Source organism: Phyllostomus hastatus, unplaced genomic scaffold (assembly GCF_019186645.2).
Source record: "Phyllostomus hastatus isolate PE091 unplaced genomic scaffold, TTU_PhHast_1.1 phas_scaffold_21, whole genome shotgun sequence".
Taxonomy (NCBI): domain Eukaryota; kingdom Metazoa; phylum Chordata; class Mammalia; order Chiroptera; family Phyllostomidae; genus Phyllostomus; species Phyllostomus hastatus.
Window position 1 is genome coordinate 1,148,895 of NW_025334017.1, and position 60,948 is coordinate 1,209,842.

The 60,948-nt window shown below is 37.7% G+C and overlaps 1 protein-coding gene and 2 non-coding genes across 8 annotated transcripts; all 3 read right to left on the bottom strand.

The window, feature by feature from the left end:
* Positions 1–9,670: 9,670 nt before the first annotated feature.
* On the bottom strand, positions 9,671–59,929 carry UBE2V2 (ubiquitin conjugating enzyme E2 V2). 6 transcript variants are annotated; one of them, XM_045861458.1, is made up of 5 exons: positions 59,853–59,900; positions 35,066–35,104; positions 32,578–32,726; positions 18,071–18,196; positions 9,671–10,548 (listed from the first exon to the last, which is right to left on the bottom strand). In XM_045861458.1, the coding sequence occupies exons 3-5, from the start codon at positions 32,620–32,622 to the stop codon at positions 10,402–10,404; spliced, it is 318 nt and encodes a 105-aa protein (XP_045717414.1). In that variant the 5' UTR covers positions 32,623–32,726; positions 35,066–35,104; positions 59,853–59,900; the 3' UTR covers positions 9,671–10,401. The 6 variants fall into 6 exon arrangements, with proteins under 6 accessions (XP_045717414.1, XP_045717411.1, XP_045717412.1 ...); XM_045861455.1 differs by lacking the exon at positions 35,066–35,104 and adding an exon at positions 58,824–58,904 and having other exon boundaries at positions 59,853–59,886; XM_045861456.1 differs by lacking the exon at positions 35,066–35,104 and adding an exon at positions 58,824–58,904 and having other exon boundaries at positions 59,767–59,854.
* LOC123833404 lies at positions 44,601–44,816 on the bottom strand. The gene has a single exon (XR_006788242.1). It is a non-coding gene; the product is annotated as a small nucleolar RNA U3 (small nucleolar RNA).
* On the bottom strand, positions 58,603–58,794 carry LOC123833400. Its single transcript, XR_006788240.1, has one exon. It is a non-coding gene; the product is annotated as a U2 spliceosomal RNA (small nuclear RNA).
* Positions 59,930–60,948: the final 1,019 nt, after the last annotated feature.

Here is a 60,948-nt window from a genome sequence, read left to right on the forward strand (position 1 = left end):
ATGACCCAAACAGAAGAACATGAGAAAACTCCAGAAAAAGAACAAAATGAAATGGAGACAAGCAGTTTACCAGATATGGAGTTCAAAACAATGGTTATAAGTATGCTCAACAAACTCAGGGGAAGAATGGATGACATCAATGAGAACTTAACCAAAGACACAGAAAGCATAAGGACAGACATGGAAACCATAACAAAGAACCAGTCAGGAAAAAATACAGTATTTAAAATGAACAAGACACTGGAAGACCTGACCAGTGTGGCTCAGTTGGTTGGAGCATCATCCCATAAACGCAAAGGTTGTGAATTTGATTCCCAGTCAGGGCACATTTCTAGGTTGCTGATTAGAGGTCCCCCAGGGTATATCTGATATGTAACTGATCGATGTTTTTCTCTCACATTGTTTCTCTTCTTCTCTTTCTCCCTCCCCTTCCCTCTCTCTGAAATCAATGAGCATGTCTTTAGGTGTGAATTAAAAGAAATAAACAAAAGGAATAAGCGGTTGGATAAAGCACAGGATAAAATCACCAATTTGTAAGACATGGTAGAATAAAACACCCAATGAAAGCAGCAAAAATAGAGAGATTCTTAAAATGAAGATAGTTTAAGGGACCTTTGGGACAACGTGAAGTGTAGTAACATTCACAGCATAAGGGTACCAGAAGGAGAAGAGAGAGAACAAGGGATTGAGAACCTATTTGAAGAAATAATGACTGAAAACTTCCTTAACCTGGTAAAGGATAGGAAACACAGGTCCAGGAAGCACAGAGAATCCATTATAAGATGAATCCTAAGGCACTCAGGCACATCATCATGTAAAAGACAAAGGGAGGGTCTTAAAAGCAGTGAAAGACAGTTACCTAAAAAAAATAAAAAACCCATTAGACTATCAGCTGATTTCTCAAGACAAATATTTCAGGCCAAAAGGGATTAACAAGAAATACTCAAAGTGATGAAAAAGAAAAACCTACAACCAAAATTATTTCACCCAGCAAGGCTACTATTTAAAATTGAAGGAGAAATAAAGAGCACCCCAGACTGAAACAAAAAACCAAATTAGGTTCTTTACCACCAAACCACTATTAATAGAAATGTTAAAGGGTCTTCTTTAAGACAAAAAAAAAAAAAAAATCAAAGAAAAGGGAAGAGGAAGGTAAAGAAGGAGAACTAACAGTTATATGGAATAAAATGGTAATAAATACGTATGTACCAATGATCATTTTAAATGTGAATGGCTTAAGTTCTCTAGTTAAAACACACAGGTTAGCTGAATGGATAAGAAAACAAGACCACATACACAAGGTGGGGAGACAAAAATATCCTAATTTATTAAAAATTATGTATTTATTCTTATGTTTAAACTTCAGTCACCTTCAAAGTACCCTCCATTTGATGCAATACACCTACCAAAATGTTTTTCTCCATTGCTCAAAACAGTTTTTGAACTTGTCAATTTTGATGACTTGTAGTGCTTGTGCCATTTTTTGTTTCATCTCTTCCAAATTGGCAAAACATTTCCCTTTGAGGACTTTCTTCATCCAGGATATACATATAAAGAAAGGTCACTTGGAGAGATCAGGTAAATAAGAAGGATGGAGCACAGGGGACATGCTGTTTTTGGTCAAAATCTGCTGAAAACTCAAGTGGTGTGAGCATATGCACTCTTAAATTACCCATCATGAATAAAATGGGTATACGTTTTGAGAGTCTTCAAAAAAAATTTCCCTGATTCCAGACACAGCCTCTCACGACACCAGATGGTGTACTCCTACAGATGGATTCTTAGAACACTTACCTAGCAGAGAAAACCTGTACTACAAGGGGCCCACCCTCCAGAAGATATCCAGTTTTCTGGGGGATCTTATTGCATATGCTGTTGATAAGAAAGTCAATTCAGAAGAAAAGACACACACAGACTAAAAGTAAAGAGATGGAAAGAGATACTTCATGCAAATGGAAAGAAAACTGTAGTAGTAATACTTATATCTAACAAAACAGACTTTAAAACAAAGGCTATAAACAGTGACAAACAAGGACTCTATGTAATGATAAAGAAAGTAAGGCAACAACAGGATATAACCCTGTAAACATTTATGCACCAAACATAGGAGCACCAAAATATATAAAGTAAATCTTGATGGACATAAAGGAAGAGCTCAACAGTAACACAGTCACAGTAGGGAACTTCAACAAAATCCACTGACATCAATGGATAGATACTGAAAATGGAGAACAAGGAAATAGTGGCCTCAAATGACACTAGATCAGATGGATTTAACCGACATCTTCAGAGTATTCAACCCAAACCAGCAGAGTATACATTATTCTCAAGTGCACATGAAACACTTTCTAGAACAGACCATAGGTCAGGACACAAAACAAGTCTCAATAAATTTAAAACACTGAAATTATGTATGAAAGACCTCTAACCACAATGGTATGACAAAAAAAAAAAAAAACCTAAAAAACCCACTAAACATGCAGGCTAAATAACATGTTAATAAACAGTGAATGAGTCAACCATGAGATCAAGGAAGAATTCAAAAGATACCTCGAAACAAATAAATATGAGAATACAACAATCCAAAAACTATGTAACATGGTGACGCAGTCCTAACAGGGAAATTCATAGCTTCACAAGGCTACCTCAGGAAACAAAAAACTCAAACAATCTTAACTACATACTTAAAGCAACTAGAAGAAGAAAAAATAGCAAAGTTCAAAGTGAGTAGAAGGAAGAAAATAATAAAGATGACAGCAGAAATAAACAAAATGTAAAAGTGTTTTATTTATTTTTTAGAGTGTTTTAAAAAACACAAAATATCAATGAAACGAAGTGCTGGTTGTTTGAAAACATAAACAAGATTGACAAATCTGTGCCCATACACATCAAGAAAAAAAAAAAAGAGAGAGAGAAACCACATAAATAAAATCAGAAATGAAAGGAGTAACAATTAAGTGCACAGAAATACAACAGATTGTAAGGAAATATTGCAAACTATATGCCAACAAATTGGACAATCTAGATGAAACAGAAAAATTCCTAGAAACATACAATCTTCCAAAACTGAAACAGGAAGAATCACAGAATCTATATAGACAGATTAAAACTAGTGAAATTGAATCAGTATTCAAAAAACTCCTAAGAAACACAAGTCTTGGGCCAGATGGCTTCACAGGCAAATTTTACCAAACAGTCAAAGAACACACTCTTATCCTCAAACTAATTCAAAAAATTCAAGGGGAGGAAAGACCCCCAAGCTCATTTTACCAGGCCAGCATTATTCTAATTCCAAAATCAGATAAAGACACTAAAAAGAAAAAAAAATTGTAGGCCAATATCCCTGATAAACATAGATGCTAAAATCCTCAACAAAATATTAGCAAACTGGATCCAGCAATACATTAAAAAAAATCATACACCATAATCAAGTGGGATTTTTTCCTGGCTGCAAACTTGGTACAATATCTGAATTCAATTAACATAATACACCACATAAAAATGAAGGTTAAAAATCAGAAGAGCATATCAATAAATGCAGAAAAAACATTTAATAAAATATAGCACACATTTATGATAAAAACTCTCAGCAAAGTGGGAATAGAGGGAACATACCTCAATAGAATAAAGGCTACATATAAGACCCATAGACACCATCATAATCAAGTAAAAAAGTGTTTCCCTTGATTAGGAACAAGACAGGGATGTCCACTTTTACCACTCTTATTCAACATAATACTGTAAGTCCTAGTCACAGCAATCAGACAAGAAGTAAAAGGTATCCACATTGCAAAAAAAGAAGTAAAACTGTCATAATTTGAAGATGGCATGATACTGCCTGTAGAGACACTAAAGATTCCAACAAAAAATAAATATTAGAACTGATAAATTAATTCAGTAATATAGCAGGACACAAAATAAATAACAGAAATCAGTTCCATTTCCACACACCAAAAATGAACTATCAGAGACAGAAAATAAATCCCTTTTACGACTGCATCAAAAAAATAAAATACTTGGGGTAAATTTAACATAGGATGTAAAAGACCTGTACTCCAAAAATTGAAAGAAGAGGCTAAAAAAGATACAAATAAGTGGAAGCAGAAACCATGTTCATGGATGGGAAGAAATGGCAGCCTTTGCTGACCCCACGGGCCAAGATGGAGGCATAGGCAGAATTGCTTCACTTCCTTGCACAACCAAAAGGAGGGAAGCAACTAATTTAAAAACAAAGAACCACCAAAAATTCGAGAAAAACATTTGCACAGAACTCCAATCATGGAACAACAACGAAGGAACTGAAGAAACATTCAACCAGAGGTAGGAGGGCAGGAGACAGACAGCAGGGTGGAGAGGACATGGCAAAGCTGCAGCTGGAGGACTGCACAGGCAACCCCACATTCCCGAGTACACAAGCCTGAAGGAAAATGGGAGAGCAAGACAGACCTCAAAATCCAGAGTTTCAGCACAGGCAACTAAGCACTCAAAACCACAGTTTGAGGAAAAGATCTGTGGGGACTGCGGAAGCAGGAGAAACTCCCAGCCTCAGAGGAGTGTACATTGGAGAGACCCACAGGGTCCTAGAACATACACAAACCCGCCCACCTTCAAATTAGCACCTAAAGGACACAAACCACTTGTGGGAAGCAAGGGAAGTGATGAAAAGTTGGATGAGAACACAGCAAGCAGCATTGTTCCCTCTCTGACTCTTCCCTCACATAAAACACCACAAAGCAGCAAAGTGGGTTGCCCCACCCTGGTGAATACCTAAGGCTCTGTATGACCCGTAGACATAATAGATGCACCAAGACAAAAGCCCAAATGAAACAAAAGATCAAAGTGCCAGAAAAAGAACTAAGTGACAAGGAGATAGCCAACCTATCTGATACAAAGTTCAAAGCACTGGTAATCAGGATGATCACAGAATTGATTGAGCTTGCTCACAAAATGAAGGAAGAAACGAAGGCTACACAAAGTGAAATGAAGGAAAATATACAGGGAACCAACAGTGAAGAGAAGGAAACCGGGACTCAGATCGATGATTTGGAACAAAAGGAGAAAATAAGCATCCAACTTGAACACAATGAAGAAACAAGAATGCAAAAAAAAAAAAAAAAATGAGATGGTTAGGAACCTTTGGGACAACTTCAAACATTCCAACATCCCAATCATAGGAGTACCAGAAGAAGAGCAAGAAACTGAAAACTTATCTGAACAAATAAGGAAAACTTCCCCAATTTGGTGAAGGGAATAGATGTTGGTAAAATACAGATAGGTGCAAAAAATATAATAGACCACTTTCTTACACCATACATAAGAATAAGCTCAAAATGGATTAAACACTTAATTAAATGTTGGACTCAAAACCATAAATATTCTAGAAGAAAACACAGGCAGGATAATCTAGAAAATTTCTCATAGTAATGTTTTCTGAAATATCTCCTTGGGCAAGGGAAACAAAAGATAAACCCGGACTGCATCACACTAAAAACTTCTTGCACACTAAAGGAAATAATTAACAAAATGAAATAACTGGCACAGAATAGCCAGTGCTGTTGGAGAACAGCCAGTGGGTTTCTACTGCTTACTGGCTATAGGCAAAGCTCTGGAATCAGAAGTTTGGTGGAAAAGGAAAAGGGATGTTTATTTAAAGGCTATACAGTTTTGGATAATGACCAGGTTTCTGCAACAGAGACCACCCTGCTCCCTTTAAAACACTAAAATCAAATAACTTTGCTATCCTCTGCCAGGCCAGACAAGTTCTAGGATGTGCCTGGAATCCCTAAAGTGCCATCCTTGTGAGAACGAAGATGGAAGAATCCAGGCTGCTTAGCAGATTTTTAGTCAGCTTGGCTCCAAGTGTCTCTCAAGTCTGTGCTACTTGCCAGGCAGGGCTATGCACCACTGACAATGCTGCTGCCACTCTCTGTATAGAAGACGTGCTAGAACATTCCCCAACCACATGGCCTCCAGGGCTGACCAACCTCAGGAACTCAAGCCCACTGTGGCCCACTGGACTAGCAGGAGAAGAGAAAGACCCATGTGCTTCTTGGCATTTTCTTTTAAAGATTTGGCCCAGACACCCATGCAACAGAGCATCTAGCTTTTCAACCAATGTGCATCAACGTCCGCCATATTTGTCAGCTCCAGTGTCTCTGGCCCTCTTCCCACCACCATTCTGAGGAAAGAGCTGAGTTCCCGAGCCCGCACAGGGGTACAAGCATCTCCTTTGAAGCTGGGAGTCACCTTATTCCATGTGTTTTGTGACCTTTTCAGCCCACACATGTTCTGTACACGCTCCCTCCAGCTGTGTCATAGGCACACCAGTTATTTACCCTCCCCTGGGGTAAGAAAGCCTATTTCGAAGGTTGTAGTTTCAAACCACCAGCACTGAGTTTCTCACCGCCCCCTCCCTTCTCCAGGGGAAGAGGGTCAGGTAGCTTCTCATACTGGGTTGGAGTTCACACATCTGCTCCCCAGCAATCTGGCATGACCCACATTGTTATGAAACCTCTAACTGGGAGAACATATTTTCCAATGATACATCTGATAAGGGTTTAATATTCAAATTAATATTCATATAACTCTACACCAAAAAGTCAAATTAAAAAATGGGCAAAGAATCTGAATAGACACTTCTCCAGAGCGGACATGCAGATGAGCAATAGACATATGAAATAAACACATGATGTCAGAAAAATGAGAATTAAAAACACACCGAGGTAACACCTGACACCTGTCAGAATAGGTATCATCAACAAACAAGTGTGGATGAGGATGTGGGGTCCCTCATCCACTGTTGGTGGGAATGAAGACTGGTATAGCCACTGTGGAAAGCAGTAAGGATTTATTTACCTGAAACAATTAAAAATGAAACTTTTTAATGACCCATCTATTCCACTTCTGAGAATTTATCCAAAGAAACCTGACACTAATTTGAAAGACTGTATGCACCAGTATGTTCATTTCAATGTTAATTACAATAGCCAAGACTTGTAAGCCCAAGTGTCCACTAGTAGATGAGTGGATAAAAAAGCTTTGGTACATATACACAATGGAACACTACTCACTAGTATAAAAAAAGGAAATCTTACCTTTTGCAATAGCACGAATTGACCTGTAGATTATTATGTTAAGTGAAATAAGCCAGTCAGAGAAAAATATACGATTCCACTTATATGTGGAATCTAATGAACAAAATAAACAAAATAGAAACAGACTCATAGATAGAGAGGAAAGACTGTTTGAGGGGTGGTGGTAGTGGGGCTGAATGCATATCGTGAAAGGATTAACGGGGGAAAAGAACAAAAACAAAAAACTTCATAGACAGACAAAAGAATGGTCATTACCAAGGGAAATAGGGGTGGAGAGAGGAAGAAAAGGGTCACAGGGGAACAAAACGTGATAGCAGATTTGACTTGGGGTGGTGAACATACAATATATAAATGATGTATTATAAACCGTGCCCCTGAATCCTATATAATGTTATTAACCAATGTCAACCCAGTAAATTTATTTTTTAAAAAGTTTCCTAGTTTTGCCCTGGCTGGCACAGCTCAGTGGATTGGGCGCGGGCTGCGAACCAGGCATCGCAGGTTCGATTCCCAGTTAGGTCACATACTGGGTTGCGGGCCGCGGCCCCCAGCAACCGCACATTGATGTGTTTCTCTCTCTTTCTCCCTCCCTTCCCTCTCTAAAAATGAATAAATAAAATCTTAAAAAAAAAAAAAGCTACCCTAGTTTTGACCAGTCTTTAATTTCTTGAGCACCTGCCAGCACTACCCAAAGCCATGCACACCAAATCTATCAAGGAAAATGCATTAAAATTTTATAGCTTTGTCCTCAAAATTTTCCCCCAAAATATGCATTTCATATGTATTTATCAATAATATTTAGTGGGAAATATTTAAATCGATATATTGATATTAAGCAATCCAGACTAATAAATTGTATGGGGTTCAAACAAATTCACCCTCCAATCTGCAGTGTGATAAATTGTTTTGAAAAGATGATTTAAAATTATACATTTTGGTATTTTACACATGAAAGTCTTAAAATACCATTGACTATTCTTACAACTGTTTGAAAATTCTAAAAACTCCATTACAGCAAATGCCATTACTTTAAAATACTAATAAAATTCTGAAAATGAGTAATTAAAACCATTAAAGCATAACACTGACCTAACAGGACAAGAATTTTATTTTTGTAATCTTTATTAATATAAAATCATCCCCTAGGGTCTCCCCTCCTAACCTTTTAAACAAATTTCAAAGGCAAATTTACAGTTCATTTAATAACACACTCCCACAACCTTAGCCATTTTACAGAACAGACAAATGGAAAAATAGCTTCAAAACTGCTATCTTAGAAATGTTACTACATTTAAGAGTAGTTCTGTATCAACTCCTCCTATAATCAACCAGTGTGTCTTAGCTTGCCATGTACATATTGATGGTTACATGCAAAATGGATCCTGCTTTGGAAATTAGCTAAAGAGCATGCAGATTTCAGCAGAGATACAGTCTCAAAAACAAAAGAAGGGACATAAACACACAGTCAACTCAGACAACATATACTTCAGGGAAATTAAAAAAAAAAACTTCAGTACTGGATATGGGGAAACAGAAGAGGATGAGATTAAGGTATCCAGATTCTCAGCCTACCAATATATGAATAATTTAACAGCATTCAAATGCTTCATAGCGCCTATGTACGTACAACAAGACACATTTTCAAAGTGGAAATTATTAGAGATTGATTTAGACCATCAGTAACTATGTATGACATTAGTGTAATCCAACCATCTCCTTTAACAATGTAATAACTTTAAGAGTGTATTCTAAGGTAATAGTTCATTTCAAACCTATTTTAATAAATTACACATGCACTAATTTGTATTGATATGTTCTCTATGTGTCAGTTTAAAGCATTTTAAAAATCTTTCACAATTAAAATAGAATAGCCATGTTGAAATTGAAAGTTTAGACAAACTGTCACTGACTTTAATATATTATTGCCCCAGAAAAGGTAGCTCAAAGCTTTAGATTTAAATGAACTTGATACAAACATGTCAGCGCATGTTTAAGAAATCTGTCCTTGTCACCTGACTGCCTTTCTATTTTGTTCAGTGAATTCTATATGAAAAGAGTATTTTCAACACAGTAACATACCTATGGCTTTGAAATGAAAACTGGTAACTTAAAACCTCTCATCACTTTGGTAAACAGAACATCAGTATGGAATACATATGTGCCAAAGTGAAAGACAGTGGAATGGATAAAATTAATCCCAGTTAGTATTAAAAGCATTGGGAGAAGAAATGCCACAGAAAAACTTAAAAAAAAGTTGTAAAGAAAAAATATAATATATATAGGAATAATTTACAATAGATAATTCTGTAAAAATTGCTAGAATTCAAACATATTTTTAATATATTTCTGGTAAAATCAAAGTGAGAATATAGTATTTGGGATTCTTCCTTGTCCAAAGAAATTAAAACTTTTCAAATAATTTGTACTCTGCAAATTCCAATTCACAAGAAGTATACAAAATAGGTTAAATAATAAAAAGTGTATATGAATGGAAAGCTACAACAATTCAAATTTTTGCTACCCCGGCAAGGTACTGTACACATACCACATCAATATAACAGAAATGGCACAGTTTCTGAGGACACAATCCACATTTTATTTACATTTTAAGACTAACTTTAATCCCCAAAATCACATATCAATACACTTATTTCCTTTTTGCTGATTTCACTTAAACTTAAATGTATGTTTGTCAAAGACTGTAAACAAGTATTTGTCATGTCTGTTACATGTAATGTACAGAAATAGCTTTTTAACAGAAATTCATCAACTTTCCCCATGACATTTTTTATTATAAATGCAGATATCAAAACAATCCTTAACATATTTTTGATACTAGTAGTCAGCATCCACACTACTTTGAAAATTAAAACAATTTCTGACAATACTCATTGTACCTGCTACTTCAGACAATTTAAACTGAAGCTCTTTTCACTAAGCAAGATGGATAAAGCATGCCATTTCTTTTCCCTTCTTGAGATTTTTAGAAACACACATGCTTCCACCACAGCTACCTGACACTTCTCACCATATTTTCATCTTATAAACCTGAATTCTATTTTGAGTACTCCAGGTTTATGTTTAAATGACAGTGCCTTAAAAACAAATGTGCTGCATTTTTCCTTCTGTTACCTGAAAACATAATGCATATACATATATTAAATATATTCTTACAAATGTCCAGGTCATGTTTACCAGCTGGAATTCTTTTACTTAATGGGTGGGTATTTTGCATTGTAATATTTAATCAAGACATTAACACAAATAGAAGATTGTTGATTTAAGACAAGTTTGAGATCCACTAAAATTAATTGTTGTATGTTTGTCCTTCTGGTGGCTGTGGAAGCTTCATGTTCTCTTTAGACATCATTAGACGTCTTAGTTCTTGAAGTACAACTTTAATGCTATATGAATTTTGCCATTTTGTTAATACTGGTATGCTACGTGCATCTACCTGAAAGGAAGGATAAAGAAATAAAATTAATTACCAAGTTTAAAGCACTCCGGCATCAATAGATTAAAACATTTTAATAAGTCCTTTTAAAAACTAATAGTCTGGCTCTCATTCCATCAAAATCAATATTATAAGTACAGGTTCATATAATATTTAGGGAAAATACTCCTTTCTTTAACAGGTATTTCCAAAAAATGTGTGTATTGTGTGCGTGTGCTTTTCTGTATTTTACAAATAAACGTGTAGTGAACTTTGGTCATCAGAAATTTTAAAAATGTTATATTAAATAACTACATTATAAACATATTTACTAATTCCTTCTTGATGAAATAAGGATGGAGAGTTCCTTCCATTCCCAATGCCTCTACCAAAAATATGGGCAATTATCTCCAATAGGATTTAGGAAAGAACTGTGAAGCTGATCTCTGCTTTCAGATTTCTCTTTCCAATGTGTTCTATGTACCACACTAAATAAACCTTCCACTATGGAAGACTGGCATAATGTGACCGGAGATCTTTCAAAGCTTCATTTCCAGGTAATTGCCATCACTTGACCTATCTGGCACTTCCCTGGAAAACACCATTCACAAGGCTTTTCTTTAACTGACCTCAAAACTCACACATTGGGTACTGCCTATTCTGTCACCCACCCACGCTACCCTTGCCTGTGACATTAAAGCAGTGTAAATTGTTTAACATCCCTATTGCCTGGAGAGGCGACAACAGGGCACACAGGAAGGTAATCAAAATACTTCAGAGGAATCTACTGATGTCTGTAGGGACACTGGAAAGTTCTAAAATACGCCCTAAATCTAGAAGACCACACACGTACAGGGCTGAGCACAGGCTCCTGAAAGACCTGAGAAGGCCATAAACTCTTACCCGTGGCTGACTTTGAGCAACATATAAAAAAAGATTATGTACCATAACCATATGAGATTCATCCCAGGAATGCAAGGCTAGTTCAATATTTTAAAGTCAATCAATGTAATATGCCATATTAAAATAGAAAACAAATCATGGTTATCTCAGACACAAAAAAGCATTTGACAGAATCCAATAACCTTGTATGATAAAAAACACTCAAAAAACAGAAGGGAACTATCTCAACCTAATAAAGGGCATCTATAAAAAATATACAGCTAGCATCATACTTTACAGTGAAAGACCAAATACTTTCCTCCTGATATCAGGAACAAGGCAAGGATTTTCAGTCTCATCAGTGCTATTCATGACAGAACTGGAAGTTCTAAATAGGCAATCAGCAAGAAAATGAAATAAAAGGCATCCAGGTAGAAAAGAAATGAGTAAAATTATCTCTATTTACAGTTGACATGATCTTATATAAAGCAAATCCTAAGATATCCATTAAAGAAACTATTAGAACTAATAAGCAAGTACAGCAAGGCTGCAGGATACAGGATCAACACACAAAATCCAGCTGTATGTCTGTATACCTGCAAAGAACAATCTGAAAAATCAAAGAAAACAATGCCAGTTACAGTAGGGAACAGAGAATAAAATACATAGGTATAAATTTAACATAAGTGTTAAGACCTGTACACTGAAAACTATAAAAAAAATTGTTGACATAAATTAAAGACCGAAATAAATGGGAAGATTCCATCACATGGATCAGATAGCTTAATATTGATTAAGACAACAATATCCCTCAAATTGATCTATGGATTCAATACAATCCCTATCAAAATTTCAACTTTTTTTTTGAAGTGGACAAAGTGATCCTTAAATTCATATGACAATGAAAGGAACCCAGAATAGCCAAAGAATACAAAAAAGAAATTAGAAGAACCAAGTTCTTCTAATTTCAAAGGTTACTACAAAGCTATAGTAATCAAGGAGATGGTGCTTATATAAGGATGAATGTACCTGTCAAGGGAATACAATTGAGAGCCCCAAAATAAATCCATGCATCATACATACACAATAAACTGATCTTTGACAAGAATACACAATAAGGAGTCTCTTCAATTAGTGGTGTTCAGACAACTAAATATCCATATGCAAAGGAATAAAGTTGTACCCTTAACTCTCACCATACACAAAAATTAAGTCAAAATGGATAACATACCTAAATTAAGAGCAAAAGCTATAAAACTGTTAAAAGAGCCCTGGTCAGGTAGTTCAATTGGTTGGAGCATCATCCCATACACCAAAAGGTTGCAGGTTTAATCCTCAGTCAGGGCATATACCTAGGTATAGCAGGTTCAGTCACTGGTCAGAGCATGTATAGGAGACAACTAATTGATGTTTCTCACACTGACAACTCTGTCTGTCTGTCCTCCCTTCCTCTCTCTCTAAAAATCAGTAAGAAAGATATTCCTGGCTGAGGATTTAAAAAATAGTAATTTTTAATAATAAAGCACTCTCAGAAGAAAATAGGAGTAAATCTTCCTGACATTGGATTTTGTAATGGTTTCTGAGATATAACAGAGTGCATTCAACAACAACAACAAAAGAAAATGGTTACATCAAAATGTAAAATGTTTGTGTTGCAAATCACACAATCAAGAAAGCAAAGAAAAAACCCATGGAGTAGGAAAAACACTTGCAAATCATACATTTGATCAGGGACTCTTTTTCACTCTTTAAAGAACTCTTACAACTCAGTAATAAAATTATCTCAATTAAAATGTGGCAAAGGCAGACTGTGGTAGGCAGCTTTTATGGACTGGTTTGTTAAAACCCTAACCCTTACAGCAAGGGTGTCAAACTCATTTTCACTGGGGGCGGGAGGCTGGAGGGCACATCAGCTTTGCAGTTGCCTTCAAAGGGCTGAATGTAATTTTAGGACTGTATAAATGTAACTACTCCTTAACAGTTAGGCAAGAGCAACGCTGCCACTAGATAGAAACAAGATTCTGGGTCAGATAAAACAAGGTGGAGGATCAGATTCAGCCCGTGGGCCTTGTGTTTGCCACTTCTGCCCTACAGGGATGGTATCAGAAGCTGAGGTGTTTGGGAAGTAATTAGGCTTAGATGAGGTCATGAAGGTAGAGCACCCATGATGGGATTTGTATCCTTTTAAGAACAGAGACTAAAGAGCTTGTTCTCACTTCCATGTGAGGACAAGAAGCCAGTCATCTACAACAAAGATGAGTATTCTCACAAAATCGAACCATGCTAGCACCCTAATCTTGATCTTCCCAGCCTCCAGAACCGTGAGAAACAAATTTCTGTTGTTTAAGCCACCCCAGTCTATGGTATTTTTGTTACAGCAGCCCAAACTAAGAGAGCTGTTCAAATGGCTCCCAAAGATCTTCAACTTCTGATATTCATGTTCTATAAAACCCCTCCTTTTGAGTAAGGGCTAGACCTAGTGACTTGCTTCTAATGAAAAGACTACTGAGATGTCATTTCTAATATTAAATTACAAACATATTCTAGCTTCTTACTCTTGCTTTTACTCCTTGATTCACAGGTGGAAGTCAGCTGCCATGTTGTGAACTGCCCTAAAAAGAGAGCTTTTATGGCAAGAAACCAAGAGTGCTTTCTGGGCAGCAGTGTGCAAGAAACTGATGCCCTCAGTCCAAAAACCCACAAAATACTGAATCCAGCCAACAACCAAAAGACTGAGGTTGGAATTGGATCATTCCTTAGTCAAGCATTCAGGTGAGACCACAGCACAGGCTGACATCTTGATTGCAGCCTATGAGACCCTGAGCCATATAATCCAGAAAAGCTGGACCTACATTTCTGGCCTACAGAAACTGTGAGATAATAAGTCTTGTTTCAACTGCTTTAAAAAAACAGACAAAGAATCTAAATAGACATTTATCTAAAGAAGATTCACAAGTGGCCAATAAGCATTTGGAAATGTACTCAACTTCATCAGTCTAATCAAGACATTGCAAGTCAAACCCACAATGAAATAAATACTACTATACACTTTGTAGGATGGCTATAATAAAAAATAAAACAAACAGTAACAATTTTTGGCAAGGATGTAGAAGAGCTGAACTCTCATATGCTGGTGGGAATGTAGAATAGTATGTTCACACTGAAAAACAGTCTGGCAGTTCCTCAAAATGTTAAACATTGAGTTACCATATGATCCAGCAATTCCACTTCAAGGTATATTTACTCAAGAGAAATCAAAATGTTATATCTACCAGGTGATAAAAGGACAAACAAAATGTGATATCACTATATAATGGAATAGTATTCAGTAATAAAAAGGCAAAAAGTACTAATAAATGCTACAACATCAATGAACCTTGAAAATACTAGGTTAAATGAAAGAAGCTAGTCACAGAAGAATAGATATTGTATGACTCCTTTTATATAAAAAGTCCAGAATAGGCAAATCTATAAAGACAGAAAGTAATTTAGTGGTTATTTAGTGTGAGGGAGGTGGGGAGTGGAAAGTGACAATGAACGGATACGGGAGTTGCTTTGAGAAAGATAAAAATATTCTAAAACTGGATTCTGACCAGTTAAAAATGTTCTAAAACTGGACCTAAAACTGGTAATAGGCCCACAACCCTGTAAAAACTAAAATACACTGAATTATATACTTTAAATGAGTGAATTGTATGGTATGTAAATTATGTAACAATAAAACTATTTAAAAGTAGAACAGGAGAATAATTTTTATAATCTCCGACAAGTAATTGAAACAATGTTAACATATTTAAAAATCCTTCCTCTAATGCTTTAACCTAGAAGAGTAGTGATTCCATTACCCTATTTTAAATAGATCCCATAAGTGAACAAGTTTATAAAATAAGTCAAGAGAATACCAAGTTTTTCCAAAGCAGAAATCAACACTTCTGGCTGTAAAGTTAAAAGATAGTTAAATAAACATAAGTGATTATAAATCCTGTAAAATACCAACAGAATGTAAAAAATTGGGGGGGGGGGAATAAAGAGAGATGGAAGAAAAGAGGATGGGAAAATAATTATCATGTCAGAATAAATCTGGATCTTATCTGTCTATAATATTCGGTAACTTCCAAAACTTGAGACCTTGAAGCATAAAACACTGTAATTTATGCTTTACAGTGTTAACCACCCACAAAAAATAATTTTGACTAGTTCTATAAAGTAAATATAAACCAAAATTACTAAAGCAACAGCCATAATTCATCCATAAATCACCTCAAAGTATCTGAAATCATCCTGGCACAATCACCAAGACTCAATGTAAAATTCCCTACTATTTACTAGTTATAAAATTAATCATTTAAATCTTAGTTATCAATCAAGAGAAAAACTCACTCCCAATATATTCACCCTAACTCAATCCTCTACATAAATACCTACACACTCAATAATTAAAATCAGTGTTTATTTTACTATTTTCTAATCCCCATTCCAGCTTGACATTATGAAGTACCGGTGGAAATGTACATTCTCAGGGTGCTTTTACATATAGCCAATAAGACATAAACACAGTCCTGTGGAAAGCAACTTGGCAGTATTCAATCAAGCTAAAGATAAGCCCCATACCTCAGCAGACATTCCACTTCTAGTTGTATGCCCTGGAGCAAGTGCTATTCAAAGTAGTTTCCACAGAACAGTGTTGATCTTGAACTGATTTTTACTAGTTCATGATAAGATAAACATAGGAATTCAGAGTAGGGGTCAGACAGAGCTAAAGCAATTTGACAGAGACATTTTTATTTAAAAAAATCAGAACTTCTATTTTGTCTTTGTTGTTTTCATTTTTCTAGTAATTTAATTTTATTATATTTCACAACAGTATTCATCTACAACATGGATCCAATAAACAAACACCAGGTCCTAAGAGGCACTGCCTTAAGGTACAAGAACACTTGTACAATCTTTTCAGAGAAAACTGAAAAAACCTAAATGTTCAGCAAGTAAAAAATGGAATATTAAACAGTTAAAAAAATCTTATTTGCATGACTCAACATGGGTAAATCAAAAAAACCAGTGACATGTGATTCCACACAAAAATGACACAATATAGAGGTATACGCAGGTGCATAGTAAAAGCACAACAATCATGCACAGAAATTATAAACTGCAAATTCAAGATGAGATTACCTCTGAGGAAAGAGGGAAAGGGGTAACCGGGGAAAGGCGCACAGAGAGTTAACTATTTATAATGTAGTCTTTTAAAAAGATCTGTTACAAATAAAATAAAAATGTTAAGATATGACAAAATAGGTGGAGGGTATTGGTTATATATCATTCTCTAAAACCAATCTGTATGTTAGAAATATTCCTTTTGTAACACCAAAAATAAAAACAAGAGAAAAGTGACAATAAACTTACAGTAACTGCTACAAAAGAAAATAACAATGTGACTATATATAACAGAGTAGAGTAACAAGAGATATAAGTCAGACTGGGGACTCAGGAAAGACTTCTTTAAGAAACAGATTCTTTGAGAATCTGTTAGGATTAACCAGAGTAGAGATATCCAGACAGGAAGATACAGAAAGTGCAAAAGAAGGTCCTAGAGCCCAATGAAAGGTGTGCAGGGCAGTATGTACTGTCAGCTGATGAGTCATGGCAAGAACCATGCACACTGTGGCTGAAGCCATTAAAAACTTCAAAGCACATAAGTGGTATGACACAATTTGTGTTTCAGAAAAATTCCTCACTGTTGGAGGAGGGAATTACAAATATGGGAAGGATGAAATCTCTAATAAACCCTGTAGCACTGGGATAGAATTTGAGGTATAGGTATAAATGTGTGGTTTTAGCTATATAAATAGATAGACAGAAAGAGGGAGGGAGGGAGGGAGGGAGGAACAATAGGTGTACATACGTGATAAATTAGGTAAAACTATAAAGTAAGTAAATATAAAAGAAACTTTTCAAGATGTTAATTACCCTTGCTGGAGAAAGAAAACATAGGAATGGGATAAGGAGGAGCACACAGAAGTTAAGAATATTGACAACATTCTGTAATATTTCCTAAGATGGATAAAGTTCATTCTAATATTATGTTATTATGATCCCTAACATATACTTTCATTGTTAATTGTGACCTCAACATGGCATCTCAAAGAGTCTGAACTTTTAAGTCTGAATCTAATAATCTACTAGTATTGGAAATTTAGCTATTTCTACCAGCTTTCATATGTGAATCAGGTAGAGTGTGTCATTTTGGTTTATTTGCTTTAAATAAACAACAGTGTACAACTACGATTATTTGTTTCAATGTAAACATACCCATTCCTTAAAAAAAATCCCTTTTCATAAATATTCATCCTTTTAATCTCACCAAATATATTAATAATTTAACTCCAAAGAAAAGTAACATTCAAAAAAGAAACTAATGGTCATCTTTTCAACCAAATAAGGATTCAGTGAACTACAACCGAAACAATTAACAGAACCCCAAGAGAAATGTAGCTATCACACCTATATATAAAGATTGTAAGGATGGGTTGATTTATAAAAGAAAAACAATGTAAGATGAAACTTCTTTAGACTTTCATCTAAACAAAGATCCTTTTATTTTAACTTTCTCCTGACTATATATTATAGGTTATATAAGAATAAAATGACTACTTTAACTTACCATTCCACTGGAATTATTTATTCCATTCATATTAATTTTGGTTACAAATCTAACTGATGGAGGAGCTTCTGGGTATTTAGGTCCACATTCTACTTTCAGGCTATATATTCTGTTTTCATAATTTGTCTAGAAGGCAAAAAAAAATAACAATAATATTCAAGTGCTAATAAAGAGGAATAGTACAATTTGAATGTACTTCATATTATTGTATATGTGATTAAGAATTTACTTTTCTACATTCAAATTTATTTGACCTATATAGTTAGAAAAAATGCAGCAAACATAACTTAAGAGTAGAGATTTTATAAAATAATTCTATACATCATATCAAAATTATAAGAATTTGCTTTTTGTGATACAAACAATACCTACAACAAAAAAAAAAGTACACCACTTAAATTCAGGTTTTACAAAAAGTTTACATTGTTGGAGAAGGAACTACTTGACTGTGTCATGCACAAATAAAGGTTCCCATTTGTCCAGAACAATTCTGTTTATTCCTACTGTCCTAGTATTAACATTAATAGTGCTTCTTTTCATTCTCAAAAGAAACTGTTTGGACAATAAATTATATGGTTATCCCACTCACAGGGCAATCAGTAACTTCTAGTAAAAGGAAAACCACTATGCTATCTTACAACAAGAAAATATTTCATGCCTATTATTAGTTATATTTCCATTACTACTTTACTAATTTTGTGGTTCATTAAATTCCATTATCTGAATTGAGAGATAAAACGGCAAGCTTTATGTTTCCACATCATTGTAAAATAGGTTTTCTTAATTGAGAAGTTTCACACTACCATACCAAAGACTTAATGGTTCTAGGTTATTCACGGCTTATTTTCATGCCCTATAATTAACTCTTCTTTATCATCATCATTTCCTCACTTGATTAATTTACTGGTACACAATTAAAACACAACAATAAAAATTAATGAAAGGGACAAATGTAATGCCTTTGGTTTTTACAATAACCTGGGGGTGGGTGGTGCAGCTAACCATCCATCTACAAATTTCACTTACCAAAAGTGAACCACATCTTCCTTTCCCTTAAGAGTTACTTCTAAGTGTAGAGATCAGATCTGGGATATCAAACATCTATAGTTTAAAATATATGCAACAATCTTGTATATATATTAAATATTTCAATATTTTAAAAAGAAAACTCATTGAAGTTCAATGGTAAACATATATTAATAATGTGATCAGCACTTTAGATAATACAAAAAAGGGCTAAAATATGATCTCAAGAAAATCATCTAGTCTGTGGTTCTCCAATCTGGAAGAACATCAGCCTTTCCAAAAAACTTGCATTAAAAAAAAAATGATAGTAATAATAGCCCCAAGAAATTCCATAACACTAAAGATACTCAAAGTATGTAGAAAAAATCAGAACTCTCATATTTGCTGCGTGTCAAAAAATGGTATATCCATTTTGTAAACAATTTGGTATTTTCTTATGAAGATTAACTAAGCATACCCCTACCCTATGAATTAGAAATTCCATTCCTAAGCGGGAGAAATGGAGACAAACATATATTCACAAAAAAACTCATAAAAAAATGCTCATAGCAACTCTGTTTGTAATGGCCAGAAAGTAGATAAAATCCAAATATCCATGAACGAACTGATGAGCCTATTATGGCATATCCATAAAGTAAACTACTACTCAGCAATAAAAAGAAACACTATTACTACATGGAACAACACAGATGACTACCTAAGACATTAAGCTTAGTCCAAAAAAAAGCAAATTGGTAAGTGAGCACACTGCATGATTCTATTTATATAAAGTTCTACAACAGTCAAAACTATAGGGTGCACAAAATAGTGACTGGGGTGGGAAAGGGATGAGAAGGGGTAAAGGGAACTTTGTGGAGTGATGGAAATGCTCTCTATCTCAATAAGTATGTGGGTAACAAGGCACACATTGTCAAAACTCGTGGTAGGATCTATGCATTTCACTATATGTATATTATAGCTCAATTTTTTTTTAAAAAAAGGTGAAGAACTATAGGCTAGTCTATCCATCTAATTCAGTGCTCAGATTAAACATCATACTACCTTTTGATACCTTGGGTTAATTTTTCTTTTGCCTCTAAATTTTAAATTAACAGTCAAGTCTTTCTATTATCTAACAAAAGAATAAAATAAAATAGAACAGAGTAGTGAAAGGAACTAATAATTACTAATAAGTATGCATTATAGTCAGATATTCTCCTAATGTCTAATTATTAATTCATTTAATTCTTAAAACTTCAAAAGATGGGTCTAGTACCTCCGTTTGCATGTAAAGGAACATACATAAGGAAAAGTAACTAAACCTCTGATGCTAAAAAATGTTGCTTCATAAAATTTAACACACAAACAAATGGAAAAAAAGAAATTGCTAATTCATATAAATCCAAATAGATACTGTGATAACCAAAAAAAGTACTCTTAATCAGCACATTAAAAATAACAGCTAACTAAATAGCAGTATGTTAAGATAAGAATTTTCCTATTACCCTGGCTGAATGTGGATACCTAAAGCTAAGAACAAAATTGCTCTAAATATGGCACCTTCTAAATAGAAAACAACTAATGTAAGACAAACCCTGGCAGTTTTATTAAATGGCAAATGAATGAGTTCTGTGACCACTCACCTTATCCTAGTCCCATATGCCTCAGTGGGGGAGATAACTGGAGAAAAGATGCAAGGCAGACAATCATTATGTAGTGAGCAGTTTCGTTTGGGAGGTGTGTACTGTGCCTTTGCAAGATACTCCCCTCCTGCCTCTTCCTGGCACCCAAGAGTGAGAAAGTGCTCCAAAACTATCACCCACAGAAAGCAGAGGACCCACTGGAAGAGAAGCATGGCCTGGCAGCCAGCAGCTCTGGTCTATGTGCCCCCCTTGCCAAGAAGGCCTTCATCTCCCCACAAACTAGAACAGCATTTGCCCCAACACTGGGTGCAGCCTGGACACAGAAGCTTCCTGCACCTCTGTGACACCAGAAAAGATAGCCAGCTTGGAGAGCCTTGCTGGTAACCACAACTGGGCAAGACGTTGAGCAGAAGCTGCTCTTCCACATTTAGGAATTGTGCTATGAAACAGCCCACAAAAATCACTGAGGAACTTGGATATAAGCTCCAAAACCACTCTTAAAGTCCACTGGAGAGAGTAGACTGGGGGAAAAAAATAATCTAAATAATTTCCACTTTATACTCCATCAGTTCAGACTGTCAAATGTTCAAACTATTCATTAAGATGCTCATAATTTAAAGGCATTTTTTTAAAAAAATAATAGACATGGTAATAATGTTCAAAGGCAGTGAAAATCAAGATTATAAATACTAAGTTATAAAATATGTCAAAAATTCTAATCATCAGTATTATATTTCCTTCTTCAAAAGTCTCATGGAAAAATCAGAGTGGAGGGATGGGAGAGTTTGTTACTTTAGTAGTGTATACAAATTTTGCAAAGGAATACCAGAAAATATAAAACATTAATTTATCCTTTAAAGTTAGCACTGCTGCCCTGGCTGGTGTGGCTAAATGGACTGAGTGCCGGCCTGTGAACCAAAGGGTTGCCAGCTCGATTTCCAGTCAAGGCACATGCCTGGGTTGCAGGCCTGGTCCCCAGTAGGGGGCACGTGAGAGGCAACCACACACACTGATGTTTCTCTCCCTCTCTTTCTACTTCACTTCTCCTCTTTAAAAATAAATAAAATTAAAAAAATAAAGTTAGCCCTACTAATTACCTGATCCATTTTTCTTTTGTAATAATCCACAGGAATTCTAAACACTATCCAATAGGAAAATTGGTGAAATGTTTCAATCACAAGGTTATAGGAGACTGTTTTGCGTGGCGTGGACCCAGCTCCCACTCAGAAAGTCCAGTGGAAAGCGAGGGCCGGTACACAGGACCCACGCCCACAGATAGGTTCTCCCATGGGGAATCAGGCCTGCATTGTACCTAAGCCACTTTAAGACTTGCTTTTTGCTAAAACTCTCTCACCCTGAATTGAGATAGCAAACATTTACTGCATATCGCTAGAGTAACTTCCTAAAATCTATGCTAAACCTTCCAAGGACGAGTGTAACCAGTTCAATCACTTTTCCCTTTACATTTGCAAATACCCTTCTTTTTTGATGTAATTAGCAACATCCTCTCCTTTGTTTTCTGTAAAAGGTAACCATCCAAAGCGAACCTGTGCATAGTAAATGATGACCATCCTCAATGTGATGTGCCCAGAAAAACAATAAAAGCTTGTCAAGGCAGGGGCTGGGTACTCTCCCCTTGAGAGAATGGCTGTGCCATCCCTTTTCCTCCACAGGACTTGGTAGTCCATGTGAATCTGTCTCGTCTCAGCCACAATGCCGTGGACACTGCGGGCTGGTGTCTGCATCAGCTAGTGCCCAAACAGGGACCTAGGGCTATGAGCTGTAGTGGGCAACACACCAACTTGGTTGAGTACACATACAACAGCCCAGGTAAGGGCTGACAACACTGAGTGCTTTTCAGTTAGGTCGTAGGGTGTGCTAGATTTCAGAGGAAAAGGGTCTTCTTCCTAGGTCGCCCTCTCTTGTGACCGCTTTGCAACTCTACCTTTTTTAGTAAGCAGGGGCCTCGCTATCTCTCCCAAGTATTTGCCAAAATCTCAGGGGCACGGGTTGAGCAGTTAAGGGTCACAAGAGCACTTGCCACAATAAAGACTCCCATGAGAGGATTAGCTGGACGTGGACCAGGACAGAACACTAGGTTTCCAGCCAGCCACAAGCAAAGTCCATGCAAGGAGAGGCACACTGTAAAAACACTCACAAGCCCATCCCAGTAGCACAACCCCAACTAGGCCTAGGCTTGGGAGAGAGAGCAAAGACTTTCCCTTTAATCAGCTTTAAAAGAAGCAACTAGTTACAGAGCTACTTACAAGCCATCTTAACAAATTCTTTCTTTTAAGCCGCCTTTTGCAGTCCCTTCAATTTTGCCTTTTCCCTCTGTCCACCTGCGTAAGGATTTAAAGCTGCAGGTGGAAAAGCAAAATTGAGACTGTTTTTGTAATTGCCATGCTTGTAGCAGGAGGAATTTCAGAAAAAGGTTCTTCTATTTGTTAAAATATTTCTGTAAAGGTTTCTGTGAATCCTCAACCACGGGGAAATGGACTCTCTAAGGAACAAGAGCAAAGTTTTAAGCTAATTAGGCAGCTTTTTAGGGCTGCTGAATGTCTCCCTGATAAGGGATCTTTAGACTTAGTTCTTCAGGAAAAAGTTGGGCAGAAGTTGAAATAACACCAGGTGCTGTGTCTAAGATTCTAAGGATATTGTCTCACTCCCTCTGAGGCAGGAGATAGTCAGGAAGGAAACTCTAGAGGCCCCACAGGGCTGAGGTAGAAAACATCTATACATGACAAAGACGCCCTAAGACGGGTTGTTCCTGTTTTCTGGGATAACTCTGAATCATGGAATGTGCCTGTGCACTACCCCTGATTCATTATAATATCATTATAATGAAATAACATTGTGGGACTCCCTTCTCCAGTAGCCAATCAAGAAAACCACGGGAAACCACACATGCGCAGTAGCTTTGAAATCCAACTCCTTGTACCTGCGCAGGAAAAGGCCGGCCAAAGACTAGCCAGGGGGACTTCTGCCCTATAAGAATAGAATCCCCCCAGCCCACATGTTCCTTCTCTGCTCAGAGTTGGCCCACTCCCATGTCCTGTGGAGTGTACTATCACTTAATAAATCTTCCCTCTTTCTTTATGCTATAAACTTTGTGTGTTCGGTTCAATTCTTTGTCCTCGATCACTAAGAACCTGGTTACCTGTGCACACCTGTGACACCTCCTTTATAGGATTTAATTTGAAAATACTGGTTTGCTTGGGATTTTGTTTCCCTTGTTTTGAACAGAACAGCTCAGTCTCAAAATATTTGCTAAACCTCTGCTAAATAGAATGAGATCTCTAAAGTTACATTGCAAGGATTCTACTCAGAAAGAATTTAAATTGATTGTTTAAAGAAGGAAAAAGAACTCACTCCCCTCAGACAGTAAAAAGCTCAGAAAGAAAAACAATGAGAAAATGTGTCTTTTAACCACCCTAAATCTTCCTTCTGGAGGCCCAGGGACTGCTTTAGTCCTAGGAATAAGCCATGTGGAACTTAGTGTCCTCCTGCCCTCTTCTCCAGCCTCCCTAAAGTTGTCAAGGGCACTACATAATGAGACAGCTCACTTTTGATAACATGGAAGGAATGCAGTAATCCATAAGAATTAACAACAACAACAACAAAAAAGTAAATATATTTGCAAGTGGATAAAAAACTGTTTCTGAAAGTTATGAATGTGTTCATAAATTTGTCAATCCAAAGCATGTTGTAAGTGGGATGGGGGGGGGGTGTGACGTATTAAAATAAATATTAAGAATTCTTGTTTATGCCAGAGCCATGACCTTTTATTGTAAAAATGAAATATAGGTGTACTGTCTCCCAGGGAGAATTAGCCCTTCTCCACAGAAGAATAAGTACCATTTTTTAGTACCAGTAAACACTGATTGTTTCCTTGGGGAAGAACTAGCTATTGTCCTGGAAGGAACAGTTAGTCAATAGAGTCACAAAAGGCCCTTGGCGCATAATCACTTTTGTCTAAATCATATTTGAGCAGAGCACCACCCATCTTTTCCACTTTCCTTGAAAACCCTGAACCTAGGAGCTACCAGGTCCTGAGAATAGGGCAATTAACTTGCTGCTTAAACTCATTGCAGCCTCCAGAAACAGCAGGGGGCCTGTCTTTCCAAACACAGAAAAAAGAAAAAAAAAAAAAGGCACATCTAAAACTGAGCCTATCTTTCAGCCTTCACTTGGAGCCTCCTTTCTTCTACTCCTCTGCCTCTTACCTGGCTCTCTAATGCGCTGGTATGGGTTTATCAGTGGCCACTTAAAAAACAGAGATGTGAACAGACCTGCCTCTTAGGTAAACAACAATTACAAGCAGGTCATATTGAACCCTCTAACAGCCCTTGGAATATGCCTATTTTTGTTGTACCAAAGAAATCTGGCAAATGGAGGCTAATTCATGATCTAAGAAAAACCAATGAATCCCTCCAACCTATGGGCCCTCTGCAGCCAGGAGTCCCCTATCCAGCCTGCATTCCAAAGGATTGGCTGCTTTTAATTATTAACCTCTAAAGGACTGTTTCTTTACAATCCCTTTAGCAGAAAAGGATCTGGAGCATTTTGCATTTTCCTTCCCAGTCATTACCAATTCTCAGCCTTTATAGTGGTTTCAATGTGAGAGTTTTGCCTCAGGGAATGCTTAACAGCCCAACAATCTGTCAGCATTTTGTTCATACAGCCATTCAGCCAATAAGAGATCAGTTTCCTAATTCAATTATCATTATATGGATGACATCCTGATCACAACTCCTTCACAAGATATTTTAGCAAAAACTGCCTCCTTTCTTAAAACTCCTATAGCCTCTGCTGGGCTAGGAATTGCTCCAGAAAAAAAATCCAGCCTTCAGAACCTTGGAAATATGTAGGCTATATCCTTTTTAATAGGACAATTCGGCCTCAAGTCCTTCAAATTAATTCACCCAAGGATTTGACTCTTCATCGCCTCTAATAACTCCTGGGAGCAATCAACTGGGCGAGACCCAGCCTTGGAATACCTACCCAACAATTAATTCATTTATTTAATATCCTTAAAGGGGACCCGCATCTTAATTCCCCCAGAAAACTGTCCTCCAAGGCCCTACAAGAATTAACTATAATAAATCAACATATTCAGCTGCGACAACTAAGTAGAATTAATTCAGAGTTTCCTGTCCAGCTTTTCTGTTTCTGACCTTAGGCACTCCAGTGAGATCTTACAGCACAGCTATCACCCCACTTAGCTATGATAGAGTGGCTTTTTCTGTCTCATCAACCACAACGCTCTATTACCACCTATATAACTGCATTGTGCCATCCTATTATAAAAGGGCATGAGCAAACACAGCAGTTGCTTGGATATGATCCTGCCTTTATTCACGTCCCCTTAACTCAAGTCTATTTACAACAATTGGCAGCTCAATCTTTAGAATTTCAATCTGCCACAGCTGACTTTGTAGGAGGACTGGAAATTAACCTACCCTCAGATAAATTGCTTCAAAACCCACTCCTTCAAATAAGGCTAGCAGAAAAGGTCAGCCCAACGCCAATAACTGGGGCGAGAACTGGGTTTCTTGACGGGTCTGGAAAAAACGGACGGGCTGCTATTGCCTGGCAAGAGGGCAAAAAATGGAGAAATTTTGTATCCTCGGGACATTCCTCTACTCAAAGAGCCGAGCTTTATGCTGCAATCATGGCCCTGTGGCAATGGCCCCAAGAACCTCTGAATATAGTCTGTGACTCAGGATATACTGTTTATACTATCCTGCATCTAAATCAGACATTAATTAAGACTTCTATTGACCCCAATACTTAACCTATTTTTGACTCCACTGTCCCTCCTTGACAAGCAAGAACACCTCCTCTTCGTTACTCATATTCAATCCTATTCAGCATTGCCTAGCCCCCGGGTGGATGGTAATAATAAGGCAGATGCCTTAGTCAGTGTCCTTATTGCGTTCCAGGAAGCAGCAGCTTCTCATCAGTTTTTTCATCAAAATAGCCAGGCACTCCAAAAACAGTTTAATATTCCTCGCTTCCAAGCTAAGCAAATTATTAAAGAATGTCCTGATTGCCAAGCCTTTAGCAAGGCACCCCCATCCACAGAAATTAATCCTTGAGGACTAAGTTATCAATTGATTTGGCAAACAGATGCCACTCATTACGTTCCTTTTGGAAAATCCACATATGTTCATATTTCTATTGATACTTACTCTGGTGTCCTACATGCATCTGCCTTCACAGGAGAATCTGCTAAAAATATACAAGCCCATTGGCTGGAGGCCTTTAGTCATTGAGGACGGCCTCAACAAATTAAAACTGATAATGACCCTGGATACCTTTGCCCATTCTACTCAGGTCTTCCTTCAGCATTGGAATATCCAACATAAAACAGGAATACCTTACAATCCAACCAGTCAGGCAATTGTATAACGGGCTCATCATACTTTTAAAAATCTTAAAAAACAGAAAAAGGGGGAGTCATGAGTCCTTCCACCCAATTTGATTATGTTAGCCATATTATTTACACATAATTTTCTAAACTGTGATGAATCACTTTGTACTCCAACTGAGAAATATTTTCAGAAGAAAGAGCCAAATTCATCTCATCCTCTGGTTTTATATAGAGATCAGCTGGGAGATGGCTCTTGGCAGGGTTCTATAGATCTCTTAACTTGGGGAAGAGGGTATGCTTGTGTTTCCATTCCTACAGGTCCTGTCTGGCTATCAGCCAAAAGAGTAAAACCTTATCATGAGCAAAACAGACACCAAGCTCCGCTACCTGGAGCCCAGAACCAATCAACCGACAGACCAGATGGCCCAGCTGACCCTGAACAACCAGAAGGAAAATGTACACGCACACCGTCACTCACAGGCCTGGGTCCTTCAATGGAGGAGAATGAGGCCTGCCCCAATGACAGAGACCGAGGCTCAAGTGCCTCCTGCAGAGGGCAACAACTTTTCAGTGTCCAATAATGTCACTTTAGAAATGATTCAACAGGCCCGGATTGATCAAGAAATCCTGACTCGTCTTTCTGCAGTTGAATCAGCACTCAATTGGATTGGCAAGTGCCAGGATGCATTAGTGACCTAACAATAGGCTGACCTGTGATCCTGGATTCACGAAGCTGTGTGTTACTACACTCCAGTGGAATTCCAGCCAATACTCCTGGAGTGATATTCAACATCACCTAAGAGAAGCATTCTCTATCAATCTCAAAGGACGAACTGATCAGTCCCAGCTTGACCTCCACCAGCAGCTCAGTGACACTGAAGGCCTTACTGAACAAAATGTGTTCCAGACCCTCCACAATAATCTACAATGTCTGAACCCTAAAAACTGGTTCAATGGACTGAATTTACAAGTTTGCATCATGACAGCCGATGGATGCCTCCTTGTCTTAATTCTTATTTGTTCTTTATGATGTATATGGAGGTTGTTTCCTCAAGATTGCATTCAGGAACATCAAATAGGTTTCACAAGCTTAACAACTACAATTGCTTTCACAAAGAAAAAAGGGAGAGAGACGAGGTTGGGAACCGCCCTGCCTGGTTTCAGAAGTTGTAACCCTCCATGGCTAAGGCTAAATGAGAAACCTTTGGAACCTAAGCCACTGGAGACAAAGGTTATGTCCCTGGCAGGAGCACCGTCTCTGCCCACCTTACTTGACCCTGCCTGGCCCACAGTGCATGACAGGTTAGCCAATGACAGGTAAGATTCCTCAAGGGAGGGATGACCTAAGACATGCATGGTCATGAGGGGGTCATCAGGGAAGGACTTGGGGGACTATAAAAAAGGGGGTGATGGACCCTCGCCCCTTGTCTTTGACATAGGGTCCCCCTTTGACAGAATGAGTCCTCATTCTGCCTGCAAGAAGTCTTCTAATTTCTTGGCTGCCTTACTTCTCCTGCTCGACCTAAGACTGAAACAATGCTGGAGGTGGGTGCGGCCCTGTGCTGGAAAGGGCAGGTTCCCCTGGGCGATCAGGCCCAAAAAGAATGCATAAAATCCTGTGAAACCTGCTTTGATAATACCCTCAATTTAAATGATAAGAGTCCAAGCCTGAAATAAGTTTGTTTCCCCAAAGTTTTATGGCCCTTTAGCTATCTGATCCTGACTCTAAATAAGCCCCCATAGTTCTTTGAATGTTATCTATTATTTGATCATTATTGCCTGACTATGATTAATGGGCTTAATCTGAGAATGTGGGTCTTTCGAGATGCTGGATGGTTACGGATAATAATGCTCTGTGTACTTTGACATATTTACAAATTATTTTCCCAGGGTCATGTCAGAGACCAGCAAGTAGCAAGCTTTGTGGGGTCTACAGCGGGATCTATAGCAGTCCTAACTAAAAACAAGGAGGGAAATATAGGAGACCGTTTTGTGTGGCGTGAGCCCAGCCCCCACTCGGAAAGGCTAGTGGAAAGAGAGGTCCGGTACACATGACCCATGCCCACAGATAGGTTCTGCCGTGGGGAATCAAGCCTGCATTGTACCTAGGCTGCTTTAAGACTTGCTTTTTGCTAAAACTCTCTCACCCTGAATTGAGGCAGGAAACGTTTATTGCATGTCTTTTTTTTTTAAGTAATTCTAAATTGATTTCAGTGTCATCAGATTTTAAAAAAATATCTATTTTATTGATAATGCTACTACAGTTGTCTCATTTTCCCCCCTTCACTGCCCTCCACCCTGCACACACCCTCCCACCCACATTCCGCCCCTTTAGTTCATGTCCATGGATCATACATATAAGTTCTTTGGCTTCTACATTTCCCATACTATTCTTACCCTCCCCCTGTCTATTTTCTACCTACCATTTATGCTACTTATTCTCTATACCTTTTCCCTCTCTCTCCCCCTCCCACTCCTGTTTATAACCCTCCATGTGATCTCCATTTCTGTGGTTCTGTTCCTGTTCTAGTTGATTGCTTAGTTTGTTTTCTTGTTTTTGTTTTAGGTGTGACTGTTAATGACTGTGAATTTGCTGTCATTTTACCATTCATATTTTTTATCTTCTTTTCCTTATATGAATCCCTGTAACATTTCATATAATAAGGGCTTGGTGATGATGAACTCCTTTAACTTGACCTTATCTGAGAAGCACTTTATCTGCCCTTCCATTTTAGATGATAGCTTTGCTGGATAGAGTACTCTTGGATATAGGTTCTTGCCTTTCATGACTTGGAATACTCCTTTCCAGTCCCTTCTTCCCTGTAAGGTCTCTTTTGAGAAATCAGCTGACAGTCTTATGGGAACTCCTTTGTAGAGAATTGTCTCCTTTTCTCTTGCTGCTTCTAGGATTCTCTCCTTATTTTTAACCTTAGGTAATATAATTATGATGTGCCTTGGTGTGTTCCTCCTTGGGTCCAACTTTTTGGGGACTCTCTGAGTTTCCTGGACTTCCTGGAAGTCTATTTCCTTTGCCAGATTGGGGAAGTTCTCCTTCATTATTTGTTCAAATAAGTTTTCAATTTTTTGCTCTTCCTCTTTTCCTTCTGGTACCCCTATAATTTGGATGTTGGAATGTTTAAAGATGTCCTGGAGGTTCCTAAGCTTCTCCTTGTTTTTTTGTGAATTCTTATTTCTCCATTCTTTCTACTGCCTTTGGTTGTTTCTTTCTTCCTTCTGGTCCACTCTATTGTTTTGAGTCCCAGTTTCCTTCCCATCACTATTGGTTCCCTGTGGATTTTCCTTAATTTCTCTTATTGTAGCCTGCATTTGTTCATCTAATTTGTGACCAAAATCAACCAATTCTGTAAGCTTCCTGATCACCAGTGTTTTGAACTGTGCATCTGATAGTCTGGCTATCTCTTTGTCTTTGTCACTCAGTTGTATTTTTTCTGGAGCTTTGATCTGTTCTTTTATTTGGGACCTTTTTTTTTTTAACACACCTGCTATGTAGTAAGGGGCGGAGCCTTCTGTGTTCACCAGGGCAGGGTAACCCACGTTGCTGTGTTGTGATGCTGTATGTGGGGGAGGGGTCCAAGAGGGAACCATGGCGCTTGCTCTGCTCTCTGCCACATTTCAGTCACTTCCTCATCTACCCACAAGCAAACTGGGCCCGTGTGGTGCTCCTTCCTGGGTGGGTGGTTCTGTGTGCATTCTAGGACCCTGCAGGTTTCTCCAATGAACACTCCTGTGAGGCTGGGAGTTTCTCCCACTGCCGCCTCAACCCCCACAGGTGTTCTCAATCAGAGGTCTGAGGCTTTATTTCCCCGAGCTGGGGCCCTGGGTTGTGAGGTCTGTCTTGCTCCCCAATTGTTCCTCCCGGTTTATCTGTGCACAAATGTAGGACTGCCCGTTTCACCAATCACCGCCTCACTGGGTCTGCTAGCCGCCACCTTGCCCACCTCGGTCTACTAGCCGCTGCCTTGCTGCGAGTCCTCTCCACCTGGCTGCCCGTCTCTGCCCCTCCTACAGTCTGGATGGATGTTTCTTCTTTAACTCTTTGGTTGTCAGACTTCCATACAGTTCAATTTTCTGTCAGTTCTGGTTGTTTTTTGTTTTTAAATTGTTGTTGTCCTTCTTTTGGTTGTGCGAGGAGGCACAGTGTGTCTACCTATGCCTCCATCTTGGCTAGAAGTCTCATTTACTGCATATCTTTAAAGTAACTTCCTAAAATCTATACTAAACCTTCCAAGGATGAGTATAACCAGTTCACTTTTCCCTTTACATTTGCAAATACCCTTCTTTTGTGGTATAATTAGCAACATCCTCTCCTTTGTTTTCTGTAAAAGGTAACCATCTAAAGCAAACCTCTTCACAATAAGTGATGACCACCCTCAATGTAATGTGCCCAGAAAAACAATAAAAGCTTGTCAAGGCAAGGGTTAGGGCGTTCTCCCCTTGGAAGAGTGGTCATGCCATCCCTTTTCCTCCACAGCACTTGGTAGTCCATGTGAATTTTTCTCGCCTCAGCCACAATGCTGTGGACACTGAAGGCCTGTGTTCACATCACAAGGTAGCAAAACAGTATTTAAAAACAGAGTAAAAAAGACCTTCAAATGTATGTTTCTTCCAGCAAGTCAAAACATTATTCAATACATATTTCAATGACTCACTGCAGGGAGTGTAGTTAAATGGGACCTTTGAGTAAGGAATGCAATGTAGAAAAAAATTTCCCAATCTGAACAAATTCTGAGTAAAAACAAAACTTCACAAACTTCAGAAAGACCTAAGAATAAAACACAGTGGGCATGTTCCCAACATCACTAGAAAATATGCAATAATCATAGGTGTTTCAATAGATATTACAGATGAAGAAACTGAGGCCTATAGCATTTGCATGGTAAGTCAACTATCACAAAGCAAATAGCAACATGCAGTGAAGAGAAACTAATTTAGAAATTATTGGTTATAAATAGTGCATTAGTAATATATATCATGGTAGACTATTTGCTCTTCCCAGTTAACCCCTCCATTTTCTCACCTTTTCTCCTGTCTATCTGGAATGTTCTCCATCCCCATCACCACCTTCTGAAATCCTACCAGTTAGTTCTTTAAAACTCATTCCAAAGGCAACATCCTCCACTGTTCAGCATTCCTCAATTATTCCAGCTAGAAGAAACATATTCTAAAGTTCTTTAGTGAACTTTCTCTGCCATATTTAGAATCTGTCATCTCTTTTCATCTCCACTCAACTACAAACACCTTGATGGCAATGACAATATCAATCTTTCCTCCTAAATCCTCCAGAAAATCAAGTATTACACCCTACACAAGGGAAGCATCAATAAATGTATACAAAATAAAGAGGGAGGAATTGTTTCTCTTAGAAGCATCATGATTATTTTAATGTCAATATTATACAATAAAATGTTTACTGTAAAGTACAAAAATATTAATAGAAAAAGTATGTAATTTATAGCACTGACCCTTGGTGGCCCAATAATCATGCCTGTCCACCTTGTAAGTGTCATGTCTTCATCATCTTCAAGGCCCCAGCTAACCGTACCATCGCCTACTCCTTTTTGTCCTTCTTCAAGTTCTTCCAACAAGCGAAAATTACGAGGAACTTTAACTCCTATACAAAAGAATATCAGTGTAAATGCAAAAAGCTCACAATTAAAGCACTACACATACTCAAATGCAGCTTTTTACAAATTATAATTTCCCCAAAAGACAAAATTGCCTCAAAAAATTCTGCCCCAGAAAATGCTGAATCTAATAAACTTTCAAAATGAAAATGCTGAAGAAAGCACTGTACCAAATATTAACAGTATAGAATATGTATATAAATTTCTAATTAAACAATTTCATACTGACATAAATTAGTCATAAGGAAATCATATTAAAGTAAATAGTTGAGATTTCTTTTTTTTTAAATATAGTTCTCTGATTGCAATTTTTAACGGTTCCTATTTTGACTTGGTACGGAAATTTCAGTTATTCTTGCTAATATATATAGCAGGATGAATAACACCAAACAGTAGATAATCTAAAAATAACATATTTGCTTACAGAGTAGTAACTTTTTTTAGTATTTTTTTAGCTTGTGTTCCTACTAACAGAGGTTAATAGGAAGTGACATAGTTGATTGGAGGAAATTATAGATTATATGCTACAGCAAACTTATTTGCTAAATAATGATTACTATATGACTCTGGAGTGTATCTTTCCAATTTTGAAGATTAAAATAGACAATTTTCATGTATTTTATATATGAGAGAATATAATACTAAAATTCATCTTTTCATCTTAAACTTTCATATATATAACCTCATTAACATTTATGGTAAATTTATATAAAATGTTACATTTATTTAATGAGATTTCTGTTCCTAGCCAAGAACACTATCAAATAAATGGACATAATCAGAAAGTTAATGAAAGTTCAATTTCATTAACATACACTTTTTAATGATTTTTAAAGAATAGAATTATGTTCATCTTTTAAAAGGCACTAAAAGGTACTATTTTCTAGAATGCTAAAGCAGCCCTACCCACAATCCTCTAGCCAATCTCTTTCCTGTTCTCATTCCTAACCAATGGGGTCCTGTGTCTCCCATGGCAGCACCAGTACATACTGTATTTTTCATACTATAAGACGTAGTTCCCGCCCCCCACCAAATTTGGGAGGAAAGGGGGCTGTGTCTTATAGTCTGAATGTAGTTTACCTGGCTCATGGAGGTGGGGGCAGTGGCCTATGTTATTTATATGTTATTAAATATTTACTACATTTTTTGCTTCAAAAATGTTTTCCTATTTTCCTCCCCTAAAACCTAGATGCGTCTTATGGTCCAGTGCATCTTACAATCCAAAAAATTCAGTAATCATTAATACTCGGTAGGACAGTTACTCAATTTGAAAACAAATTTCCTAGTGCCTGCCCTTCACCTATTTGTCCAGAACCTGACAAATTTCACACAAGCCACAAACCATTCTCACACCTCCACTTCTATACCCTTTAACTTCATGGCTCCTTACTTTATTTCCAAAATCAACACAAGTATCTTCCTCTCTGCCTAGAATCTTCTAGCCTTTCAGTTTCCCACTCTGTCATTTTCACTAAATCTGGTCTTCGCCATCATTTTGGCCTCCAATCCGTGGAATCAAACCGTGACTCTTCCAATTTATCACAAACTTTCCTAGGATCACTGGCCTGGCCTCTCCAAAATATGGACCCTGTGGTTTCCTCTGATCACAACAGCATCTAACATCAAACACCATCCAGCCCCACTACACAAGTCCTGAAAAATTAGGTAATGGCTCTGAGAATCCTCTCTATCTTTGGCTCTGGTGGAAGCACGTGTTCCCACGCTCTCTCACTCCCTTGCACACACACACAAACAAGCGATTATGAAGCCCAAAGAAAGAAGTGATATCTTCTTTAAAGCAACTATCATTTTGTATAACTTCTGTCTCTTGCTGAAACCAAAACATCTCTTAACTTGCTAGTTCACAGTAATCCTTCTACACATATAATCAAAAGCCAGTAAGCACTTAACTTAAAAACACTAGTTACTTTATGTAGTAACTTTATGTGCTTCATAAAAAAATGCTTGAAAATCTTGGGCCACAGAAATATGGAACTGTCATAAATCACAAAAACAAGAGTAGTCATTATTATAACTAATGTGATTATTAATAACTGCTTAGCATACATTGTATGTTATTTTAAATAAATTATCCCATCTAATCCTAAAAGCACTCATTCTACAGTAGTGGCAACTCAAGCCTGCAGAAGTTATGTAACTTGCCAGTTTCCAGATTCAAAGTCACTCTTTTAACCCTTAAGTTACATAGCACTACAAGCTACACAGACAACATATCCTGACACAGATCTAGGAGTCAGACTGCCCACGTGACATGGGACCTCAGCAGTTTTCTCATCTGTAAATGTGAAATAATGATAGTTCCTACCTCACAGAAGCACTGTGAAATTTATACAAGGTAATCCACCTGAAACAATAAATGATGGCTATGATCATTTTAGTTTCCAATAATATTAAGTAGAATTGCATAAAACTTCTACTTAACTTTATATAAATTGTGCAAGAAATAAAAGCCTTTTGTACAATCCTGTAGGGTGACCCCTGGGAAATTTTACGCTAAGCTGTAAATTTCTATTCACATAACACTGATGACTGCTATTTGCTATTCAGTTGCTTTTTAAAGTAATCTTATATGAGCTTGATTACCCTTAACATTATGAAGTCATTCCCCAAGAATAATTCTAATTTTTTTGTGTGTGAACAAAAATTTATTCTAAAAATGGATCTCAGTAAAAATGAAATACCAAAAACTGGTTATTATAATAAAAAGAAAAAAGATACTTGCTTTAAATTATTTTCTAAAAAATACAGTCTCATCATTATAATATACTGCCAACTATCATTTACCTGTATCTGAATTACTGATTTTATGGGTTGTCCAAGGAAATTTTAAAATCATTGACTGGATTCTGCCTATATAGATATATATCTGGATTGCATTTGTCCTCAAGTAAATATATTCTCAAGTACTGCAAACAAATTGGATATTTGATTAAGTAAAAATAATTAGAAAGATAAATTTATGCTTAGGAAATGTGCTCCTCCAAAGCAAAATACTGGTTTGCATCACCATTTCCCTCAATTTTTGTGCATGACAAAAAAAAAAAAAAACAAAACCTGACTATACTGAAGTAGTGGTATTTCAGAGTAACAAATTATACAACTTATCTGGTGAGAAAAGACATTAACTAAATTATTTCACATTCAAAACACATTTGAAAGATATATAATGACATTTAATATTAAAAAAGTGGTTTTGTATCTTCAAGGTGCTAAAGAAACAATTACTCAAGAAAATTGCAGGCCTGTCTACAAAGTTCTAAGTGATTTGAAGTACTGAAATATCAGGAATGTGGGGACAACAATTAAATTTAAACTTAAACTTCAATTAAATTTAAACTTAAGTTTAAACTTAAACTTAAAAGGCTTCCATTACTATAAGGTATATCTTAAGTATATTTTGCAAAGGTATTAAAGTAGTAGTTGAAAACAGTACGGCTAAGTTGGTAACATACAACTTACCTATCAGCCCAAATCTTGCTTCAAACTAATGTAAATACATGCCTTTCATACTATTTCCTCCACAATGTCTATGTCACACACATCCTGTCACATGCATATTTTAGACAATTTTTATCACCCCTATTCACTACATCAATTGGCCATAATGCAGAGTGAGTAGAAATTATCCTTTTATATCAAAATTCTTGCTATGATATTCTCTGTAAACCAAAAACTGATTGCAAAAGTTACATATAGTCCTTATTGTAGCCCCATGTTTACTAGGACATTTTAGCTAATTTTTAGACTATTAAAAATTGGTGTGATTTACTTTGACCAATCTAAGACAGAAATATTATTGAGGGATCCAAGATGGTGGTGCACTTGGTGGGAGTTACATACACCTCCTCCCAGGACAAAACTGGAATTACAACTAAGTTATAAAACTATCAACCTGAATAACCAATTGAGGACTAGGTAAACAGAAGTGTTCCCTGTATCCACGTGCCAGGGGTTGAGAATCTGAAGGGATATCTCAGCTGCAAAGGTTTCCCCAAGAACAAGAGGTCTTAATCCCATGCTCAGCTCCCCAGACACAATCACCAGAGCCAGGAAGAGGAGCCCACATAACATATGGCTGTGAAAATCAGGGATTCTATCTGCCAGGGACAGAAGGAAGTCTGCATGAAACCCAGGCCCCCTCATAGAGGACCACTGCACAAAATCTCATTCACTGTCACTCATTCCAGGCTCTGTGAAAGACAACAAAGAGTAGACTGGAGTCATGTGAGGACAGACTGGGCTATGTGGTTCCAGGGGATCTCTGTGCTGAATCCCTCACCCCTACTGTACAAAGGCGCCATAATTCCTGGACAGAGCACTTCCCTCACTTAACATCAGCCTTGGAGGATTCACTAGCCCCACCCTCCTACCTGTCACCCACCCTGCTATGCTCACAACCTTCAGCTGCCTGCACCAGTGGTATAAACTTTCCTAAAGGAATCTTGAAGTCCAGGTGTATACCTGGGGTGTCAGAGACTGAACTGTGTGGCTCTGGGGTGGGGACCATTTTTCCCTCACACACCTGACTGACATCACCATTCCTGTACAGATCCCTCCCTTCTCACAGTGCAATTTTGGTCTGTTTTGGCCTGAGGAACTTTGTGGTCCCACCCTAAAGTATCCCTCAGACCACAGCCCACCATGAAACTCAGCAGGCACCTGGCAGGTGGCAGCTAGCCTTGATGTATACTGAGACTTTTGCTGAGAGGCCTCATACTCAGCATTGTGAAGCTTAAATCTCTATCAATCCGGTGAATACCACTCACCCCTACCTGATAACTCACAGAGAATATACCTCACATAAATTGTGAACCATGGGAGGCTCTTTCAGCAACTAAACCTAGGAAGTAGACAGTATGTGGGGGCAAATCTCAGGGTGTCTTGAGCTTTTGGGTCATTTGCTCTAGATTCAGCTCTAGGCTCAGTTCTAATAGAAGGTAGCTTGGCCCCTCCCACAGGCACCCAGGCCAAGGACAGGCAGCCACAAACTGTGGATCACACTGCAGCTCCAAACAGGTATCCCAGAGCCATTCACAGGCAGCTCCTGACTTTAACCTGCATTGGGGCCCCTCTCAAAAAGCCCCAGAAGAAACACACCCAGGTGGCAGGCTTCAGATCATGTCAGAACATGACCTAAGTGGTTCCACAAGCAGCACACCCAAAGGGAGATTTCAGGATTCATCAGAGCCTGCTGGGGTGAATTCCACTCCCAGGATCACGCCCTGCACAGCAGCATGTAGAATGTGGTCAGGGTGGATCATAGCCAATCTGAGGATGAATCCCACCAACAAACAGGCCAACAGCAATCAAGACTCAACTACATCAGGAAGGCTCACAAACCCATACAAGGGACATACCTGGGGCACCTTACTCAGGTGATCAGAAAGACTGTAGTAATGAATGAGCCCCACAAGGCAGCTACTACATAAAGCAACAATACGAAGACTGGGAAACAATCCACCTAATACACAGAAACAAATACAACAGGTAGTCAAAAATGAGGAGACAAAAGAACATTCTTCAAATGAATAGACAGAGAAATCCCCAGGAAAAGAACTAAATGAAATGAAGGTAAGCAAGCTACCAGACAAAAAGTTCAAACCAAAAATTATAAGGATACTTAAGAAACTTAGGGGAAGAATGAATGAATTCAGTGAGAACTTAACCAATAGCAGGTTAGATGAAGCAGAGAATTGAACCACCTATTCAGAAGATAAGGTAGCAGAAAACATCCATTCAAAGCAGCAAAAAGAAAAATATTTTTTTAAAAATGAGGATAGTTTAAAGAACCTCTGGGACAACATCAAGCATGACAACATTCATGTCATATGAGTACCAGAAGAAGAGAGACAGCTAGAGATTGAGAATTTATTTGAAGAAATAAGAGACTGAAAACTTCCATAACCTGAAAAAAGAAAAGACACAGTTCAGAAAACACAGACAGTCCCAACATGATAAACCCAAAGAGGCCCATACCAAAACACATCATAATTAAAATGACAAAGGTTAAAGACTAAAAGAAAAATCTTAAAAGCAACAAGAGAAAGATGGTTAGCTACCTACAAAGGAGCTCCCGTAAGACTGTCAGCTGATTTCTCAACAGAAACATTTCAGGCCAGAAAAAACTGGCACAAAGTACTTAAAGTGATTACAAGCTAAGGCCCTAAAACCAAGGCTATTCTACCCAGTAAGGCTATCATTTCAAGTTGAAGAAAAAATAAAAAAGAAAAATAAAGGATTTCTCAGACCAAAAAATAAAACCTGAAGGAGGACATCAACACCAAACCAGTAATGCAATGAAGGTTGCATTCCAACAAGAGAATTTAACCCTTGTAAACATTTATGTACCCAACATAGGTACACCTAAATATATAAAGTAAACACTGATAGACATAAAAGGAGAAACTGACATTAACAGAGTCATAGCAGGAGATTTTAATGCCCCATTAACATCAATGGATTGATCTTCCAGAAAGAATATCAACAAGGACACAGGGACCTTAAAGGACACACTGGATCAAATGCATTTTATTATTTTTCAGAGCATTTCATCCTAAAGCAATTAAATCTCTTAAATACACACAGTACATTTTCCAGGACAGACCACCCATTAGACCACAAAAACAGTTTCAATAAATTTAAAAACACTGAAATCATATAGAGCATCTCCTCTGACCACAACAGTATGAAACAAGTAATCAATGTCTGGGGGGAAAAATGAAAAACACATGGAGGCCAAATAACTGTTACCAAACAATGAATGGGTTAACAATGATTTCAAGGAAGAAATCAGGAGTGATGGCCAAGATGGAAGCATAGGCAGAAATGCTTTGCTTCCTAACAGAACCAAAGGAAGGATAACAACCAATTTAAAAACAAAGAACAGCCAAAACTGCCAGAAAGACATGTGCATGTAAGTCCAACAACCAAGGAGTTAAAGGAACATTCATCCAGACAGTAGGAGGGGTGGAGACTGGCAGCTGGGGTAGAGAGTACACGCAGCAAGGAAAGGCAGCAGACCCCACAAGCAAACCCACATTCATGTCCAAAGGAGTGGGGAGGAACACCAGGGGAGCAAGACAGACCACGAAACCCAGGGTTTCAGTGTCAGAGACTAAAAGATTCAAAACCCCAGACTGTAAAAAAAACTTTGGGGTTTGTGGAAGTGGGAGAAACTCCCAGCCTCAAAGGAGAATTCATTGGAGAGATCCACAGATCCTAAAATGTAAACAAACCCACCCACCTGCAAATAAACACCTGGAAGGGCACAATCTGCTTGTGGGAATAAAGTAAAGTGGGACAAAAGCAGAGTAAGCAACACTATTCCCTATCTAACCCCACCTCATAAACAATGCCATAATGCACCAAAGAGGGTTGCCTTGCCCCAGTGAATCTAAGGCTCTGCTCTGCCCCTTACCACATTAACAGGTGCCCAGAGTCAAGAAATATGCCCTAAATAAAGGGGAAGAACAGATCAAAACTTCAGAAAAAGAACAAAGCGACAGGGAGATAGACAACCTGTCTGATGCAGAATTCAAAACACTGGTAATGAGGACGCTCAAAGAACTGAGCTTGGCCAAAAAATAAAGGAAGAAATGAAGGCTACACGAAGTGAAATAAAGGAAAGTATATAGGGAACCAACAGTGAAGGAAAAGAAACCAGGACTCAAATCAATGATTTGGAACAAAAGGAAGAAATAAGCATCCAACTGAAACAGAATGAAGAAACAAGAATGCAAAAAAATGAGGACTGGCTTAGGAACCTCTGTTACAACTTCAAGCATTCCAACATCTGAATCAGGGAAGTGCTGGAAGGAGAAGAGCAAGAGCAAGAACAAGAAATTCAAAACTTATTTGAACAAATAATGAAGGAAAACTTCCCTAATCTGGCAAAGGAAATAGAACTCCAGGAAGTCCAGTAAGCTCAAAGAGTCCCACAAGGTGAAACACACCAAGACACATCATAATTAAGTTACCAAAGATTAAAGATAAGGAGAGAATCCTTTTTAAAAAATTATTTTATTGTTCAATTACAGTTGTCTGCATTTACCCCCCACCCCAGATAAGGAGAGAATCTTAGAAGCATCAGGAGGAAAGGAGAGTGTTACCTACAAAGGAGTTCCCATAAGACTATCACCTGATTTCTCAAAAGAAACCTTTTGAGAGGCTAGAAGGGGCAGGAAAGAAGTATTCCAAGTCATGAAAGGTGAGGACCTACATCCAAGATTACTCTTTCCAGCAAAGCTATCATTTAGAATGGAAGGGCAGATAAAGTGCTTCCCAGGTTAAGGTCAAGTTAAAGGAGTTCATCATCACCAAGCCCTTATTATATGAAATGTTAAAGGGACTTATCTAAGAAAAAGGAGAAAATCAAAACTATGAAAAGTAAAATGACAATGAATTCACAACGATCAACAACTGAACCTACAAACAAAAGCAGACTAAGCAAACAATTAAAACAGAAACGAATCACAGAAATAGAGATCACATGGAGAGTTATCAGTGTGGAGGGGGAGGAGAGAGAATGGGGGAAAGGTCCAAGGAATAGGAAACATAATTAGTAGGTACAAAATAGACAGGGGATGGGTAAGAACAGTATAGGAAATGAAGAAGCCAAAGAACTTATATGTAAGACCCATGGACATGAACTAAGTCAGTGCAGGGGAAATCCTGGAGGGAAAGGAGGTACAGGGTAGAGTGGGATAAAGGGAATATGGGACAACTGTAATACTACACTCAGTAAAATATACTAAAAATAAACTATGAACATTAAAATGGCAATAAATTTACAACTATCATCAACTGAACTAAAAAAGAAACTGAGCAAACAGGAATAGAATCATAAATATGGAGATCATTTGGAGGGTTATCAGCTGGGAGGAGGAAAGGACAGAATAAAAGAAAGGTACAGGGATTAAGAACTACAAATTGGTAGGTACAAAACAAGACAGGGGATGTTATGAACAGTATAGGAAATGGAGTAGCCAAAGAACTTACATGCATTTCCCCTAGACATGAACTGAGGAGGGAAATGCAGGTACCAGGTGGAGGGGGGCAAAGGGGAAATATTGGGACAACTGTACTTGAACAACAATAAAAAATGTAAAAAAAATAAAATAAACAAATAAATGATAAAATCTTTCAGATAATAAAAATAAAATAAATTTAAAAATAAAGGACATTGTTCAAAAAATTGGCAGAATTTGAATAGGCCCTCTAGATAAAAATCTGCATCAATGTTAATTTCCTGATCTTGATAACTATATTGTTGTAATGTAAGAGAATGTCCTGGTTTTCAGTTAATACACAGTAAAATATTTAGGAAGGAAAAGACATTATGTCTCTAAATTATTTCCAAATGGCTCAAAAAAAATATATTGTATCTGTGTGGAAGGAGGGGAAGAAAACACATATATAAATGAATGAAAAACATTACATATTAACATCTGATGAATCTGGGCAAAGGTATATGGGAATTCTTTGTACTGTTTATGGAACTGTTCTCTACATCAAAAATTAATTCAAAAGAAAAAGAAAAAATAGGAAAAGAATGAACTATTGAGTTAATGGTAATAGAACATTTTATCCATATGGAAAAATAAAATGAATCCCTATCTCACAGTGTACATAAAAATCAATTCTACCTGGCTGGCATAGCTCAGTGGATTGAGCGCGGGCTGCGAACCAGTGTCGCAGGTTTGATTCCCAGCCAGGGTACATGCCTGGGTTGCAGGCCATAACCCCCAGCAACCGCACATTGATGTTTCTCTCTCTATATATATACATATCTCCCTCCCTTCCCTCTCTAAAAATAAATAAAATCTTAAAAAAAAAAAGATTATGCACGTTTTGTTGAATAATTCTGGATGCTTTTCATCAAGTCCTGCTTTTAATTGGTCTTATTGGAAGCAGTACTTGTTGGAATGAATCGTTTGATTATCTGGAAGAAACGCTTAAGAAGACTCCCCTTCAATCCCACCATATACACAACATCATGTTCTCTGGATGAAGACTGGCCTTTGGTGTGGTTGGTGGTGGTTCATTTTCCTCGCCTCCCCCATCTCTTCTGTTCCACATTATTATAATGTATCTACTTTTCACTGCCTGTCACAATTTGTTTTTAAAAACAGAACATTTTCCTTATGTTTAAGAATCACATGTGGAAATATGGCTAAGGTTTTTTTCCACTTAACTTACATGCAACCCCAACATCAAAGTAACAACTTTGCAAACCACTTTTGACATGTTCTATCAGTCACAGCACCTTCTCCATATACTGCACAAATCGGGTTTTTTTTGCATTTCAGTTGCATTTTAACGTTTTGAAATAATAAAGCGTAATATGCCAAAAATGTTGCCTATTTCCTTCCATCTTCAGCATTAAAATGACTAGACAAAAATCCATGAATTTTGATTTTTTTAAATGCATGCTATGACAGCTGTCACAATACAATCTAACAAATTGTTTCCGATGAAGTTAAAGACAACTAACCACTACCACAGCTATCTTATACACACACACCCCCCAAATAAAGTTTTTGGCCAACCCAAATACAAACAGGAAAAGCTGTATTTTACTTAAGCTATTTATTTTCTCATTAATAAACCACTTACAAAGAAAGACTATTATAAAAAACATGAGGGGGGAACTGGATGAAAAAAGGTGAAGGGATTAGCCAATGCATATACATGCATAACTAACAGACAAGAGTGTGGTGATGGCCAGAGGGAAGGGGAGAGTGAGGGCTGGATGGAGGTGGGCAAATGGGAGTTGGAATGGGGACATCTGTAATAGTGTCAGCATAAAAATAAATTAAAATTAAAAAAGAAAAGAAAATCATGATGATATAAGGGGCACTCAATAAACACTTGCTGAATTTATGGCAAATGTTACTTTGAATATTTCAACATTTATGAACCAGTCCTGTAGCAGGTTTTGCTCATTCCAAACACAAAGAAATCCCTTCCCCAAGTTCTTCAACTACAGTGAAAACTACAACATAAGCAGATATATTCAAATACAAAGCAATAAACTGTTGCAAAGAATTTGCTCAGATACACTATAGATATCTTACTGATTAAGCCAGAATACAGAAGATATCTAACATTCTCCAGAAAAACAGCTAACAATGATAATTTCAGAACCAGGAAAGGACAATTCCCTTTGAACAAACTAGGGAATGAAGGAAAATTAGGTAAGCCACAATATACTGTGGTTCCTCTCTAGTATGAATTTCTATGTAAAATTAGGAACTCTACGAGATATGAGATCTGAGAGGGTCTACTTAAATGAGTATTAATTCAGCTTCCCTGAGTTAGGGGAGCTCCCCTCCGAGTCTAGGAAACTACAGTTAGCTTCCAAAGTCAGAAAAGCATACTAAGCAAAATAAGTCAGTATCTCTCCAAATCATTGCTTGTAAAATAAACATTTCAGAAATTTAAGACTTTTCAATTACTTAAGTAGTATTTCCTGTTAAGAAATAACTACTTACATTAATACTGTTGAGTGAACCAAAACTGATCATTTGGATTGCAGATGACACTAACATGGAAACACACAGTACACCAAACTATGCATTGTTTGTGCTTGTCAGTAACATTTTTCAGTAAGTAGACTAAAAAATCTATGGCATAATTACAGTACTTAAAAAGAATAATCTGCCTGGAGTATGTCTGATAATCCAGGTATACAACTTTTTCTTTTTTAATGTAAAGTTAAACCTCACACCTAGGTGGAGCTTAGGCTCCTCCTTTCTGTGTCATGGTAACCATGTAAAATAATCACAACCAGATCATAAGTCAGAACTTACATAATGTCAACATGATGTTTTTGTTTTTTTACCACTCAGACTGAGTTCTTTCCCTCTTACTCTTCCAAAGGAAGAGAAGAACAATCATCAATGGCTATTGGCAGTTGCAAAAGCAACACCAAAAGCCAGCTTCACACTCAGGAGAGAACACTGTGCCTCCTCCTCAAGATTTCAGGTGCTCTACACGTTCAGAGAGAAACTTCTCTAGTAATGAACTATAGAAATGATCCCTGAAAGTATAGTCTTCAACATGATGTTTTTAAACAAAAATCCAACTATATACCAAAAGCAAGACTTTGCATTCTAATAAAATAGAAAAATAAATAAATCGAACTTGGACTTTATTAAAATTTAAAACTTTTGCATTTCAGAGGATACCAAGAAAACAGAATGAGAGAAAACACAAACAATATATCTGATGACTTGCATCTAGAATATATGAAGAACTCTTACAGCTCAACAATAAAAAAAGACCAATTAAAAAATGAGCAAAGGATCTGAATAGACATTTTCTTCTAATAAGATATACAGAAGGCCAATAAGCCCATGAAAAGATGTTCAAAATCATTCATTAGTCATCAAGGAAATACAAATCAAAACCACAATGAAATACTATGGCACACCATTAGAATAGCTAGATTCTGAAAGTCATGCAGTGTTTTTTAGGATATGCAGAAATCACAGGGCTCTTGTTCATTGGTGGCTGGAATATAAAATAGTGTTCCTATGAGAGCAGGGACACTATTTTAGTGTCTGGCATTCCTCAAACAATTAAACATACAGTTAGCATATGACCCAGCAATTCCACTATTGGGTATACACCCAGAAAAATGAAAACATATATCCATACAGAAACTTGTACACAAATGTTTATAACAGCATTATTCATAATAGCCAAAACATGAAAACAACCCAAATCAACAGATGAACAGATAAATAAAATGTGGCAATGAGTATTAATATTTGCTACAACATGGCTAAAAACCAATGAACTGTACACTTGAAATAGGTGAACTGTATGTGAACTATATCACAAGAAAAGTGTTTCTTAAAATAAATGAACTCCCTGAAATCAGATTCAATATTCATTTACAGCTCCATCTCCTGGAAGCTTCCAGTTTCTTATGACCCATCACTAGAAAGTGTAATCAAGGACATCACAGAAAAGACTGGCTTTTTTCACAGGACCCTGATTGTGGGAACAATTTCAAAATGCCAGAAGAGAAAAAGGCTAGGTTACACAGCTGTTACCTAGTCCTTCCAGTCCCCCAAATCTTGAAAACAGATTATCCTACCTGATAAACACAATTTTGTCCAGAGGCACCCTATTTGAGAAAGCAGATAAAAGGATGAATGCTGGGGGTGGGGAAGACCTACATGGTAAGCAATCCTGGAAATGTGAAGATAACTCATTAGTTTGTAATTCCTACTTCTGCTACAGTGATGAGTTTCTATAAAACCCTCACAACACTCCCTATAACCTCCCGTCAGCTCCCCAAAATGAAATCAGAGAGAAAAATCTCAGATTTATAAGAATCACTAAAGAAATAATTACTACATATATATTTGCTGGCAAAATAGCCCTGGATGATGTGGCTCTGTGAACTGAAGTGCAAATTCCCAGGAAGGGCACATGCCTAGGTAGCCAGACAGGCCCCCAGTATAAGACAATCACACACTGATGTGTCTCCCCCTCTCTTTCTCCATAAATAAAATCTTTAAAAATATATTTAGCCACTAAAATCACTTTTCCTAAAGTATTTGTTATTCAACTCACTCCTTACAAGAACATGCAGTTTTACTTACTTATAATGCCATCAGACTCTATCAAGTGTCTACTCTTAACTTTTAATGGCATTTATTTATGAAATAACATTATTGGGTTCCCACTAAATGAAAGCAACCAGAAAGTTTATAGAATACAATCAGATACAGAAAGAACATCAAAACTTGAAATTAAGAAACCTTCTCTGGGATGGAGCCAACATGGCAGAAAACTAATTGGAAGTTACACTAAATTCCTCTCAGGGCCAAACTGGAATTCCAACTAAATTAAAGAAAAATCATCCTGAAAAAGAAAAAAGAAAAAGGGAAAGGGAAGAAAAGAAAAAAGAAACCTCAACACTAGCTGGAGAGAAGCCTTATAACCAAGGACAGGAAGAAAGAAACCACTCCACCACAACATGACTGGTAGGGAGTTGGGGGGAGGCGCTAGAGGACTGGCTAGGCTCCCAGGAGCGGCAGCTAACTTGTTAGAAGGATACCCCAGCAGTCAGGAAGGTTCCCCCTGGGAAGTGTGGGGTCTAAACCCCTAGCTGGGCTCCCCAGACTAGAGCACCAGGACTGGAAAAGGAACCCAAATAACATATAACTGATATAATTGTGAAAAGCAAAGGGTTTTCTGTCCACCAAGGAGAAATAACTAGAGACACAATGAGACTCTTAAAGGGCCAGTGGACCAAATTGCATTTACAGCCACATACCCTGGACACCAGCAAAGGGACGGCAGAGTGGACTAGAGATGTAAGAGTATGGGGTCTGTGGCTCTGGGACAGAATGAAATGGTCAGCCACCAGGAACTCTGTGCCGACTCATTCCCCACAATGCAGAGACCATCTCTCTGGGACACAACACACCCTTCCAAATCGCATCAGCCTGGGGAGAAGCAACAAACCCACCCACAGGAAGCCCTACTGCCGCACCCTGTGAAGCTACAGCTGGAGGCTATTCAGTGATCAAGTGTAGCAGCTAAGGCAGACCTGTGGAAGCTCTGAGACTTTAGGGGACCATCTCCCAGGCCTGGCGCTGTTCAAATCCCACCTTGGTGCACAGTCTGGCTCTTCCTGCACATACACAGGCCCAGTAGAGGGAGCCACATACTGCAGATCGCTGACACTCCAAACAGGAAGCCCAGGTCCAGTGACAGGGAGCGCCTGGCATGGGTCTGCACTAGTCTTTGCAGACCCACTTAATACATAAACAAATTCAAAGAAACAGCCAAAATGGAAACACAAAAACAGATCCCAAATGAAAGAAAGAGAGGATTCTCCAAGAGAAGAGCTACATAAAATGAAGGCAGGCACTTATCAGATACAGAGTTTACAGTAATGATTACAAGGTTACTCAAAAGGCATAGAAAACATAAAAAAGGACTAGTCAGAAATAAAGAATGCAATATTTGAAATAAATAATACACTGGAAGGAATAAACAGTAGGTTACATGAAGCAGAGGATCAAATCAGTGATTTGGAAGAGTAGGTAGAAAAAGCACCCAGGCAGAGCAGCAATAAGAAAAAAGAATTTAAAAAATGAGGACTGCTTAAGAACTATTCTGGACAACACAAAGTGTAACAACATCTGCACCATGGGAATACCAGAAGGCAAAGAGAGCAACAGATAGAGAACCTATTTGAAGAATTAAGGATAAAAAACTTCCCTAATCTGCTGAAGGAAAAAGATATGCAAATGCAGGAAGCTCAGAGTCCCGAACAAGCTGGACCCAAAGAGACCTACACCCAGACATATCATGATTAAAATGGCAGAGCTTATAGACAAGGAGAGAATCCTGAAGCTGCAAGAGAAAAAGCAGATAGTTACCTACAAGGAAGCTCCAATTAGGCTGTTACCTGATTTCTAAACAGAAACATTTCAGGCTAGAAGGGACTGGCATGAAATATTCTAGGTGATGAAAAGTAAGGACCTAAAACTGAGACTATTTTACCCAGCAAAGCTATCATCTAAAATTCAAGGGGAAATAAGGACTTCCCTGATAAGTTAAAGGAGATTGTTAACACCAAACCAGTACTGCAACAAATGTTGCAGGGCATGCATAGGCCCTGGCTGGCGTAGCTCAGTGGATTGAGCGCGGGCTGCGAACCAAAGTGCTGCAGGTTCGATTCCCAGTCAGGGTACATGCCTGGGTTGCAGGCCATGACCCCCAGCAACCGCACATTGATGTTTCTCTCTCTCTCTCTCTCTCTCTCTCCCTCTCCCTCTCTCTCTCTCTCTCTCCCCCCCTTCCCTCTCTAAAAATAAATAAATAAAATCTTAAAAAAAAAAACCAAACTGATTCAATTTCTTTTAAAAAAAAAAGGGCATGCATAAAAAGAGGAAAAAGGAGGGGAAAATGAGAAAAACAGTTAAAAAATAAAATGGCAACAAATCTGTACCTGTCAATTATCACCTTAAATGTAAGTGGCTTACCCCTGGCTGGCGTAGCTCAGTGGATTGAGCACGGGCTGGGAACCAAAGTGTCCCAGGTTCGATTCCCAGCCAGGGTACATTCCTGGGTTGCAGGCCATAACCCCCAGCAACCGCACATTGATGTTTCTCTTGATGTTTCTCTCTCCCTCTCCCCCCCCCCTTCCCTCTCTAAAAATAAATAAATAAAATCTTTAAAAAAAAATTAAAAAAACAATGTAAATGGCTTAAATGTTCTAACCAAAAGACAGGGTAGCTGAAAGGATAAGAAAGAAGACCCATATATATGCTCTCTCCAAGAGACACACCTCAGATCAAAAGATACACACAGATTAACAGTGAAGGGATGGAAAAAGATATTTCCTCCAAACAGAAAACAAAATAAAGCTGGGGTGGCAGTACTTTATACCCAACAAAACAGACTTTAAAACCAAGGCTATATATACTAAGGGACAAAACAGGACACTACTTAGTGGTATTGGGAACAATCCAACAAGAGAATAAACCCTAGTAAAGACTTTTAAAAAGATTTTATTCATTTGCTTTTAGAGAGGGGAGGGAGGAGAGAGAGAGGGAAACATCAATGTGAGAGAGATACATCAATTGGTTGCCATCTACGTCTCACAGGTCTCCACTTAGGGACCTGGCCCACAACCCAGGCATGTGCCCGGAGTGGGAATCAAACCAGCAACCTTTTGGAACACAGGCTGGCACTCAATCCTCTGAGCCACACCTGCCAGGGCCCTAGTAAACATTTACACATCCAACAGAGGAGTACCTAAGTATGTAAGGCAAATCTTTTTTTTTAAAGGGTGCCTGAGGCTAATGGCCACTTTTTTTTAAGATTTTATTTATTTATTTTTATTTTTGGAGAGAGGGAAGGGAGGGAGATAGATTAGAGATAGAGATAGAGATAGAGATAGAGATAGAGATAGAGAGAAAGAGAGAGAAACATCAATGTGTGGTTGCTGGAGGTCATGGCCTGCAACCCAGGCATGTGCCCTGACTGGGAATCGAACCTGTGATACTTTGGTTCACAGCCCGCGCTCAATCCACTGAGCTACGCCAACCAGGGCTGTAAGGCAAATCTTGATGGGACATAAAGGGAGAGATCAACAGACATACAGTCACAGTCAGGGATTTTAACACCCCACTTACTTCAATGGATAGACCTTGCAGAGAGAAAATCAACACGGAGAGAGCAGCCTTAAATGACACACTAAAAAAATGGATTTAATTGCTATCTTCTGAGCACTTCAACCCATAGCAGCAGAGTATACATACTTTTCAAGTGCACATGGAATGTTTTCTAGTATAAGATTACATGTCAGGACACAAAACAGGTCTCAATAAATTTAAGAAGACTGAAATCATATCAAGCATCTTCGCAGACCACAATGCTATAAAACTAGAAGGCAATCAAGAAGAACACTGAGAAACAAGCAAAGACATGGAAGGTAAATAATGTTATTAAGCAATGAATAAGTCAACAAATGAGATCAAGAATGAATCAAATGATACCATGAAACAAATAAACATGAGAATACAACAATCCAAAATATGTGGGACACAAGGAAAGCAATCCTGAGAGTGAAATTTATAGCATTACCCGCCTATGCCTATATCAAAAAATAACATCTCAAAGATACAATCTAACTTGACACTTAAAGGAACTTGATAAAGAAAAACAAACAAAGCCCAAAGTGAACAGAAGGAGGGAAATAATAAAGAACAGAGTAGATATAAACAAAATAGAGACTTAAAAAAATGATACCAAAGATCAAAAAACCCAAGACCTGGTTCTCTGAAAAGATAAACAAGATTGGTAACTGTTGGGAACTGCCCTGCCTGGTTTCAGAAGCTGTAACTGCCCATGGCTAAGGCTGTATAAAAAGACCTTGGGACCATAAGCCACTAAGGACACAAAACGTATCCTCCCAGCAAGGGCACAGCCTCTGCCCCCTTTACTTCACCCTGCTGGGCCCCTGGAGCATGGCTGGATAGTCATAACAGGTAAGATTCCTCAAGGAAGGAATAACCTAAAACAGGCACAGTCATGAAGGGGCCATCAGGGGAGGACATAGGGGACTAGAGAAAAGGGGCGATGGACTTTCACTCCTCAGCTTTGTTATAGCTGAGTCCTCATTCTATCTGTAAGATATCTCCTAATCTCTTGGCTGCCTTACTTCTCCAGCCTTACTTGAGCCTGGAACAATGCTGGAGGCAGTTCCCCCAGGACAATCGGGCCTAAGAAAGAATGTATAAAATCCTGTGAAACCTGCTTTGCAAAGAATGCCCTCAATTTAAATGTTAATGGTGCAAGCACAAAATGAGGTTGTTTCCCAAAGTTTTATGGTCCTTTAACAGTCACTCTATCTATTTGACCTTGACTCAGAATAAGCCTTTATACTTCTATGCAAACTAAACCCAATAAAAAGCTCACTAAGAAAAAGGCTCAAGGCCTTTCTCCTCTGAGACTGGTCAGCCTTTCCTCCCCAAGCAGATCATGTCTTGGTAGACTTATTCTCACCTGAGACAGCCAGGGGAGCTCTGCAGGCAGAACCCCCGTCACAGAAAACCTTTAACCAGTCTCATTAAATTAAAAAAAAAAAAAAAACAGTGAAAGGACCCAATAAATAAAATCAGAAATGCAAGAGCAGAAATAACAACTGACACCAAAAAAATACAAAGGATTGTTAAGAAAATAAGAACAACTACATGCCAACAAATTGGACAACCTGGATAAAATGAGTAAATTCCCAGAAACATACAATTTTCCAAATAAAATCAGGAAGAATCAGAGAATCTGGATAGATTACACCAAGTATAATTGAAGAAGTAATAAAAAAACTCCCAATAAACAAAAGCTCTGGACTAGACAGCTTTACATGAGGATGTTTCCAAACATTCCAAAAGAACTAACACCTCTCTTTCTCAAACTATTCCCAAAAATTCAAGAGGGAAGACTACTAAGATCATTTTATGAGGCCAGAAGTACTCTAATTCCAAAATGAGATTAAAAAAATAGAAAAAAAAAAAAAAAAGAAAAAGAAAATTGCAGGCCATTATCCCTGATGAATATGGATGTTGAAATCCTCAACAAAATATTAGCAAACCAAATACAGCAATGCATCAAATAGATTATACACTATAATCAAATGCTATTTATTCCATGAAATGCGAGGTTGGTACAATATTCACAAATCAACATGATACACCAGATAAACAAAATGAAGGATAAAAACCACATGATTCCATCAACAGCTGCAGAAAAAGCACTGGATAAAATCCAGCACCAATTTATGCTAAAAACTCCAGGCCAAGTGGGAATAGAGGGAACATACCTAAACATAAGAAAGATCATAAATGACAAACATAATGCCAATATCAAACTCAGTGAGCAAAAACTCAGTGTTCCCCTTAAGATCTGGACAAGACAAGGATGTCCACTTTCACTTCCCTCATTCAACACAATACTGGAAGTCCTAACCAGAGCAATCAGACAACAAAGAGAAATGAAAGGCATCCACATTCGAAAGGAAGAAGTCAAACTGTCTTATTTGCAGATGACATCATATTCTACATAGAGAACCCTAAAGATTCCACAAAGAAACTACTAGAACAGGTAAATGAAATCATCAAAGTAGCAGGGTACAAACTTAACATCCAAAAAGCAGTTGCATTTTTATGTGCCCAAAATGAACTATCAGAAAGGGAAATTAAGAACACAATCCCATTCACAATTGCTTTAAAATGAATAGAATACCTAGGAATAAATCTAACAAAGAATGTAAAAGACCTGTACTTGGAAAATTATAAGACACTGAAGAAAGAAACTGATCAAGATACAAATTAGTGGAAGCACATACCATGTACAAGGATAGGAAGAATTAACACTGTTAAAAGTCCATGCTACCCAAAGCAATCAACAGACTCAACGCAATTCCTATCAAGATTCTAATGGCTTATTTCACACAACTAGAATATTTCAAAAATGTATATAGAACACAAAAGGCCCCACATAGCAACAGTGGTCCTGAGAAAGAAGAACAAAGTTGGAGAAAGCATGCTACTTATTATCAAACTATAATATAAGGAAGGCCATAGTAATCAAAACAGCATGGTACTGGCATAAAAAACAGAAATAGAGTTCAATGGAACAGAGTCGAGATCCCAGAAATGAAACTATAACTTTGTAATCTATTCATATTTGACAGAGGAAGCAACCACATACAATGGGCTAAAGATAGCTCACTTAACAAATGGTATTGGAAAAAAGGACAGATATGTGCAGAAAGATGATGCTACAAGACCTCCTTACACCACACACAAGAATAAATTCAAAATGGACAAAAATCCTAGAAGAAAACATAGGCAGTAAAGTCTTATACACTGCTCATCGCATTACTTTATCTGATATACAGGGTCCAGCACAAATAATACCCCTTCGTTATTACAAAATCTTTTATTACAAAATCATCAGCATGTAATTCTGTAACATAACAGTATCACACTCAAGCACATCCTATGATGTTTTAGGTGAAATGTTCAAATTAAAACTATAAATTCTTACATCCATTTTATTACCCTACCAACCACACTCAAGCAGGTTTTACTTCTGCTGGAATCTGTATATCCTCAGGCAATAAAAAAAGAAAAAATAAACAAATGGGGCTATATCAAACTAAAAAGTGTTTGCACAGCGAAGAAAACCATCAAAAAATAAAAAGACAACCCACAGAATGGAAGAGCTTGTATGCTGATACATCTGATAACGGCTTAATATTCAAAATTTATTTTTAAAAAGTTATAAAACACTAAAAAAAATCCAATTTAAAAATGGGCAGAGGACCATAATAGACACTTCTCCAAAGAGGACATATAGATTGCCAAAACACTTAACAAAAATATGCTCAACAAGACTAATCATCAAAGAAATACAAATCCAAACCATGTGATAGCATCTCACACCAGTTTGAGTGGCTATCATCAATAAATCAAACAAGTGCTGATGAGGATGTGAAGAAAGGGGAAACCTTGTGCACTGTTGGTAGGAATGCAGACTGGTGGAAAGCACTATGGTGACATCTCAAAAAATTAAAAATGGACCTGCCTTGTGACTCAGCAATCCCACTTCTGGGAATGTATCAGAAGGAACCTAAAACACTAATTTGAAAGAACATATGCACACCTATGTTCAGTGCAGCATTATTTACAATTGTCAAGATATGAACACTAAACACCAATACAAAAAAACCTTTGCACTCCGATGTTCATAACAACACAATTTACAATAGCTAAGTGCTGGAAGCAACCTAAGTGCCCATCCGTAAATGAATGGATCAAAAAACTATGGTACATTTACACAATGGAATTCTATGCAGCAGAAAGAAGGAGCTCCTACCCTTTGCAATAGCATGGATGCAACTGGAAAGCATTTTGCTAAGCAAAACAAGTCAGGCAGTGAAAGACAAATACCATATGATCTCACCTTTAACAGGAACCTAAACAACAAAACAAAGAAACAAGCAAAATATAGTCAAAGACACTGAAATAGAGGACAGGCTGACAGTGAACAGAGGGGAGAGAAGAGGGAATTTCAGGGGAGAATGGGAAGGGTTTACAGGAAGAAATTTAAAGGACACATGGACAAAAACTAGGGGGAGGGTGGTAATGGGAGGGAAGTGGGAAGGGTTGGGTGGGTGGGCTGGAATGGGAGTAAAAGGGAGAAAACTGTACTTGAACAATGATTAAAAAAAATAAAATAAATAAAAAAAAGTTATGAAGCAGCCAAGTGTCCAGCAGTACATGAGTGAATAAAACAACTATGGGACATTTACCAATGTACTACTCTTTGGCCACAAAAAGGTAGAAAATTTTACCTTTGCTACAGCATAGATGTACCTGAAGAACATTATGCTGAGTGAAATAAGCCAGTCAGAGAAGAAGAATACCATATGGTTTCACTCATATGTGCAATCTAATGAACAAACTGAACAGGCAAGCAAAACAGAGTCATACTTGTAGATGAGAGAGCTGGATGACAGCCACGGGGTGGGGGTTGCAAGTGAGGGTATCAAGGAAAAAGGACTTAAGGAAATTGACAATAGTATGGTGATTATGGGAGAAAGAGGGTCATAAGGGGAATAAAAAGTAACAGAAAAATGCAAAAAAAAAATTTTGAGATTAAAATGAAGACTATCTCTGGACTCAACATCGAGCTGAACCCTGTGAAAGTCACTTCATATTTGTATTTCCACTGCCCATATATAAAATAAACTGCCTATAGCTTAGCCGATCCATAATGTACTTTCCATTAGAAGTTTTATTTCAATATACATGGAGACCATATAAGGCCATAAGGGTTTCTCTCCTTCAGTGGTTTGAAACTTCTCTGCGTTTCAACTTAAACTGTAAATAGCATCTGCTTTTACACAAATCCACTAAGACTTCGAAAACAAGACTAAATCATTCCCAAACCCAGTCCTGAAGTCCCATCTTATGTAGATCTCAAATTATTCCTTACAAATACATTTATTCTTGAAAAAGGCAACTCCTTCTAAAACGAGCTTTTGAACATACAATTTTATTCTATTTACTCCAATCTACATGCCTCAAAGCTGCTTCTCTGAAGTTTTGTGTCAAACAGTTGCTATGTAGAAGTTTCCACATCTGGATAATCCTTGCTTTCCACAGTGTTCATTGTGCATGATTCCAGTAACCATGGTTTGGTTAAATAACACCAGTTTCCCAACACAGTTCAGACCGCAGTACCACCATATATTAACGATGAGTAACTGCACAAAGTACCAACTTTGCTGCTATTTCTTCAGTCCAGAAATCACTATGTAAATAAGAGCTGAGCATACTACCAGTGACCAATCGCTTCACATCCTTCCAAGTCTGTCTGATGAGTCACTGCATGTTTGTCATTCAATTCACTTAGATAGCAAAGCGTGTAGTAGTGTTGCCTCCTTGTCTAACCGTGGTAAGTGAAGCCATGCAACATTCTATAAAAATAGTCAAAAAGGAAAATCAGTCCACAAAGATAATGTGCAGGAAAGAAACAAAAACTGGTAATTCTGAAAGTGAAATATAAATCAAATGGAAATAGTTACAGAAGAAATACCCCACCACCTGAATGTCTGAGACTCCAGAGGAGCAGCCAGAAGAACTTGGTGAAAGTGAGTTTATGTATGGAAATGAGGGAAGTAACTGTGAAGAAAGGATGACAATGTTCCAGAGGAAGTGGAAAGCTTCAGAATAAACTCTCAAGAGAGATTTCCTAACAGTGAAAGCACAAAGGATAAACACTGTAAGCTGATTCTAACTAGGGAGTATAAGAATTCATCAAAGCATGGGAGATATACTTGTGCTGCATCACAAGCTGTATAATCAGAAGAAAAAGGCAAGCATTGTTCAAATTGCACTTGAAAAATTATACAGAAGTAAAACCCTAATTCTTAATGTCTCTAGTGTTTAAAGTACAGTATACTAAACAAATGTAAGTTTACTATTTTATTATTTCCTATACACTTTAACCACAAGAAGAGTTTTTAAGCATTTAGCAAACATTTTCAAATGTTACAGAATGATCATAATTTATCTCACTTAGTAGGACTCATTTGAAGTTTCAGTTTGAATGGTCATTTTTGCCACCTCATACTGTTGTGTCAAGGGAGGACTGCCTGTATAGTAAGGTATTATTTAATGATACCAACTGCAAACGTTTATCAAGAGCACCCCAGTTCCCAACTAACCTAGAAAAATCCACTAGGCCTGTTATCGAAGATGCAAGACAAAAATACTCTGGCCTGCTGCACTTCAGCTCTTCTATTATTTACTTCCCAGGCTCTATATTATGATCTACATGTGTAAATCTCTTCCATGGCTACTCCAAAGTTGTGCCCATATCCAAGTGTCTTCATCTCGGAGGTGGGAAAACAAAATCATGTTGTCCAACCTTTCCATAAAAGGGCTGGGGAAAATCAGGCTTAAGAGACTGAGTGGCATGCCTAGCAAGGAACACTTAATCAATCAGGAGCAACAGGGGCATTAAAACACAGTTCTGGTTCCAATATACACAATGATGCCTACTTATGAAGAGGTTAATTAGGTTTTATTTTTCCACCCATATGAATACACGGACCTACTAGCAGAGAACAAATATTCCACATTTTCTGAGCCTCTCATTACTTAGACATTTTAAATCATCTGCATTCAGAGCTCTCTTGTAACATCAGTAGAACTTAGTAAGAATTTTCAAACATTTCATGCTTCAACGTATCCTGGATGGGATACTGGTATGGAAAATGGACATTAGATAAAAACTAAGAAAATGTGTGTACACTACAGACTTCAGTTAATAATGGGACACTACTGGTTCATTATTAGTGCCAATGTCCCACACTAATGTAAGAGTACAGGGAATTGAGTATGAGGTAGAAGGGAATTCACAACTTTCCTGTAAATCTAAAACCATTGTAGAAGAAAGATTTCTTTAAAGAGTTATTAACATTAATTTTTTATTAGTGCTGGTATATAATGAAATTTTTGAATCACAGGTACTGTACGTACTAATTTCTATTCTCTATAGTAGTGTTCTTTAAGCTACACCCTGTAGAATCTGCCAGGAAGGAAAGTGTGAAAGCCACTCTTTAGTCTAAAGGACAGTTAAGAGTAATGATTTGAGGAATATTCCAATTCATAGTTCCTCAAAACAGAGAGCACTAGACTGAAGGTAAAACAAAACCTGCATTCTAATACTAAATTAGTAACCAACAATGTAAAACATTTTATTTCTTTAAGCCTCAGTTTTCTCATCTGCAAAATAAGAGCAACCAAATATGTTTCAGCTTAAAGGTCTCAGTCCAACTAGAATTTTTCCCCAAAATGTTCCTTCTACTAAAAGTAAACTATATGATTTAGATAATGACATTAAAATACAATGCTTTAATGAGGATCAAAATCTGTCAGTTTTTTTCTCTTTTTGGCCTATGATCAAACAACTACTGTATTTTTATCGAGTATTTTGACCTAAAATCTAACTCATCTAATTTTACATTTCAAGCTATATCATTTATTTCACAAATATACAGGTACTGTGTACCTCTCTTACTACCAAGAAGCAAACAATACAAAATGGAGCTAATAAAAACTATAATTTAAAAACAGTTTCAAAACATAAGTCTAAAGTTTCTTTTGCACTCAGATCTCTACCAATTCAATAACACTGTCAATGAATTAAAGCACAGAAAATGGACAAATGTAATTATTTTCAATTCACCAGGGCAAATTTTTAGCAACAGTTTCAAAACAAATTTCAGTTATTTAAGAAAGCTCAATTACCTGCACCAAATGTCTTCTTTTTAATTATTCTAAGTTTCGAATTTCATAAATCCAAAGGCAGAATTAAACTGCAACAATAAGACTAAATATAAACTGGAAAACGCAAACTTCCTATGTAAAATATGGTAATAATGTAACAACTTCCTCAGAATTTACATTTGATGTCCAAAAATGACTAATATGGTTAACAAAAAGTATCTGCATTAATATCATCTAATATTTGGTCTTTTCAAAATATTTTCACATTCTCTCATGTTTAATATTAGACAAAAATCATGTTTAAATGAACAATGCAATCCATAAAATGAAAACTATCAAATTAAAAGGCACCATTTTATTACTAAATTTTCAAGAACCTACAGGTAGTAAAAGTACAATTCTTAAAATGTTATGGCTCCATCACAAGCACTATTCGATTTCAAACATCAAGTACAGTAACTGAAGTCGTAACACGAAAAGCTCACTTTTCTTTGTCCCCCTCCCCAGGGGGTGCACCCTTCCCAGAAGTACTGCAATACCTGCTGGAAGCGCAGAGTGGACCAAGCAAGCTCCTATTCCATCTCCCAGCTCCAAAATTCCATTTAACATAATGTCCTCGGAGAGAGGACGTATCAGATAGTAAACTGGTAAGAACAGATAACTACACTTGATCTCAGCCAAAAAGCCGAGAAACAATGAAATGTCACGTTTTAAAATAATCCTTACATTATTAGTTGCTCTGACCCGAAATATACTGAAATATTTCCCCAAAGTTAACATCGTTGAAAATCTTATCCCCTTTGACACCTGTAAAATAATAAAGATAAGATTTAAAACAATTTTTCATTATGGTGTATGTAGACTGTACCCTTAGGTATTACCTTGAAAGTACCAATCACAATACACTGAAGCCTTCCATTTAAGCACATTAATTTGAAAATTATTTTTATTATGCAGTGAGAGCATGAAATATTAAATCACACTGTTCTATAATCTGGTTTCCAAAGGTCATACGCATTAACATTTTTAAGGATTAAAACATTTCTAACATTTTTTAAATGGTCACATTTCTAAAACCTCATCGTTAAAACTTGCTCCCCAAGTCCGTGCTCATAGGAAACTAAACACTGTACACAGGAGTTGAGCAGCTTATCTAAGAAACCACTTTTATTCAGTTAGTTTTCGTTTTCTTCTGAGCTTTTATTTTGTTTGCACTGCAGTTTTTCACTTAATGAATAAAAAAGGCAATTAACTATTAAATCAGGTAAGAATGGTCATCTTTGCATTATTACAAAGAGCAACAGTCATCTCCTTAGTCCTCTCCTCCTCTAACCATGTCGAGTCCAAGGGATATGGATCTCCACTAGACCAGGGTGGCTCCGTAACCAGACACCGCCTCCCGAGCCACAGGTTCAGACCCGCCCACCTTCGGCCTTCCCACTTTCCTCCCACTCCACCTTCCACCTAAGATTCAGCTGGGCACCCGCGAGACCCTGCGCGTACGCCAGCGTCACCCCGCCCCAGGTTCGCGAGCTCCCGGTCCCAGCGCGAGCACAACCGGTCGCCACCGACGGCCGCCCAGGGACCTTGGCGCTGGACCCTCCCCAGTCCCAAGCTACTCTCCGCAAGAACCACGCCATCTGAGAAGGCGCACTATGGCTTCACCCACATGGTCAGCGCCCAGCTGCCAGCAGCAGATGGAGGGGCAGAGCCTGGTCGAAGTAGGAAATCATTTAGCCCGGCCCAGGAACCGACCTGTGGAGACCGCCATCTTCTCCTGCACCCGGACACGCAGCCGTCTTCACGCACGGCGACGTTGTACGTCCCTTTCGGCGCAGCTTCTGTTCTCGCGTAACTGGAGACCCCGCCCTCTGCGCCTGTGCGTTAGCTAGGTGGGAAGAAGATACGGATCTTTGCTGCCCTGTTGGCAGCTTTCCTAGGTTCTGATATTAATTCAAAATAAAACGTTAAACAAAGAGGGTTTTTTTGCAAGACAAAGCTGAGTCAATCACCATAATGTAAAGCAAAGACAAAGAGAAAATACTTTTTAAAACCATGTGTAATGGGGCTGCATAAGTCATGACAACCTATCATGAGAAGTGCTGAAAGGGAGAATGTGCACAGATTTTCAAACTATTGGTTTAAGGTTTTATGCGCCCAGTGTTTTGCCGTGTATGATGCGCACTTTTTTGTCCACGTTTTTCAGGGGAAAACAAGGCTGTGCATTATACATGGGTAGTACCTGAAATACCTTGTATCTGTTCTTGTGTTTTGTACTCTTTGTTTCATAAAATTACTTGTACCATAATATGTTAAAAAATAAATGCTAAAATTCCTTTATAATACAAAAAAACAGGTATCTAAATATAAGGAAAGATTCCCCCCCCACAACACTTGGCCTAAATGGTGGGTGCACATTTATACACAGCAAAATAATGGTAGGTATAAAACATCTTGTTAAGAAAGTGAAAAAAGAAGGAAATCTTACCATTTTACCACAGCATGGATGGACCTGGAAAGCATTATTAGTTCATTAAATCAGAGAAAAGGCAAATACCATAGGATTTCACTCATGTGGAATGTAATGACAAAATAAAAACAGACTCTTACAAACAGAGAACAGAATGACAGCTGTCACAGGGGAGGGGAGTTTGAGGGCTGGATGAAAAAGGCAAAGAGGTTAAGCAACTTTGTAGACACAGACAACAGTATAGTGATTACCAGAGCGAAGGGGGTGGGGGGGGGCAGTGAGGAAAGTAAAGAAGATAAAGCAGAAATAAATTGTGATGGACAGATACTTGATTTTGGATAGTTAACACATAATACAATATACAGGTGATGTATTATATAA

Excerpts from the sequence above, each read along its gene's own strand:
- UBE2V2 (XM_045861453.1), bottom strand. Across the intron at positions 18,197-32,577 it reads TGATTATTGGGCCACCAAGG|ACAAATTATGAAAACAGAAT; the intron begins GTCAGTGCTATA and ends TTTGCCTTCTAG. Across the intron at positions 10,549-18,070 it reads TAAATAATTCCAGTGGAATG|GTAGATGCACGTAGCATACC; the intron begins GTAAGTTAAAGT and ends CCTTCCTTTCAG.